The sequence below is a fragment of the Lolium perenne genome, chromosome 1 (assembly GCF_019359855.2).
Source record: "Lolium perenne isolate Kyuss_39 chromosome 1, Kyuss_2.0, whole genome shotgun sequence".
NCBI lineage: Eukaryota > Viridiplantae > Streptophyta > Magnoliopsida > Poales > Poaceae > Lolium > Lolium perenne.
In genome coordinates this window covers 252,654,621-252,726,709 of record NC_067244.2, presented here as the reverse complement: position 1 = coordinate 252,726,709, position 72,089 = coordinate 252,654,621, and the positions used below count along the sequence as shown (strand labels likewise).

At 43.6% G+C, this 72,089-nt stretch overlaps 2 long non-coding RNA genes and 1 pseudogene across 7 annotated transcripts; 2 read left to right on the top strand and 1 right to left on the bottom strand.

The window, feature by feature from the left end:
* Window positions 1-29,878: 29,878 nt before the first annotated feature.
* On the bottom strand, window positions 29,879-35,185 carry LOC127327648 (uncharacterized). Of its 2 annotated transcripts, XR_011750757.1 has the most exons (7): window positions 34,855-35,185; window positions 34,309-34,750; window positions 34,185-34,212; window positions 34,009-34,060; window positions 32,897-33,001; window positions 32,122-32,220; window positions 29,879-30,252 (listed from the first exon to the last, which is right to left on the bottom strand). It is a non-coding gene; the product is annotated as an uncharacterized lncRNA (long non-coding RNA). The 2 variants fall into 2 exon arrangements; XR_007868663.2 differs by having other exon boundaries at window positions 34,309-35,185.
* On the top strand, window positions 30,360-31,258 carry LOC127339833 (coronatine-insensitive protein homolog 1a-like; annotated as a pseudogene).
* Window positions 35,186-38,146: 2,961 nt separating the features above from the next.
* LOC127327647 (uncharacterized) lies at window positions 38,147-45,647 on the top strand. 5 transcript variants are annotated; one of them, XR_011750754.1, is made up of 4 exons: window positions 38,147-38,768; window positions 39,701-40,596; window positions 40,952-42,877; window positions 43,214-45,647. It is a non-coding gene; the product is annotated as an uncharacterized lncRNA (long non-coding RNA). The 5 variants fall into 5 exon arrangements; XR_011750756.1 differs by having other exon boundaries at window positions 38,147-40,596; window positions 43,214-44,999; window positions 45,336-45,647; XR_007868659.2 differs by having other exon boundaries at window positions 38,148-39,797; window positions 39,886-40,596.
* Window positions 45,648-72,089: the final 26,442 nt, after the last annotated feature.

Here is a 72,089-nt window from a genome sequence, read left to right as displayed (position 1 = left end):
CGGACCGCTTCCTCTTTTGCTTAGGTGGAAGCGGCGGAGTCTCCTGACGAGGAGGAGGAGGCGGCGGAGTATTTTCACGCGGAGGAGACTGGTCATGGATAGGGGAATCATCATCGCGCAGAGGAGAATCATCACGCGGAGGAGACTGCACAGGTGGCGGAGGAGGCGGAGGTGGCCTGCTTGTTGGTTTCTCACCTGGAAACACAATGTTCTCCTTCCGCCATTGCACGGTGGTTCTACGGGCTTCTCCCAGTTCTTTGATTTCCCCATCTTCACCTGCAGGGTGCTCAAGCACCAACCCCTCATACTCTCTCAACACTTCATCCACCATCACAACAGCAAAGTCGTCTTGGACCGGACGGCAATGGTAAGACCTTGTAGGTAAGAGGATGCCGACCGCCGCCTTGAAGGATAGGTTGAAAACTTTAACATGCAGCTCACAAGGACGGCTCTCAGTGAGATCATCCACGGGGGGGTAGCGAGGAGGCTCGACCACCTGGTCATCATCATCATCATTATCCACCTGCTGAGAGGAAGCCACGCTGCTTTTCCGGTGTGGTTGAGATTGCGACGGGCGATGGCATTGAGCAGTGCAGGATCTACAGCCTGCCCCCGAGCCATCTGAGATGTAAGTACTTGGGTTACCATGGTTAATTGGGCTTGCATGGTGCTCATACCCTCCTCTAAGTTAGCCAGGCGGTCTGTTTCCCTTGCCTTCCTCCTCTCATGGCTTTTATCAGGAAATCTCTTCCTTTCCGCAGGAAAGCCATACTTCCACGGAACGGAGCCTGTTGTGCCTCGTGTTCATCCGCCGTGTTCTTTATTCCCAAGGGCGCGTGTCAGCTCATCGTTCTCTCTTTCGGGCTGGAATAACCCCGCCTCCACGTCCCTATGTGCTTTTTCCAGGGCATCAATGGGAACCTTCAGATGAGCTTTCTTATAGATGCACTTCCCTGTTTCTGGATCCAACGTTCCCCCAATCCCGTAGAACCACTCCTTGCGCCGTTCGATCCAACCGTGTGTCCCTAATCTGATCCCTTTCTTGGTCGGTTCCGCCTCAGCTGCCCGCCACTTAGGACGGTTAGCCCCGTATCCACTGGACCCGAGAATTTGGTGATATAGCTTCAACGCAGCATTTGCCTTATTTATTTCCGACCTTCTCTTAAATTCTTCGACTCCGTCTTTGTACTTCACGAATTCGTCCCAGTGATTTTTTACCTTCTCACTGTCCGGAGTCTTCTTTAACTTGATAAGGCGGCGCAATCTTTTCTTGTGGCTCTTGAATAGTTCGGCCATCTTCTTCTTGCCAAACTCGCGGAGGGCCTGCTCCATCTTGGCCTTCTCAGCGTCACCCCCCTCTTCGGGTACTATGTTGAAATGTGACATGAGCTTGTTCATAATGCTGTTTTTGGCTACATCATCGATATAAAGACCTTGAGCTTCTTCCTCTGCAGACAGCACTAGTCCCTTCGGCTTGTGCCATTCTCGAACGGTGATCGGGACGTGGTCCCTAACAAGCACTCCGCATTGAGCTATAAATGACTTTGCACCTTTCTCTGGAGCAATCGGTTTACCATCCTTCTCGATGTGGGTGATGTCGTGCCTAACACCGTCATCCAGCTTTTTGGCCGGGCCTCGCTTCCTCGACTTTACAGAAGAAGTGCTCGATCCGGAGGGCTAAAAAAGAAATAGTTCATAGTCAGTACAATTTAATTAGTTAATGCATCTAGTCGATCAACAGCGGCTTAATTAATTTATATACCTCGGTGATAACTACAGTTCGGGAGCCATTATGATGATCTTGTTCCTCACCGGCGCCACTAGGATCTTCTTCCTCAATATCCTCCGCTCCCTCACCGGAGTCATTCAAATAAGTTGCGGTGACATCGTCACCGCCATCATCTGGAATAACGTCGTCGTCGCGATCATCCAGAGTACCGTTTGCTATGAGTTCCTCCATGAAATTTTCTTGAATTTCATCTCTCTCCATGCTTTCTACAACGACCTGCAAGCTATACATAGGAACCATCATATGATCAAATTAAGGATAATGCAGAAAACTGAAAATGGAGTTACATATGTGTAGTTCTTAACTAAGGATCGATAATATAGTGCTGAAAGCAGATACTGCAGTTACATGCATACATAGATATCGGGTTCATGTTTATTTAACCCTAATACATATCAATCACTACTACAACCACTCAACCGCGCAGACTGGGTCCTAGAGGGCGCCGACCGGGTCCTGAGCCGCGCTGGGTGTGCCCCCAAAGCCACGGAACAACAACGGGAGTATAGCTAACATGAGATCCCCGCATAACGCTCCATCCGGTCCTATACATGTTGTCTAACGCGTACATGTAACGGCGAACGTGCTGGTCCTCCGCTTCAATGCGCTGAGCTACCTCCTCCGGCGGGGCCGGCTCCCTCTGAAACGACCGTGGCCCATAAGACCTCCACCAAAGAATATCCGGTCGACAACGGGACCCGGATTCCGCACCAAGGTGCGCGACCCGGAAGCTAAGACCTCCCAGTGCCACCCCGGCGGAGCCCAGTCCCGGACCTCCCCCATCTGCTCCATCTCCTCTAGAAGAGTCAGACCACGGCGCGGCGGCTGTCGCGGCATCGTAGCTACGAAAACAAATCATATATATATGTACCAACTTTAACATAAATTAAAAAATAACTTCACTATATGTTAGTCGGCGCCGGCACTACCATTTGGGGGGCGCCGGCACTACATACTCTATTCTGGGGGCGCCGGCACTACATACTCTATTCTGGGGGCGCCGGCAAGAGCGTCAGCACACCACGTAAGGGGGCGCCGGCACAACATCCTCTATTTGGGGGGCGCCGGCACTACCGCGTAAGGGGGCGCCGGCGTACATCCTCTATTTGGGGGGCGCCGGCACTACCGCGTAAGGGGGCGCCGGCGTACATCTCTATTTGGGGGGCGCCGGCACTACCGCGTAAGGGGGCACCGCGCGGCGTACATCTCTATTTGGGGGGCGCCAGCGTACATCTCTATTTGGGGGGGCGCCGGCGTTTTTGCGCGCTAACTATTTTACACTAACACACTAACTATTGTTTTAACTAAAGTTCTAACTATTTTTCACTAACACACTAACTAAATATTTTACTAACTAATTTTACTAATTAATTTTCTAACTATATTGTTTTAACTAATTTTTCTAACTTCACAAACTAATCTAATTTTTCTAACTAATTAACAAACTAAACTAATTTTTCTAACTTAACAAACTAATCTAATTTTTCTAACTAATTAACAAACTAATCTAAAAAAAGACTAAAAAAGAAAGAAAAAAAAAAGGCCGGGTGGCCGGCGGCCGGGGCTCTCACCTTGCTTGCCGGCGGAGAGGAGGCGCGCGGCGGTGGAGGAGAGAGGAGGCGGCGGCGGGCGCGTGGAGGAAGCGGCGGCGGGCGTGGAGGAGTGGCGGCGGAGAGCGCGCGGAGTGGCGGCCGGCGGCGGTCGAGGGCCCGCGCCGCACGCGCGCGTGAGAGAAGAGGCGCGGGCGGTGGCGGTGACGCGAGCGGCGGCGGCGGCGGTGACGCGGGCGGCGGGCGGCGTGGCGGTGACGCGGGCGGCGGGCGGTGACGCTGGCGGCGGGCGGCGGCGCGGGCGCGCGGCGCGGCGGCAGCGCGGTGGACGGCGACGGCTACGGCGCGCGCGGCGATTGGGCGGCCTGGCGGCGTGCGCTCGTTCGTCTCAGCGGGATTGATCTCCGCGGAGACGAAGGAGTTGCAGTTATACCCCCCTTTGGACCCGGTGCGTGTTACAAACCGGGTCCAAAAACACTTTGGACCCGGTTTGTAATACAAACCGGGACTAAAGGCCATTTTCTTTGCGTTTTTAGCACGCGCAAAAAAGGCCTTTAGTCCCGGTTTGTAATACAAACCGGGTCCAAAGGCCACTTTTTAAAAAAAAATTCATTCCCGCCTTATTTCAAATGAAAAAAAGCCACCGCACTGCCACACGTGTCCACCGCCGTGTAGTGGCCACTGTCGCCACCGCCACCGCCTGGCCACCACCGTCACCGCCATGTACGGGCCACCGCCGTGTACTGCCCACCACCGCCACCGCCATGTACTGGCCACCACCGCCACCGCCACACGTGTCCCTTCCCCGTGCCACGTGTCGCCGCCGCTTCCACGTGCCTCGCCCCGCCGTCACCGCCATGTACGGGCCACCGCCGGGTCGTGCCCTGCACCGCCACCGCCGTGTGCGCCACCGTCGGCACCGCCGTGTACTGCCCACCACCGCCACCGCCACCGCCTGGCCACCACCGTCACCGCCATGTACGGGCCACCGCCGTGTACTGCCCTTCCCGTGCCACGTGTCGCCGCCGCTTCCACGTGCCTCGCCCGCCGTCACCGCCATGTACGGGCCACCGCCGTGTACTGCCCACCACCGCCACCGCCGTGTACTGGCCACCGTCGGCACCGCCGTGTACTGCCCACCACCGCCACCGCCACCGCCTGGCCACCACCGTCACCGCCATGTACGGGCCACCGCCGTGTACTGCCCTTCCCCGTGCCACGTGTCGCCGCCGCTTCCACGTGCCTCGCCCCGCCGTCACCGCCATGTACGGGCCACCGCCGTGTACTGCCCACCACCGCCACCGCCGTGTACTGGCCACCGTCGGCACCGCCGTGTACTGCCCACCACCGCCACCGCCACCGCACTGGCCACCACCGTCACCGCCATGTACGGGCCACCGCCGTGTACTGCCCTTCCCCGTGCCACGTGTCGCCGCCGCTTCCACGTGCCTCGCCCCGCCGTCACCGCCATGTATGGGCCACCGCCGTGTACTGCCCACCACCGCCACCGCCGTGTACTGGCCACCGTCGGCACCGCCGTGTACTGCCCACCACCGCCACCGCCACCGCCTGGCCACCACCGTCACCGCCATGTACGGGCCACCGCCGTGTACTGCCCTTCCCCGTGCCACGTGTCGCCGCCGCTTCCACGTGCCTCGCCCCGCCGTCACCGCCATGTACGGGCCACCGCCGTGTACTGCCCACCACCGCCACCGCCGTGTACTGGCCACCGTCGGCACCGCCGTGTACTGCCCACCACCGCCACCGCCTGGCCACCACCGTCACCGCCATGTACGGGCCACCGCCGTGTACTGCCCACCACCGCCACCGCCTCCCAGAGGGTTAGAGATACGATGGAAGCCATGTGACCTGGTGATGAGGTTTGCAGATATGAGTCTAGATGTGATATGTAAATGGAGGCCAAGCCAACATATATATAGTGAAAAAATGGCGGGAGGACGGAGGCGGGAAGCAGTGGAAAGCGCGGGAAGAAAAATAGGCGGGAACGCAGTGGCGCCAAAAACTGTCGGTGGGATAAGGACGTGTGGGTAACCTTTAGTCCCGGCTGGTGGGTACAACCGGGACTAAAGATCCTTTTTTGTGTCATCTAACAAAACTGTCGGTGGGATAAGGACGTGTGGGTAACCTTTAGTCCCGGCTGGTGGGTACAACCGGGACTAAAGATGTCGGCAGGATAAGAACGCATGGGTGGACGCACTGCTCGATGAGATAAAGCATGTAGCGCACGACGCCCTGTCGAAGGAACAAGACAAAGTAGAAGAGGTACCGTGCCTATAAAAGGAGCATCGATACGCCTTGCCAAGCCCCTGAACGACTACATCTCATCTAACAGTGTTGGGGAAAGGGTTGGGAAATCTCCCGTGGCGCATCTCCACTTTTAATATCTTACATACAGTTACATGATTACACAAAAATAAATGGGAAATTGATTGCCATGTTGAGATACTCATTTGTGCCATGAACATTCTTCAATTAACTTGATGATGGAGCATCTTCATCATTTAATTAATCTTCTTCGGCCGTAACCATGGAGCATCTTCATCATTTAACTTGATGCTTGGATCAATGTTCACTCTGAAGGGTGGAATTTCATCAAACTGATTATAATCTTCTGACATGTCTGTCTTGTCCTCCACTCCCACGATGTTTCTTTTTCCAGAAAGAACTATGTGGTGCTTTGGCTCATCGTTTGATGTATTTGTTTCCTTATGTTTCCTTTTTCTTGGTTTGGTAGACATATCCTTCACATAGAAAACCTGGGCCACATCCTTGGCTAGGACGAATGGTTCGTCTCTATACCCAAGATTGTTGAGATCCACTGTTGTCATTCCATACAACTTGTCTACCTGAACCCCGCCTCCTGTTTTGTTGACCCATTTGCACCTAAACAAAGGGACCTTAAAAGAAGGTCCATAGTCAAGTTCCCATATATCCTCTATGTAACCATAATATGTGTCATTTGGGCCTTCATTCATTATTGCATCAAACCGGACACCACTGTTTTGGTTGGTGCTCTTTTTATCTTGGACGATCGTGTAAAATGTATTCCCATTTATCTCATACCCTTGGAAAGTCACTACAGTCGAAGATGGTGTCTGGGCCAGCAAGTACAACTGATCTTCAATATGTTTGTTATTCAGGAGATGTTTTTGCAACCAACCACCGAAAGTCGACATGTGTTCACGTCTAATCCAATCGTTCGACTGCCCCGGGTTCTGGGAGCGTAGAAAGTTCTTGTGGTCACCGATATACGGAGCCACCAAGGTGGAACTTTGTAGGACTGTGTAGTGTGCTTGAGTCAAAGAAATCCCGTCCCTACATATCATTGATTTCCTTCCTAGCGTGCCTTTTCCACTTAGTCTCCCTTCATGCCGCGATTCAGGAACACCAATCGGCTTAAGGTCAGGAATAAAGTCAACACAGAATTCAATGACCTCCTCTGTTCCATAGCCCTTGGAGATGCTTCCTTCTGGCCTAGCACGGTTATGAACATATTTCTTCAAGACTCACATGAACCTCTCGAAGGGGAACATATTGTGTAGAAACACAGGACCGAGAATGGAAATCTCATCGACCAGGTGAACGAGGAGATGTGTCATAATATTGAAGAAGGATGGTGGGAACACCAGCTCAAAACTAACGAGACATTGGACCACATCATTCTGCAACCTCGGTAGAATTTCTGGATTTATTACCTTCTGAGAAATTGCATTGAGGAATGCACATAGCTTCACAATGGGCAGTCGAACATTTTCCGGTAGAAGCCCCCTCAATGCAATCGGAAGCAACTGTGTCATTATCACGTGACAGTCATGAGACTTCAAGTTCTGGAATGTTTTCTTCTCCATATTTATTATTCCCTTTATATTGGAGGAGAAGCCAGACGGGACCTTGATACTGCTAAGACATTCAAAAAATATTTCCTTCTCTGCTTTTGTAAGAGCATAGCTGGATAAATGACGTCCTTTAACTCTCTCATGCAGCTTTTTGGGGTCTTTCCAACGTTGCTGGTCCTCCCGTGCTTCTGGTGTATCTTTTGTCTTCCCGTACACACCCAGAAAGCCTAGCAGGTTCACGCAAAGATTCTTCATCACGTGCATCACATCGATTGAAGAGCGGACCTCTAAGACTTCCCAATAGGGTAGATCCCAAAATATAGATTTCTTCTTCCACATGGGCGCGTGTCCGGCATCGTCATTCGGAGCAGACCGTCCGCCGGGACCCTTTCCAAATATTACATCTAGATCCTTGACCATACCAAATATATCAACACCATCACGATGGGAGGCTGCCTCCGGTGATCAGCCTCACCGTTGTAATGCTTGCCTTTCTTTCTTACGGGATGGGTAAGCCTAAGAAATCGACGATGCCCCAGGTACACGACCTTCTGACCTTTTTCCAAATAATCACCTTCGAGCTCATGTAAACAGTGTGTGCATGCATTGTATCCCTTGTTTGACTGTCCTGAAATGTTACCAAGAGCAGGCCAGTCATTGATGGTTACGAAAAGCATCGCTCTTAGGTCAAATTCCTCCTGCTTGTGCTCGTCCCACACACGTACACCTGCTAGGGACCACAGCTGTAGAAGTTCTTCGACTAATGGCTTCAGGTACACATCAATGTCGTTCCTGGGTTGCTTCGGGCCTTGTATGAGCACTGGCATCATAATGAACTTCCGCTTCATGCACAACCAAGGAGGAAGGTTATATATACAAAGAGTCACAGGCCAGGTGCTATGGCTGCAGCTCTGCTCTCCAAAAGGATTCATGCCTTCTGTCGAGACCAAACCGTAAGTTCCTTGCATCCTGTGCAAAGTTTGGGAACTCTCTATCGATTTTTCTCCATTGGGAGCCATCAGCAGGGTGCCTCAACATCACGTCTTTCTTACGGTCTTCTTTGTGCCATCGCAACAACCTAGCATGCTCTTTATTTCTGAACAAGCGTTTCAGCTGTGGTATTATAGGAGCATACCACATAACCTTGGCAGGAACCCTCTTCCTGGGGCGCTCGCCCTCAACATCACCAGGGTCATCTCGTCTGATCTTATACCGCAATGCAGTGCACACCGGACATACATCCAAATTCTCGTACTCATCGCGGTAGAGGATGCGATCATTAATGCATGCATGTATCTTTTGCACATCTAATCCTAGAGGGCAGACAATCTTCTTCGCTTCGTACGTACTGGCGGGCAATTCGTTACCCCTTGGAAGCTTCCTCTTAATTATTGTCAGCAACTTTCCAAATCCTGAGTCAGTGACACCGTTCTCTGCCTTCCATTGCAACAATTCCAGTGTGCTGCCTAGCTTTTTATGGCCTTCTTCGCAAGTTGGGTATAACAATTTGTTGTGATCTTCTATCATCTTGTCGAAGGCCAACCTTTCCTTTTCAGTTTCACATTCTCTCCTTGCATCAGCAATGGCCCGGCCAAGATCATCATCAGCAGGCTCATCTGGTGCCTCTTGATCTTCTACTTCATTGTCTTCATTGCCTTCTGCAGTATCATCGTATTCAGGGAAATTGGGATAACCGTCATCATCCTCTTCCTCTTCGTCATTGTCTTCCATCATAACCCCTCTTTCTCCGTGCTTGGTCCAACAATAGTAACTGGGCATGAAACCGGATCGCAGAAGGTGGCTGTGAATGAGACTCGAGCGAGCGTAATTTACGGTATTCTTGCAGTCCACACATGGACAATACATGAAGCCACCATGTTTGTTTGCCTCCGCCACGGCCATAAAATTATCCAGGCCCGCAGTGAACTCGTCAAACCGTCGGTCAATGTACATCCATTGCCGATTCATCTGCATGATATAATTAAGCTGATCAAAACCATTACAGAACATCACGATGTATATATACACATGCATTTTATCAATTGCAGATGAAAAGGATAAAGTTGTTAACCTCGATGAAGAAGAAAAAAGCAAGTTAAGTGTGGCTTGATTTGTGTAAACTCAAGTGGCAAATCCTCTTAAGCATTTCATCGGACACCTCTTGTGCATGTGAAGAAGAGAGGAAAGCAACACACCCCTCTTGTGAAGATAGTGAAAAAATGGCTAAGTGTGGCTCACACTTGGGCAGGGGCAAGGTTATATAGCCAGAGGGGGGCCTTTGGACCCGGTTTGTCATACAAACCGGGACTAAAGGGTTCCCCAGGCTGACACGGCCTGCCGCGCCCTGCGGGTGGACCCTTTGGACCCGGTTTGTATGACAAACCGGGTCCAAAGGCCGCTACAGGACAGGCGCCAGCGGGTGGGGTCGTCCTGGGCAGAAACGAACCGGGTCCAATGGGGGCATTGGACCCGGTTTGGTTCAGCAGTGGGACATTTGCTTGGGACCAAAGGCCTCTTCTCCACTAGTGGTCGTCATGCACCCTCTCATACTCCTCTAACAAATCTTCTGATAGGTTTGAAGCCTTGTTTAAAATTAAACTTGATATACCTTCATCAAAACCAGAGGTAAGCTTTTATTAAGAAAAACCAAATTTCTTGACTCTTCTAATTCTTTTATAGATGCAATAGAATTTTTAACATGGTTTGAAGACTGCCCCAACGAGATTCCCAAACTAGCAGCTCTACTTTCTATCTCAGAATCTGGTAAAGCAACAAAAGAAAGCTTTTTAATAGATTGGTGTTTTGGAACATGGGTGCATATGCTCCTTCTATTTTCAAATGCATCTTACACAAATTTTGAATTTCAGAAAAATTGAAACGAAAAATCCGCACATACATCTTTACGTGCTACGCGCTCACAAAGTTGTTTCATAAAAAAACGACTTGTCATGTGTCATGTGTAAAAAATACAAAATTCAGTGCAAAAAATAATGCTTTTTACAAGACAAATTTTCTCTTTTTCACATAGACCACAAAAATGTTGATTTTTTCGTGAAACTTTAAGATTGCACGTATATTATAGAGATGTACATGTAGAATTTTTTGTCAAATTTTTTCAACACTCTGAAATATGATTTTTTGGTAGAGGGAGCGTACGCATCTGGGAGCCAAATTAAATTTCCCCTTCTTAATACAACTATTATCTCTAGGTGTCGAAGAGTTGTATCGTTGCATCATCTCCATAGCTCGTTCCAGCTGCGGCGCATCAGCATTAGGCTGCGCCCGAATGTGCGAGCTCGACCGCCGTCCGCAGTTCGATGGGTCCGTGATGCCACCGAAGGCAATCGCCTCATCCATCATTGGAGATCCCATCCGCTCCATTTGCTTGACCATCGTCCCAGCACTCCCACCCGAAGCACATGACGTGAGAGACCGTGGCGATGAAGACGGTGACCCTCCTGGTCCCATCAGCTGACCTTTCGTGTAAACAAACAGGTCATTCATATGCTTCTCTTCAACGGGATGGAGGAGCAGAACAACATGTCCTCAAACTACTACGGAGATAGACTGTTATATATTTTGGCAACAAATAGCCTTGGATTTGATCCATTCAAACTAACTGAACTGGCAATATAGGCAACACTGAACTGATAATATTGCAAACACACAAAATTGTATTCCTTCATGATTTTTCCAGTTCATGCACATGCATATAGATTCAAGGTTTAAGTTGCTTCTTAGGAGGAGGCGCTAGCAGTTATCTGGGCGCTTTGGCTATGTAGAAATGACAAGATCTTTAATGACAAAAATTATTCTTTGTTGCAGGTCATCTACAGATGTACAGGTATTCTCCGTTCATGGTTACATCTACAGCGAGTGGAGAACCGACAGCTATGTACAGAGGTCTGTACACGGTTGGAGGCTACGTCGAGGGATACTTTTTCCCTACATGGGTGGCAGCATAGCCTACGGATAGATGCCCCACCAACACTTTAGGCGTTATATGATTCATCGTTCCGATATGTATCTCGCCTAGTTTTTATTATTTATCCTTTTGGACTTGAAACAACAAAACGGCTGTGTGCATCCTGGTTATGCAGAGGCTGGATGTAATTGCTTTTTAAAGTAATAAAGCATCCTATATCGAAAAAACGCACATGCATATACAAATATCTACTCAAGCAGACCCTCTGATCCACAATGCAGACACTGCCTATACAATCGCGAATCCAGCTGCCAACAATACAAAAGGAAGTTCCTTCTTTTCTCTAACTCTAATCTCTTCTCCGTTATATGTATACATCAATTTGGCTTCTTTCTGCAATGAATTAGTAGCAATTTCCAGCTCAATATTTTTCTTCTCCATCTTTTGGTTTTCTTCTGCTGAATGTGTGATCACACTGAGCTCTTTCTTTTTCTTCAATCTGGCATCATTGTTGTCTGCATATGTCAGCTGAGCAATGCAAAACAGTGGTCAGAAGAATGGCGCAAGGATTGATTACAAGTTTACAACTCCTTTGGTATTTTTCAAAATGAAGCTCACAGGGCAAGCGTGCGGTATTGGCAGGAGAGTGGCGAAAAAAGAAGGAGCGACTGGCACACGCAACCCAAGCTACCTGGGGTCTGGGAGACGCGCGTGCGCAGGCGTTTACTTCGTACGAGATTTCATGTACTATCCTTTGAGATGGAAAGAGTACACATCATTAGAGCGGCGCGTACGTAAGACAGATTTAGGCTAGCCATAATGCTAGTATCTTTTTTTTTGACAACCTTACCGTAGGGGAAGCCCCTACGGTGTAAATTTGTATTAATATAAACTCACATTGTACAGAAGAATAGGGGTTACATCAAGGTGGGAAGTAGTGAAAAAGCAGATACATCAAAACTTATACAAAGATATGAAGCAACCAATCAATGAGTGGTTGAACTAAAGCTGCTTTAACTTTGAATCGGTGAAGCATCAGATCACTTGAGAAACCAACTCTCCATCTACCAAAAGAAGAAGCCCGCTCTTGAAATATGAGATCATTTCGGACTCTCCAAATATTCCAAGCTGCACAAGCCACTACCTCCATGAAGCAAGGGTCAGTAAACATTTGCTTAGCAAGCAAAATTCGATTAAAAATAGGTTTCGTCAGATCCCAGTGAATATCAATGGCCTCCCAGCAATGACTTGCAAAAGAGCACTCAAAAAACAAATGATCTCTGGTTTCTAGGTGATGTGACATGCAAAGAACACACTCATCGCCAGATTCTAATTGCCACTGCGTGCGGTTCATCAAATCTCGGGTGTTTAGCCGGTCATGAACAAGTAACCAAGTGAACACTTTCAGTTTAGACAGCAGTTTAGATTTCCACAAGGCTTTAAGGGCTGTATTAGTCGGAAGTTGAGCGAACAGAAAATGATAAAACTTAGCAGGAGCATAATTGGATCCACCCCAAGCGAATTTCTTCTGATCAATGGTGTTGTTAATTAATGGCGCCTCAATAAGCAGCTGAGAAACATGCTGAAATTCTTGGTAAGCTTCATTCGACAAGCGCAAGGAAAAGTGAGAAGAAAAGTCAGTCGAAGCATGTATGCTAGCCACCGAGATATCTTCATCAATGACGTAAGAAAATAGCCGGGGAAACTTGTCACACAGTAATTCCCCACTGGACAAAAAATCTTTCCAAAAGAGTACCGTGGTACCTTCTCCAATTGAGCATTGTGTGACACTTTGGTAATCATCAACCAGACTAAAAATGTCTCGCCACCAAAAGGATCCTTTTTTTGCTTGAGAATGAGGCACGCGGTCACCATATAAATTCCAAACTAACTGTACCCATGGAGCATCTGCTTTTGAATAAAATTTATGTAACTGTTTAAGCAACAACGCCTTGTTCTGCAGTTCAAGGTTTAAAACACCAAGCCCACCCTGATTTTTTGTTCTACACACCATCGACCAAGCTGCAAGGGAGTGAGGTGTGGAATTGCTATCTTCTTTGGCCCAAAGACAATGTCGACTAGCACGATCGCAAATGTTTAAAATCGTGTTCTGTATTTTCAGAGAACACATGAAGAAGTTAGGCAGGGAGGACAAAACTGATCTCACAAACTGAAGCCGGCCTCCATAGTTTAAAAATCTTGCACTTGCGTTCATCCTTCTCTCCACCAAACTAACCAAGGGAGACATATCCTGAATTGTTGGCTTTGTTGTTCCCAACGGCAAGCCCAAATAGGTGAATGGGAGAGCTCCAATCGCACAACCAAATGTGGCAGCCAATATCTCTAATCTGTCGGCTGAAACGTTAATTGGCATCATCGAAGATTTAGAATAATTCACTCTTAGTCCGGTTGCCTGAGCAAACTTTTCAAGAAGGTCCTTTAGAGCCAAGAGTTGTAATGGGCAAGCTTGCATAATTACCAATGTGTCATCTGCGTACTGGACAATAGGAAAGTCAACATTCGGAATCGGAAGAGGAGCCTGCAGAATGCCCTCAACTAACAACTGATTTACCAGGCACTGTAATAATTCCGACACACTAACAAACAAAATGGGCGAGAGAGGATTGCCTTGTCGAACCCCCCGTCTGCATGGAATTTTTTTCCTGGGACACCGTTGAGAAGAACAGAGGACGTGCCAGTAGACATGATCATAGACATCCAAAGCAGCCATCTATCATCATATCCTTGGCAGGCCAACACTTTCATAATTGCTTGATGCTTCACGGTGTCGAAAGCTTTGGCAAAATCTAGTTTTAGAATTATCATCTTCTTTCCAGATTGCTTACATTGATGCAAATATTCGTAGGCCCAACCTACACAGTCATGAATGTTCCTTGATTTAAGAAAACCATATTGGTTTACATGCACGAGCTCCAAAATGCGACATTGCAGACGGTTAGCAAGCAGCTTTGTGATGAACTTGAGACATATATTCAGTAGAGATATGGGTCTAAAATCATTTGCACATTCTGGAGAAGGGATTTTAGGAATCAATGTGATGAAAGAATCATTGATACTCTGAAGATTCACTGTCCCTTCCCAAAATTAATCACATAAGCGATAGAAGTCATATTTAATTATGGGCCAACACACCTTGAGAAAAAGACCAGAGAAACCGTCAGGTCCTGGCGATTTATCGCTAGGCATATGTGCAACAACTGCATCAATCTCCTCATGAGTGAATGGAACAGTGAGTGAACTCAAATCATGTGCATGTGTGAAGAATTCAGAAAAGTCTAAGGTGTTAGAGATCGGCTGAGTAATACCAAGTCTGTCACGGAAAGAATTCCAAAGAATACCCTCCTTTTCATGATGATCCACAGCTAGTGAACCATCCTCTCTGGTAAGTGAAGCTATTGAATTCTTTCTATACCTTATTGTAGCCATTGAGTGAAAAAAAGATGTGTTCTCATCTCCCAGCCTAGCCCAACGAGCCGTACAACGTTTTCTCCAATAGTCTTGTTTACATAGCAGGAGATGCTGCAACTTATTTTTTACAATATTGCGAAAATTCCATTCAGCAACATGCAGAGAGCGATGTTCCTCAAAACCATCCAATAGCAGAATAACTTCGTTACAATTGTTGATCACCGATTGTAAGACGGAGAAACTAGAACTCCACTGTCTCAGCCCTTTATGCAATAATTTGAATTTAGCCGATAAACTTTTTGCGCTGTCACCTGGACACTGAATGTCCCAAATAGATTGAACTTTATCAAGAAAACCCGGCAACCTTATCCAATGATTTTCAAAGCGAAAAACCTTGGCTTTAGGAATCATGGTACCAACAGAAATGACGCACGGCACGTGATCTGAAGTGGGTTTAGCTAGAGGGTGTACCACTGTATTTGGAAATTTGATGCTCCAGGCATGAGACGTAAAAAACCAATCAAGTTGAACCATTAGAGGATCCATTTGCATGTTACTCCATGTATAAGCGCGACCCTTAATAGGCAACTCAATGAGACCCAAGTAGCTTATTATTTCGTTAAACGTAGAAATGTCAGTCATATTTGCCCCTGGCAAGTTGCGACTCTCAACATATCTATAGAAATTAAAATCACCTAGGAGTAACCAATTGGCACCATCAGGAATGTCTAAGCCAAATAACCATGCAACGAAATTCTCTCTCTCAACCCCTTCACAAGGCCCATACACATTCACTAGCACAAAGATATCTAAAGAAATCACAGAGGTAAATGAAATTGCAATGCCAAAACTCTCTTCTAGAATGACAGATCCAGAGAACATATTGCTGACCCAAATAACAAGTAAACCCCCTGAGGCTCCATCTGAGGGAATATAAGCAAACTTATCAAAGCGCCGAGGTGCAAATTTCTTAATAAAGCTAGCATCAAAAACCATCTTTTTAGTTTCCTGCAAACACACGATCGAAGCATTGCTTTCTTCGAGCTTCTTGCGGATATGTGGCCATTTTTCAGCACTATTAATACCTCTAATATTCCAGGACAACACATGCCAAACACGATTCCAACCAGACGACAAATTACGGTTCAAGACTGATGACGAAGCATTGTTCAATACTGAAGACATAACGAGACTGTATTAAGATAAAGAGTAAGCAAGCTGTTATTCTCGGCGCTCCTGGAGAAGGCGCTCTTCAGTTAACTCCTCTGGTGCAATCTGACAGTGCTCAATGCCAATACGTTGCATCTCCGAGAGCTGAAGCACTGCCGGCGTTGAAGCTTTCTTCACCTTAGAAGGTTTGCGCCTAGTATCAGGGAGACAAAGCTGCTTATACCCAGCATTGTTATTACGAGTGCACCTTTTAACTTGGTTCTCCACAAGTGGAGTTTCCGCCTTGCGAGGACGCCTGATACGCGTACAGCACGCGTCCGTTGGGAACCCCAAGAGGAAGGTGTGATGCGTACAGCGGCAAGTTTTCCCTCAGTAAGAAACCAAGGTTTATCGAACCAGTAGGAGCCAAGAAGCACGTTGAAGGTTGATGGCGGCGAGATGTAGTGCGGCGCAACACCAGGGATTCCGGCGCCAACGTGGAACCTGCACAACACAACCAAAGTACTTTGCCCCAACGAAACAGTGAGGTTGTCAATCTCACCGGCTTGCTGTAACAAAGGATTAGATGTATAGTGTGGATGATGATTGTTTGCAGAAAACAGTAGAACAAGTATTGCAGTAGATTGTATTCGATTAAAAGAATGGACCGGGGTCCACAGTTCACTAGAGGTGTCTCTCCCATAAGATAAATAGCATGTTGGGTGAACAAATTACAGTTGGGCAATTGACAAATAGAGAGGGCATGACAATGCACATACATGATATGATGAATATTGTGAGATTTAATTGGGCATTACGATAAAGTACATAGACCGCTATCCAGCATGCATCTATGCCTAAAAAGTCCACCTTCAGGTTATCATCCGAACCCCTTCCAGTATTAAGTTGAAAACAACAGACAATTGCATTAAGTATGGTGCGTAATGTAATCAATAACTACATCCTCGGACATAGCATCGATGTTTTATCCCTAGTGGCAACAGCACATCCACAACCTTAGAACTTTCTGTCACTGTCCCAGATTTAATGGAGGCATGAACCCACTATCGAGCATAAATACTCCCTCTTGGAGTTAAGAGTAAAAACTTGGCCAGAGCTTCTGCTAATAACGGAGAGCATGCAAGATCATAAACAACACATAGGTAATAGATTGATAATCAACATAGCATAGTATTCTCTATCCATCGGATCCCAACAAACACAACATATAGCATTACAGATAGATGATCTTGATCATGTTAGGCAGCTCACAAGATCCGACAATGAAGCATAATTATGAGAAGACGACCATCTAGCTACTGCTATGGACCCATAGTCCAGGGGTGAACTACTCACTCATCACTGCGGAGGCGACCATGGCGGTGAAGAGTCCTCCGGGAGATGATTCCCCTCTCCGGCAGGGGGCCGGAGGCGATCTCCTGAATCCCCCGAGATGGGATTGGCGGCGGCGGCGTCTCTGGAAGGTTTTCCGTATCGTGGCTCTCGGTACTGGGGGTTTCGCGACGAAGGCTATAAGTAGGCGGAGGAGATAGGTCAGGGGGCCACACGAGGGCCCCACACAGTAGGCCGGCGCGGCCAAGGCTTGGGCCACGCCGCCCTAGTGTGTCGCCAGCTCGTGGCCCCACTTCGTATCATCTTCGGTCTTCTGGAAGTTTCGTGTGAAAATAGGCCCCTGGGCGTTGATTTCGTCCAATTCCGAGAATATTTCCTTACTAGGATTTCTGAAACCAAAAACAGCAGAAAACAGCAACTGGCTCTTCGGCATCTCGTTAATAGGTTAGTGCCGGAAAATGCATAAATATGACATAAAGTATGCATAAAACATGGAGATATCATCAATAATGTGGCAAGGAACATAAGAAATTATCGATACGTCAGAGACGTATCAGCATCCCCAAGCTTAGTTTCTGCTCGTCCCGAGCAGGTAAACGATAACAAAGATAATTTCTGGAGTGACATGCCATCATAACCTTGATTATACTATTGTAAGCATATGTAATGAATGCAGCGATCAAAACAATGGTAAATGACATGAGTAAACAAATGAATCATATAGCAAAGACTTTTCATGAATAGTACTTCCAATACAAGCATCAATAAGTCTTGCATAAGAGTTAACTCATAAAGCAATAATTCAAAGTAAAGGTATCGAAGCAACACAAAGGAAGATTAAGTTTCAGCGGTTGCTTTCAACTTGTAACATGTATATCTCATGGATATTGTCAACATAGAGTAATATAACAAGTGCAATATGCAACTATGTAGGAATCAATGCACAGTTCACACAAGTGTTTGCTTCTTGAGATGGAGAGAAATAGGTGAACTGACTCAACATAAAAGTAAAAGAATGGCCCTTCGCAGAGGGAAGCATTGATTGCTATATTTGTGCTAGAGCTTTGATTTTGAAAACATATAGAGAGCATAAAAAAGTAAAATTTTGAGAGGTGTTTGTTGTTGTCAACGAATGGTAGTGGGCACTCTAACCTCCTTGCCAGACAAACCTTCAAAGAGCGGCTCCCATTTTATTTTTATTTTTTGTGTGGCACTCCTTCCAACCTTTCTTTCACAAACCATGGCTAACCGAATCCTCGGGTGCCTGCCAACAATCTCATACCATGAAGGAGTGCCTTTTTATTTTAGTTTTATTATGATGACACTCCTCCCCACCTTTGCTTTCTCAAGCCATGGCTAACCGAATCCTTCGGGTGTCGTCCAACAATCACATACCATGGAGGAGTGTCTATTTTTTTGTTAATTAATTTGGGACTGGGAATCCCATTGCCAGCTCTTTTTGCAAAATTATTGGATAAGCGGATGAAGCCACTAGTCCATTGGTGAAAGTTGCCCAACAAGATTGAAAGATAAACACCACATACTTCCTCATGAGCTATAAAACATTGACACAAATCAGAGGTGATAAATTTTGAATTGTTTAAAGGTAGCACTCAAGCAATTTACTTTGGAATGGCGGAGAAATACCATGTAGTAGGTAGGTATGGTGGACACAAATGGCATAATGGTTGGCTCAAGTATTTTGGATGCATCAGAAGTATTCCCTCTCGATACAAGGCTTAGGATAGCAAGGCTATTTGAAACAAACACAAGGATGAACCGGTGCAGCAAAACTCACATAAAAGACATATTGTAAACATTATAAGACTCTACACCGTCATCCCTGTTGTTCAAACTCTTTACTAGAAATTATCTAGACCATAGAGAGACCAATTATGCAAACCAAATTTAGCAAGCTCTATGTATTTCTTCATTAATAGGTGCAAACTATATGATGCAAGAGCTTAAACATGAGCACAACAATTGCCAAGTATCACATTATCCAAGACATTTTAGAATTACTACATGTATCATTTTCCGTTTCCAACCATATAACAATTTAACGAAGAAGATTCAACCTTCGCCATGAATATTATGAGTAAAGCCTAAGGACATATTTGTCCATATGCAACAGCGGAGCGTGTCTCTCTCCCACACAATGAATGCTAGGATCCATTTTATTCAACCAAAACAAAAACAAAAACAAACCGACACTCCAAGCAAAGTGCATAAGATGTGATGGAATAAAAATATAGTTTCAGGAACCTGATAATGTTGTCGATGAAGAAGGGGATGCCTTGGGCATCCCCAAGCTTAGACGCTTGAGTCTTCTTGAAATATGCAGGAGTGAACCACCGGGGCATCCCCAAGCTTAGAACTTTCACTCTCCTTGATCATATTGTATCATCTCCCTCTCTTGATCCTTGAAAACTTCCTTCACACCAAACTCAAAACAACTCATTAGAGGGTTAGTGCACAATTAAAATTTACATGTTCAGAGGTGACACAATCATTCTTAACACTTCTGGACATTGCACAAAGCTACTGAAAGTTAATGGAATCGAAAAATCCATCAAGCATAGCAAAACAGGCAATGCGAAATAAAAGGCAGAATCTGTCAAAATAGAACAGTTCGTAAAGACGAATTTTATTGAGGCACCAGACTTCCTCAAATGAAAATGCTCAATATGAATGAAAGTTGCGTACATATCTGAGGATCACTCACGTAAATTGGCATAATTTTCTGAGTTACCTACAGAGAATTAGGCCCAGATTCGTGACAGCAAAGAAATCTGTTTCTGCGCAGTAATCCAAATCTAGTATGAACCTTACTATCAACGACTTTACTTGGCACAACAATGCACAAAACTAAGATACGGAGAGGTTGATACAGTAGTAACAACTTCCAAGACTCAAATATAAAATAAAAGTACAGTAGTAAAAACATGGGTTGTCTCCCATAAGCGTTTTTCTTTAACGCCTTTCAGCTAGGCGCAGAAAGTGTGTATCAAGTATTATCAAGAGACGAAGCATCAATATCATAATTTGTTCTAATGATAGAATCAAAAGGTAACTTCATTCTCTTTCTAGGGAAGTGTTCCATACCTTTCTTGAGAGGAAATTGATATTTAATATTACCTTCCTTCATATCAATGATAGCACAAACAGTTCGAAGAAAAGGTCTTCCCAATATAATGGGGCAAGATGCATTGCATTCAATATCCAAGACAACAAAATCAACGGGGACAAGGTTATTGTTAACGGTAATGCGAACATTATCAACTCTCCCCAAAGATTTCTTTGTAGAGTTATCAGCAAGATTAACATCCAAATAACAATTTTTCAATGGTGGCAAGTCAAGCATATTATAGATTTTCTTAGGCATAACGGAAATACTTGCACCAAGATCAAATAAAGCATTACAATCAAAGTCATTGACCTTCATCTTAATGATGGGCTCCCAACCATCCTCTAACTTCCTAGGAATAGAAGTTTCGCGATTTAATTTCTCTTCTCTATCTTTTATGAGAGCATTTGTAATATGTTTCGTGAAAGCCAAATTTATAGCACTAGCATTAGGACTCTTAGCAAGTTTTTGTAAGAACTTTATAACTTTAGAGATGTGGCAATCATCAAAATCCAAACCATTATAATCTAAAGCAATGGGATCATTATCCCCAATGTTGGAAAAAATTTCAGCAGTTTTATCACAGGCAGTTTCAGCAGTTTTAGCAGTTTCAGGCAGTTTTTCGCGCTTTGCATTAGAAGTGGAAACATTGCCAACACCAATTCTTTTACCATTATTAGTAGGAGGAGCAGCAACATGTGGAGCATTAGCATTACTAGTGGTGGTAATAGTCCAAACTTTAGCTATATTATCTTCTTTAGCATTTTCTTCTTTCTCCCACCTAGCACGCAATTCGGCCATCAATCTTATATTCTCATTAATTCTAACTTGGATGGCATTTGCTGTAGTAACAATTTTATTATTATGATTTTCATTAGGCATAACTTTTGATTTCAAAAGATCAACATCAGCAGCAAGACTATCGACTTTAGAAGCAAGTATATCAATTTTCCCAAGCTTTTCTTCAACAGATTTGTTAAAAGCAGTTTGTGTACTAATAAATTCTTTAAGCATAGCTTCAAGTCCAGGGGGTGTATTCCTATTATTGTTGTAAGAATTCCCATAAGAATTACCATAGCCGTTGCCATTATTATAAGGATATGGCCTATAGTTGTTACTAGAATTGTTCCGGTAAGCATTGTTGTTGAAATTATTATTTTTAATGAAGTTTACATCAACATGTTCTTCTTGAGCAACCAATGAAGCTAACGGAACATTATTAGGATCAACATTAGTCCTATCATTCACAAGCATAGACATAATAGCATCAATCTTATCACTCAAGGAAGAGGTTTCTTCGACAGAATTTACCTTCTTACCTTGTGGAGCTCTTTTCGCGTGCCATTCAGAGTAATTAATCATCATGTTATCAATAAGCTTTGTTGCTTCGCCAAGAGTGATGGACATAAAGGTACCTCCAGCAGCTGAATCCAATAGGTTCCGCGAAGAAAAATTCAGTCCTGCATAGAAGGTTTGGATGATCATCCAAGTAGTCAGTCCATGGGTTGGGCAATTTTTAACCAAAGATTTCATTCTTTCCCAAGCTTGTGCAACATGCTCAGTATCCAATTGTTTAAAATTCATTATGCTACTCCTCAAAGATATAATTTTAGCAGGGGGATAATATCTACCAATAAAAACATCCTTGCATTTAGTCCATGAATCAATACTATTCTTAGGCAGAGATAGCAACCAATCTTTAGCTCGTCCTCTTAATGAGAAAGGGAACAATTTTAATTTTATAATGTCACCATCTACATCCTTATACTTTTGCATTTCACATAATTCAATAAAATTATTGAGATGAGCAGCAGCATCATCAGAACTAACACTAGAAAATTGCTCTCGCATAACAAGATTTAGTAAAGCAGGTTTAATTTCAAAGAATTCCGCTGTAGTAGCAGGCGGAGTAATAGGTGTGCATAAGAAATCATTATTATTTGTGGTTGTGAAGTCACACAACTTAGTATTTTCAGGAGTACCCATTTTAGCAATAGTAAATAAAGCGATAAAGTAAATGCAAGTAACTAATTTTTTTGTGTTTTTGATATAGCAAGCAAGATAGCAAATAAAGTAAAACTAGCAACTAATTTTTTTGTGTTTTGATATAATGCAGCAAACAAAGTAGTAAATAAAATAAAGCAAGACAAAAACAAAGTAAAGAGATTGGAAGTGGAGACTCCCCTTGCAGCGTGTCTTGATCTCCCGACAACGGCGCGGAAAAAGAGCTTGATACGCGTACAGCACACGTCCGTTGGGAACCCCAAGAGGAAGGTGTGATGCGTACAGCAGCAAGTTTTCCCTCAGTAAGAAACCAAGGTTTATCGAACCAGTAGGAGCCAAGAAGCACGTCGAAGGTTGATGGCGGCGAGATGTAGTGCGGCGCAACACCAGGGATTCCGGCGCCAACGTGGAACCTGCACAACACAACCAAAGTACTTTGCCCCAACGAAATAGTGAGGTTGTCAATCTCACCGGCTTGCTGTAACAAAGGATTAGATGTATAGTGTGGATGATGACTGTTTGCAGAAAACAGTAGAACAAGTATTGCAGTAGATTGTATTCGATTAAAAGAATGGACCGGGGTCCACAGTTCACTAGAGGTGTCTCTCCCATAAGATAAATAGCATGTTGGGTGAACAAATTACAGTTGGGCAATTGACAAATAGAGAGGGCATGACAATGCACATACATGATATGATGAATATTGTGAGATTTAATTGGGCATTACGACAAAGTACATAGACCGCTATCCAGCATGCATCTATGCCTAACAAAGTACATAGACCGCTATCCAGCATGCATCTATGCCTAAAAAGTCCACGTTCAGGTTATCATCCGAACCCCTTCCAGTATTAAGTTGAAAACAACAGACAATTGCATTAAGTATGGTGCGTAATGTAATCAATAACTACATCCTCGGACATAGCATCGATGTTTTATCCCTAGTGGCAACAACACATCCACAACCTTAGAAATTTCTGTCACTGTCCCAGATTTAATGGAGGCATGAACCCACTATCGAGCATAAATACTCCCTCTTGGAGTTAAGAGTAAAAACTTGGCCAGAGCCTCTACTAATAACGGAGAGCATGCAAGATAATAAACAACACATAGGTAATAGATTGATAATCAACATAGCATAGTATTCTCTATCCATCGGATCCCAACAAACACAACATATAGCATTACAGATAGATGATCTTGATCATGTTAGGCAGCTCACAAGATCCGACAATGAAGCATAATTAGGAGAAGACGACCATCTAGCTACTGCTATGGACCCATAGTCCAGGGGTGAACTACTCACTCATCACTCCGAGGGGACAATGGCGGTGAAGAGTCCTCCGGGAGATGATTCCCCTCTCCGGCAGGGTGCCGGAGGCGATCTCCTGAATCCCCCGAGATGGGATTGGCGGCGGCGGCGTCTCTGGAAGGTTTTCCGTATCGTGGCTCTCGGTACTGGGGGTTTCGCGACGAAGGCTATAAGTAGGCGGAGGAGATAGGTCAGGGGGCCACACGAGGGCCCCACTCTCTGGCAGGGTGCCGGAGGCGATCTCCTGAATCCCCCGAGATGGGATTGGCGGCGGCGGCGTCTCTGGAAGGTTTTCCGTATCGTGGCTCTCGGTACTGGGGGTTTCGCGACGAAGGCTATAAGTAGGCGGAGGAGATAGGTCAGGGGGCCACACGAGGGCCCCACACAGTAGGCCGGCGCGGCCAAGGCTTGGGCCGCGCCGCCCTAGTGTGTCGCCAGCTCGTGGCCCCACTTCGTATCATCTTCGGTCTTCTGGAAGCTTCGTGTGAAAATAGGCCCCTGGGCGTTGATTTCGTCCAATTCCGAGAATATTTCCTTACTAGGATTTCTGAAACCAAAAACAGCAGAAAACATCAACTGGCTCTTCGGCATCTCGTTAATAGGTTAGTGCCGGAAAATGCATAAATATGACATAAAGTATGCATAAAACATGTAGATATCATCAATAATGTGGCATGGAACATAAGAAATTATCGATACGTCGGAGACATATCAACTCCCACGAGCACGTGTCGGAGCAGGTTGAACAGAAGTCCGAGATGCAACCTCATCTACAACAGCAGGAGAAAGTTCAGTAGCAACTATTGATCTGTTCTGAATCACCATGTCAGAATCATCATCAGCATTGACTGGTAGGATATTAGTTAAAATGGAGGGGCCAACAAAACTGGCAGATGCAGTGTCAGACAGGGACACCCTTATATCAGACGCCCGCAAACCAGACTCAGAATTTTCAACCGAAGTACTAGTATCTTTCTCAACTGATGATTCAGTCATCTAAGAGCATGTCTAACAGACCCCTTAAAACGCCCAAACCCGTAAAATAACCGCCGATATACGGGTAGAGCTCTACCCGGCCGTCTAATAGACCCTTTAAAACGCCCAACCCCGTAAATTTTTTACAGTTTTGGCTACGGGGCGGCTCCTCGCCCCTTACAAGTACAGGGTGTGAGGCTGAATACAGGGCCAACCCCTCACCTGTGGCGCGCTGAATTTTCACCAAATTGCAACTGCTTCCGCCATGGAGTCCCGCTGGAGAAACGTGCGACCACCTCCGCCGCGCCGCCGAGCGTCCGTGGCTGCCGCGCTACAGTGCCTGCAGGTCTTCTCACGGGCGGGGGCGGACGGGGGCGGCCGTGGCGGGTGAGGGCGGCCGTGGCAGGCGAGGGCGGTCGTGGCCAAGGCAGTGGCGGGCGGAGGCAAGGCGGCCGGCCGGCCGGTGGCGGCGGGCTGGGCGGCGGCGGGCCGATGGCGGCGGGCAGGGGTGGCCGTGGTGGGTGGTGGAGACAGGGCCGTGGTGGGCGGGGCGGCCGGCCCATGGCCGGTGGCTGGCGGAGGCTGTGGTGGGCGGGGGTGTCACATCCCAAATTTCAATAAGAAGAAGAAGATTTCCAGAGATCCAAATTTTGAACCAACAAAAACTTTTATTTGCATATAGTGCCATGCATAGGACTTGTGCATTTGAGTGATATGCCATGGTGATTGTTATTGTGTAATTGTGCTGAACCCTAAAACCCTAAAGTCATCAAGTGAAGATCACAAACCAAATAAAATAAAAGAGAAAGAAATCAAATAAGAAAACCCTAAGACCCTCACATATGGTTTATGCCATTTTTGCAAATCTTTACCCTAGACCAATTTGGTCTTCACCATTAGTTGTATTATGTTACTAAACACTTATTACAACTTTTGGAATCAAAGAAACACAAATCAAATCAAATTCAAACTCAAATTGTGATCACATATGATAATGGTAAAATCTGCCATTTATATTCTGATCCCTACTTTGAGCCCTTGCAATTCGAGTTTTTCTATCTAAACTTTCCCAATTCTTTGCACCTCATCTAAGAGCACATCAAGGTGAACAACTTTGGTAAAGACCACCAAGCCAAAATCATCTTGGATCAAATTCTATGCTCATGCAAAGTTGAGACTTTTTATTATATGCAACAATCTCACTTTGTGCAATTTTGCATTACTTTGATTTTTAAAATTCCACCAACACAAATAGTTGTCTCTGGTCATTTGCAACTCAACCAAACCCACCACTTTCAATTTTTGAAACCATTTGAGCTCAACCAAAATTGGGCAAAGTTTGCAATTTCCAAATATGGATTAAATTCAAACACTATTTCAAATAGTGCTCTAGCCAAACCTACTTCCCCATCTCACTCCACCCTGTCCCCTGGTCCCCTCTCTCACTCATGCCTGCATAGAAACCCTAGGAGGGCAAAGCATAGCTTGCATGGCATGGCCATGCCGGCCCATGCCACACATGTCGAGCTACCCCTCCTCCTCTTCTTCTCTGGCCACGGCCACCTTGCCAAAGCTCACCACCTCACCTCCCTAGCCACGCCTAGCAACGCCACTGCCACGAGCAACGCCGACCAGCGCCGGATTTTGCGCGCCAAGATCTTGCCAGGATGCCGCTGGCGTCGCACATGCGCGCGCCGCGGACGCCACTGGCCACGCACCGTCTCGCCAACTCGAGCACGCCCTGGACCACCTCGCTGCAGGTTGAGCACCGCCTGGCGACCACGAAGCCGCCAGACACGCCCACGACAGCAACCCGTGCCCGCCGCTGCCAGAGATAAGGACGACACTCCGCCGCAGCCACGGGCAGACACGGAAGAAACGCGACCGATTTAGGCGCCGCCCGACAGCGCTGTCGCCGCCAAACGCACCACCTGGACACCCAGAACAGTTCCCCGCCATCCTCTAGCTCGCTAGCTCGCCGGAACCGCCGCGCCAATGTCGACCGCATCACTGCCCCGCAGCACCTCCACGCCTCTATAAATAGAGCGTTCCCTGGACTCCATTGAGCACACCATCTCACTCCCCTCTCTTCACCGCTTCTCCTCGCACCATTAGCCAGATCAATCGCCGCCGGAGTCACCGGAATTGGAAGATCGGAGCCGCGGAAGCTCTGCGAACATCGCCGTCGATCCAGACCTCCCCAAGCTCCGCTACTGCTACAGGCTGCTTCACCGTCATCGACAACCTCGCCCTGAACCTCGCCGCCGATCGCCGGAGCCCTGGTTAGCCCTCCGACCCCCTAGGCTCGCCGCCAGACCCTCGGGTTCTCGCCGGAGAAGACGACGACCATCGGCCGTTGGATCTTCTTCTAATCCAACGCGCCACGTCGCTCGTACCGCTTCGGGCGTTATGAGTCGCTGACTGGTGGATCCCACCGTCAGACAGCCCACGCGTGCGTGGACGCGTGGTGGGCTGGACGTGGGCCATTTTAAATCAATTCGGCCCAACTCAGTTTCCCGCCGGCCCTTTTATTCAAATCTCGTTTAATTAATTTCAGTTCAAATTCAATATTGGTCCTGACTTTGAAATTCAATAGAATCTGTTTTGATTGGCCAAATTTAGCAAACTTGATATTGTTGGAAATCTAGTAAAAAGATCTAACCAATGCCACTGGCCTCAACCTTAGATTCTTTGTAGAATTAATGTGACAAAAAGATTAAGTCAGGGACTTTTGCACATTCAAATAAATCTTAAAAATCAACCAAAAGTGATATTTAGTTAATTCCAACTCTAATAGCTCACATTTCACTTCAATAATTGTTTCTGCAAAAATATGGTGTGGTCACTTTGGATGATCCTGCCCTAGTTTAAATAAAGGACTATATGGCTAGTTACTTAAGTGATATTGTCCAAAACTATTATGCAAATTATATGAAGTGTTTCACTTCATTTAAATCTTGTCCCAAGTACTTTTATATGAAGTTGGGACCCCTGGTCAAATACTCTCACATGAAATACTTGGAGATTTTAAATCATAATAGGCATTGTTAAATAGTACGAGGTACTTCACCTCATTTAAATCATTTTCTCAAATGATGATGATGAATGGTTGACTTAGGTCAACATGATTTCATGTATGATTGTTTGAGAAATTAAATCTTAAGAAGATTCAATGAGAGGAAATTATTTCTCAAGAACTAAATGGAAACTATCATTTACATATGTAATGAGAGGAAATTATTTCTCCTAAAGAAAAGAAACCAATGCACCTAATTGTATTAATTGTGTGACTAGAATAGTTTGTGTGAATGCTTGTGATGCTTAGAATAGCTATTGAATTTGTTGAGTGATTATACCTCGTATTCAAATTTAGACGCTAGCACCGGAGAATACCCGGAAGAAGAAGGTTGCTACCAAGAGGAGGAAGAGGAGAACTTTGATCACTACCAAGGCAAGCTAATATTCTTGCAAAGTGCAAAGCCTTTGGGGCAAGGCACCATTAGTCTTACCTTTCTTACCACAATCCTATCCCAAGTTTTTACCATACAAGTTTTTACTTGTTTATTTAAAGAGTTACTTTTATAGTTAACTTTGGTCTAAGTTGAAGAAGGTTACTAGAGTAGCAAAGTTAGTCTCAAGCTAGCCAAGCAAGATAGCACCCCTCATGATTAGTGCTAGTGTTAAATACTAAAATTAACTTGACTACTCTAGATGGGAACATGTGATTTTTGAAATGAATTTGAAACCTTGGAATGATGAGTCATTCCATTGAATGAATTTTGAAGGTGAATATGACTTGGAGAAGATGGTGATTTTTGATAAAACTGATATTGGCTTGAATGCGATACCTTTCCAATATTGAGTACCCCCACAATACCTGATTATGGGTAGGGCTTAACTGGAAATTTATGCATCTTAGTATGGGTTCCCTCTGAACACACATCATAGGGGTTATGCTGAGGCTGCCTCCGTTGTTGAGAAATGATGTGAATTGAGGTGAATTGTACGGCCAAGTCCTGTGCAGTTCCCAGGTTGACAGTTGGTCTTCACTGGGAGGCCAAGCTCATGGGGAGAGGTGCTCATACTAGGGTTTGTAAGTGAAAGGTTATGATTGATGATCCGCGTACTATGTTACGATGATTCGGGGTAATCCCGACAGATGAAATCAAATGTTGTGGCACAAGTGTGCAACCTCTGCAGAGTGTAAACCTATTCGAATAGCCGTGTCCACGGTTACAGACGGTTGGAAAGGCCATACAGTTACCGGTGTCAGATTCTTGAAATTATTGGTGAAATGAATGGTGAATGGTGACTTGTTTTTGAATCACCACTTGAATTGTGGGAATGACACTAATGTTCCCACTTGAGTTAGTTAGCATTTGAATAAGTCTTTGCTCAAATACTTGTGAACTAAAATTGGCTTTATGCAAATAAACTAGAGCTTAGCACCCCTTACTAGAATTGTTAGCACTTACACTAGTATTAGTTTGCGAGTACTTAAAGTACTCACGGCTTTGTCCCTGGCTATTCAAATGGTCAGAGTATGAAGATGAACAGAACTACCAAGGAGATGACCAGCAGGACGCCTACGACAACTAGGAGTCTTCCGACGTCAAGCGTTGGCCTGTGGACTAGAGAGTCCATTTATCTTTACGCTTCCGCTATGAACTTGTGTTTGTTCGTTGATCAATAGATCAACTATTCGTGTAATATGGATCATGTGATTCAAGTTGTAAGACAATATGGTTTGTAATGAATGATGACTATGATACTTAACTATTATGTCTCGCAACAACAATATTCCTGGGATTGCGATGAATGACATAATAGGCATCTGGACTTAAAAATCCGGGTGTTGACAGGGGGCGACGGGGGCCGTGGCGGGCGTGCGCGCCGGCAGGGGTGGCGGCGGGCGGCAGCGGGCCATGGCGGCGGGCAGCGGCGGGGGGCGGCGGCCGGCCGGGCGGGCGGGGCAGGGGCAGGGGCAGTGGGGCTGGAGGAGGAAGAAGGAGAGGAGGAAGAAGGGGAAAAAAGAAAAAAAATGATTTGACATATTCTAGGAATATGCTCTTTTACAGTTTAGAGATACGGGTTATGCTAGCTCGTCCGAGTTTTCGGCCGGTGAAAAGTAAATACAGGACCCTTTACTCGTGTTTACTCTTGCACAAACAGGTTCGGGAATAGCGTTCTTCCGATGAGCTGTTGAACTAACAAATGTCTGGGCATTAGTAATGACTAGCAAAGGCCGGCGCGGCGGCACGCCGCACCCTTATCGTAGCCATGAGTGGAAGACTAATAGATGCTTCTATCATCAATTACGACGATGACATGATATACAATGTGTATATTAATTCCTATCATTTTGCATAGGAAAGTTGACTGGCTATCACATAATTATCAGGAAAGTGTAAAAATTATCATCAAATCCATATAGGCCAACGTATACTAAGGAGGGATTCAAATAAATGCACAGTTCAGTTCCATAGAATCTGCTAAACCGTAAGCACCACCTAGATAAATTTTGAAGGTGATAAATGAACAAAAAAAATTACTACTATTGCTATGAGGTAAATTGATGTCCTTATGGTTACATTTTACAGAATGTATCAACAAAACACACAATAGGTGTGTTAGTGTAGTGTCATGGTTCAATAATAGGGGAAGTTGGATGGTACTGCACGACCGAATTAGTTTCTTTTGGTTGCCAAGTGCCCACTCAGGCACATCGAACACCATGTATTCAACACTGGTTTCCCCTTGAATGCACTCTCGTTTCCAGCATCTAGCAATGAGGGAGACCAAAAGCAAAACACTTCCATCGTAACTAACAGAGTTTTCCGTGACCATTCAAAAATAGTTCTATTATAAACAAAAGCACACCAAATAATAATGCATACACATACAGTATACTTCACTCTGTCATAAGCATATAGAAAAGATCCTTTTAGTCAGCTCCATCAAGATTTTTGCATCAGGTGAGGAATGTAATAGAAGATAGAGGGTTACAGGTTGTTGGCGACACACGCAAGAAACTAAGAAGACTTCAAATCGAGTGAGGGGACAATAATCCAGGTCTACAAGAAAAGCAAGGAGGAGTTTCTCAGTTAGGGCTGACAGCAGTAGATGTTGATTGTCGTGACCTGGAGTAAATAGCTTCCTATGTATCTGATATCACCAGTGGGGCTCTGGAATCTATTAGGATTTTATGCCAAAATCTTTATGACTTCCGGCTTGTCCTGCTTGACAGGCAAAAGCAGGTAACTAAACTGCCACTTGATAAGTCCGTGCTCTGTTAAGGAACTGCACCAAGCTCCAGAGATTTGCTCTCTACCTGAGACCTGAAGGGGTTTCAGACACGGGCCTTGACTACATCAGGCAGAACAGTGGAAATATCCAATATATGCTACTGTGCAACATCGGGGATTCTAACATCAGGTTGGTCCACTTTGCAATAGGGTGTACCAACCTATGGAAGCTTGAACTTGGGAGTTGCTGCTTCAGGCTTCAGCGAGCAAACCCTATCCCTCGCTATGCTCTGGATGCCATCACTGAGGTATATATGGGTGCAAGGCTATAAAGGCTCTCCAACAGGCCTTGAGCTCCTCCTCATGGCAAGGCCGTTCTAGAACATCGAGTTTACGTCTCCGAGTCCATAGAGGATGTTACGCATGGCAGTTGATGGAGAAACGTGTGTGGATAGTCAAGTCTATGTTCTTTCCTACTACTCCCTTGCTGGATAAAGGTTGGACTGCCCTGATTAGGTGACTCCATTGCATCCGGCTGCATGATTGTAAATACATCAAGTTGTGTGTACCCTGTTGCCCTATCTCTTGGGTAACAAACCCTTGTCCCAATATGGTAATTTGTATGGATCTAGTTATAATTAGTTGCCTGCTATTGTGCCGTAATAAGCTAGTATATATCACTATTGTATCTGAGGTGTAGTGCAATAAGTTGTTGTTACTTTGTACCACTATCTAATCCTGGGAATCTGTATGCATACTAAGTTGCTCTATGCTTTGAGCATTTGATCTTGTCACTTCGTGCTGGACTATGTAATACAGGAAGGTCAAAGGTGTGTGTGTAGATATATACTAAGCTGCTCTTGGATCCTTTAGAGTTGTAGTCCATCCTATGTCTCTGAAATCATGATATGGCTTCACTGATTATGCATGTGTTTAAATACTAAACCCACTTCTCTATGCTCTTTTTTCCGTTGACAACTGAGAACAGAAAGTGTAATTGGGAATGGCTGCATTTCTTTCATGGCCTATCAACAGTGGGAAGTACTATGTAAAAGCATGAAGCACAAAAGATTCTTTTGGTCAGGACTCCAATTATTTATTCTCTCAACTATAATATGTGGAGTTTGTCAATGTCTAATTTTAATCGTGCCAGAAAACAATCTTAGTATACAAATGAAATATCAGTTAGGTATTATAAAACTAAACCTACTAAATTCTAAATATATAAAGACCTATTAGCACCCATAAAGCTTTTATTTATTTATTACGTTATTTCAACAATTGTTCTGCAACCAAATCAAAAGAAAGCACAAGAACGTAGTAATTGATGAATGAGAAGAAAACCATGAAATGTGTGTGTACCGTAGGCACCAAAATGATATAGAAGAACATAATTTTGTTCTCACCAAAAGGGGGATCCATCTGTATAATTTCTGAAGACAAAAAGCTACCAATCTGAGACTTTCAAGACATGCTTTGTTTCAGAAAGATCCTTACGGATATGCCTGCACAAATTTTAGATCTCTTAGCTAAGGGTAACCGTTTGTTATCAGCTAGCACAAAAAAATTAACTTTTTTCAACCAGAGATACAATGTACATAATATTTGATATTGGAACCTTGAAATAGAGGATTACACTAAATCAGGACCTACTGCGCCTATTCAGTAAAAACAACCTCTATTTTTTGTATTCAACAAAATAATGAACTTTCACCAGTTATTTAATAATGTGGATGAGAGACGCCAAGGACAAACCTATACACGATAAAGATTCGGAAACAACTTCAGTAGAAAGAATATAGTGGGAGCTGAGGAGTAAAATTATATAAAGACAAAGAACAATCAATGATGTAGATATTTAGCCCAATTCTTTGGTTGATACAAAAATTAGAAAAAATAGAACATGGATGCAGAAGACAGTACCAAATAATGGTTGGTTGATCTGAGTATTCCATGATAATTACGACCTATATTTTGTGGCCAGATGCCACATGTTTGTCATAGATTTCAAAAGAAAAACATGCATACCTGCTCTGTTAGCCTGATACAACTTGTTTACTTATTATTCTTATGATTTCAACACACGAAAAACCTGAAGCCATTGGAAACCCCAAGCATGCTATACAGTTGATAAATAGGGTGTCAATGATTTTATCTTAGAGAAGCTTAAGCAGTAAGTACCTGTGAGCGGAGCTGCGAGGAACCCTGAGAAAAAGAAAGCAGCACGGCCCAACGATGTCCAGAATGCCCAACAGCCATGAGATTATACGGACCAGAGAAGAAAACCTAGTATGAACAACCAAAAAATACAGATATTAAAACGTCGGCAAGAAAACATCTAAAGTCTCTAATTATCTTGTTAGTTTGGGATGACAACCAAACCAGCAAAACATGTTTCAGATAGACCCAAGGTAGAAACCCTCTCAAATAAAGCCTCCTAAATTATTCATTCGAATGTTGTGCTGACACTTTCTTATAGAATAGCTAAAGAATGACAACCCTAAACTTCCATTTATGTCTACCGAAACTTTTGACAAATCAGCATTTTCTAACTTGTATGAAATAGCATAACCAATTATTTTCTGGAGTTGCAAATAGAATTCAGAAAAATAACCAACGTGAATGCCATAGAGAAGTCACATTATTTCCTGCAGCTGAGGATATAATGCCTACAAATTTTAAGTAATGGATACTTTTTCCTGGATGCATCATTCTGAGCAAAAGGAAAAGACATGACATTTTTGTTGCCTACAGATTCTGTTCAGAAGAAAGGGAAGTATGACAATAATAAGCAATCTATGATTTTTGCAAAACTTATTCGATGAACGGGAAGCGAATTTTGACGGAACCAGGGCAACTACTCTATGGTTTCTCTATAATGTAGACAATTGAATGTAAGCAAATTTCTACAGATGAGGAGCACACTGAACACCACAAGCAATTTATCGTGAGAAGCAGGCCATGAGATAACGTAGCACCTCTGCATAACCTTACATTTTGGGAAAAGCTTATCTCAATATGGAAGTAACTCACTTCAATATGCTACAAAATAAACACGCATTGATCTTCAGCTATTTCGCTGAACAAAACCAAAGTCACTGAGACTGCATTTCCTATTTCTAAAACAAACCAAAAATTAAGATGCTAAGTCTGCTACTGCTTGATCAACATCAGTTGTGACGATCATTCAAAAATACACTTCTGCCAAATCTGTAAATAATTGATGCGATTAAATTCAATAGCATCATCATAAGGACTTGGGTGAAAAAAATTAATGATTGCAGATTAGCCACCTTTTCACTGATCCAGAACATACAGATAGTGGGAAACTCTTTCAGATATGACCTGAAAAAATGTGGAAATAAGACAAATCTAATCTAAAATAAGAAACACTTTTTACCTTTGAAAAAAAAGGCGAAAACAATGTAGTTCAAAACAATCCGTAAAAGGAGTTTGATGAGCCTCTTACAATCTATTGCACCAAACTGCATCTTTAACTGCAGAAAATTGTTGGCTCAGATTTAAGTGAGAAGGCCTAAACTACACATAGGTAGTAAATGAACACATGATATGAAGTCGAAGTGTCAGGAAACCTTGAGCTGCAGCCTAGGCTAGGTACTCCATTAGCAAGAAGCATGCGGCCATGGCTTTGACCAGTGCCGCCATGATGGGCAGCAACCGGCCATTGCTTCCACACACCTACTCCTCACATCTGAAGGAGACCCTGTATTCATGTGGAGCCAAAATCTTGATGTGCGAGGATGGACATACCAGCCATGGTCGATTTGGTGCCGCCGCGGACGCTCTCGACCCTCGCCTCTTCGATTCTCTCTCCTGGCTGAAGTCGCGACGGGGACGTGGCGGCCAGGCGACCGTAGTTGCCGCTCCCACTATATCTCCATAAGGAGGAATAGCTGCTCACGGAGAACCAAGCCTGAGGGCCTCAGCCACGCGATTCCCTCTGTCCGTGCGCCTCTGTCCTGCTCCTGCTGCGGGATCTTTCCGATATCCCTTGGTCTCCAACTTGCCCATGGTCTCCAACAATGCCAAAGGGGGGAATTAGCAACAACGTGGCTGAACTGAGGGGGTTAAAAGAGAGGCATGCCGAGAAAGGGGCTTAAGATCCAAGACGCACGAACATGGGGGTTATAATCAATTCTCCCTGTCATCGTTGGCAGCTGGGCGGCCCCGAAGCAATGTAGTTTCCCTGATCTGGAGCAGACACCAGCCCTGGTGATCCTCGCGCGCTCACCCGGCAAACCATATGGCCGGTTCGAGGGCCACCGTCCAGGAGAGGCGAGCTACCGCGGCGGGGGCGACGGGATCGCCTCGGTGACGACCGCATCAGAGGACCTAACCACGCAAGGCGGGCGACCATGGAAGGGCTCGTGGGGGGAGGAGAATCTGGGAAGGGGAAGATGGTTGGAGGTACAACACTGGGAGACTGTGATTCATACGGGCTCTGGGAGGAAGAAGAAGAGAGGGCGTGGCGCGTGGGACTCGAGGTGAGTCTTCTAGAGTGAAGCCCGAGTCAAAGCGGTGCGGTAGAGACAAAACGAACAGGCGGTCCAGAGAAACAAATATGCTACACTCACTTAGCCTTAAAACACAAAGATCACCAAGTGAACAATTGTACTGTAATAAATTAGACGAAAATTGCAAGACGCTTCCAAAGGTGCACACCAAACAATAACATGATAGATGGAAATACGTGTCAGCAGAACAGGGCCACAAAAAATAAATCCAAATTTATGAGAAAAAAGAAGTTTGTTGCCAAATAGTATAGTACTTATTGTTTGATCTGAGACAAAAGGAATCATTGTTCGGCACTGTGCAGGTTCAATCACACTATCATCCACGGCAAAGAGCATATCCACTGAAATCTTAATAACCTCATGGGAGAAGTTTTGCTCACGTGCAAATAAGATGGCCCTCGTGGGAGAAGATAATGCTAGTATCTTAGCTAGTATCATGCATATTGGTCTCACAAAAATACTTATGTGAAAGCTAATTAAGGAGGAGAGAGGAGATTAGAGTAACATAAGTGGATACCGTATCATAGCGCATATTACGAGAAAAGTTAATGTCTAACAAATCTTGAACATAAATTTACATTTCGGACGCCCAAATATGCGTCTCGGATGCGTCTCTGCGGACGCTGCGCGGACGCGCAAAGTGTCCGCTCGCGTCTGGCGGACGTTTCGTCTAACCCTCCTTTCAGTGACCCAGCGTCGATGCGTCTTCTCTGCCAGTACTAACGCCGAGGTGTTGCTTCGGCAGGCCGCGTAAATGGCGATGCCTCGCGTGGCGCGCGGCCATCGCCTACCTCTGCGCACGATGTAATGGCGTTGCCACGCGTGCCGCGATCGTCACCATGCCTCTGATCTATATAAACAGGGGCGCGAGCATCTCATCTCCTCCCTAAAAAACCCTAGCCGTCGCATAGCCTCCACCGTAGCGCCGCTGCCGCTCAGCCTCCACCAGAGCCACCATGAGCAGCACCGGCCGCGGCCAGGCTGGCGCGCCTCCACCTCCACCTCTACCTCCCACGTCCACGTCCACGTGGCGTTCGACGCCGAGATGGAACAACGCAGGCTGGCGGCCTCCGCAGCCGCAGAGGACTCCGACTCCGACATATCATGGTCTTCCGATGACCCTGATGCGCCTACCCCGGAGGAGATGGCGGTGGAGCAGAGAGCTATAGTCGATTCCTTCGAAACGCTCACGGACGACGTCGCCAACACGAGGTTGCAGCAGTGCTTGCAAGAGGACGCGGCGGCGCACCAAGCCATAGCGGCCGCACGGAAGGCGACGGAGAAGCAGGCGAGGGAGCGACGCAATGACGGGGCCGTCCCGTCAGGCAGCAAGTAGTCTAGGGTTCTAGAACTACTTTGTATAGTTTCTATGTTTTAAAATGTACTACTTTTATTTGCTTTCAAATATGTTGCAAATCTACAAATGAGTCACCCAGTGAAAGCACATCCAGATGCAAACAAATGCGCGGATAAAAAATGTCTGCAGAGGACGCAAACGGACGCTCGCGACCACTTTTGGGCGTCCGAAATGCGTCGTCCCCTTAGAGTCTAAAAATTTAAACAGCTAGTACGTATTATCATTAGGGAGGTAAATGAGTATGTATAAATGCAGATTAATGTACAGTAGTAGATTAACTGCCCGCGGTAGGTAACTCGCACGGCTAGATCAATAGTGAAACACAGAGTCGCAAATGCATACGTTACAAAAAGAAGTGACAAATACATCAGAACCAAGAGAATCTTACGCGAAACTTGAGGCTCTCACAGACACAAGGAAAGCACTCTCCATCGGCTATCATCCCACCAGTAGCCGCCGCCTCTTGAGAAAAGCTCTAGCCGCCCCGATTCAACCTTCTCCATAAATCGGTTCCCCCTCCTCCGGCCGGCTTCGCCGGTGTCGGGAGGAGTGGGGAACCCGATCTATGAGTGGAGTTTTCAATAAAAGTAGTCTTTTCAGTAGTCTATGTTAGATTTTTGGTCGGCGTTTTCTTGTTGGTTTCCCGCAATGGAGATGTCATCATCTGCAATAAGTGATCTTCGGTCTTTCGTTCGACGACGAGATCTCCTCCCGACGTCAATGGTAGTGCTGAAAGATTACAATTATCTAGGTATGGGTGTTCATATCTTACTTCGCCAGATCGATCTTGGATCTTTTCTCATGGTTGCCGCGAGGAGGATTATCCTCGCAGTTCTTGTCCCGGTTGCTACGTCCTCGATAATGGTGATTCGTATTCTCGGCTGTCCATCAACGTCGACAAGGCAGATCGGTTTTTATTCCCTGACATACCGGTGTTGGTACTCTTGCCGATGTTGATTGACTACTTTAATGGTTGCGCGCGTGCACGCAGCCTTGGCATTGCGGCTCAAATTAAAATTATGGGAGAACCTTCATTGGTATTTACAGATCTATGGTTTGTTATCTATCTTTGGCTGCCTTCAGAAAAGTACAAGATTATGTCTTGGAAGAAGAAAGAGTTTGAAGACCTCGAAGATTTGCTAGTATCTTTTAGACTTTATTTTGTAATAGTTGGAGACAGCTCGTGTATCTCTACCATGTACTATTTGTTATTATGAATATATGTGGTATTGATTGTCAAAAAAAAAAAATCTTACGCAGGAGTGACACACACCTCCACGTCGATCGTGTCCTTGTCAGGATGTTTGGGACCCAAGTTGTGCCCACTTCGTAGGCACCAGCTCTTCTGCTGCTCGAACTCCTATTCAAGAGAGCGACAATTTTGGGGAAGCCGAGTGCACGCTGAACTTAAAAGCGTGTGCGACTTAACAGATTTAACTCTAATTTAGAGTATCTACACTACTTAAAAAGGAGGAACATGTTCCTTATTCTGCCTACCTCTCAATACGTCAAGTTTTGGTCGTCAACCAAACTCCCGTCGCTGTGCATTTTGCACTTTGGTCCCTTGCAAATTGGGGAATTAACCCACAATCCTTTTCCCCCCCTTCGTGCGAGACGAGAGCTAGGGTTCCACAATCCCTTTCTCTTCCTCCTAGGTGGCCGCCGCCGGACTTCATCGCTCCACCACGTGCGTCGGCGCCACCACCTACCTCTCGCGGCCGTACGTGCGGGAAGCTGTCCGAGTTGCGCCTGTGCCTTGGGGAATCGTCACCGCCGCCAGGCCAGACCGAGGAGGAGTGGCTCCACGGGAACTACGCCGTCGGCTGCCCCTACACATCCTCAGTCTGCGCCCGCGCCGGCGAAATCCGCCAATCCGACAACTCGTTCCTGTGCCGCTGCGTCCTCCGAGGCCCTCGCCTGGTGGGTAGCATCACGGGGGGCCGTCGCCTGCCTCAACCCTCGATGCCTCCCGTATCTCCGTCGTCCTCCGCCTTCCGGAGGCCTGCTCTGTTTGGGCAGGGCGAAGAAGGTGCCCAATCTTCCTGATTTTACCTCTTCCATGAACCTCTTTGGATGGTCAACGCGGGCAAGTGCAGGGCTACATCGACTACGGAGCAGCGATAAGGGGCATTGGAGCAGGCACGACCAACCACCAACAAGGGTACGATCCCTGTTCCTCCTCCACTCTCCCTCCCTCTCCCTATACATCTCGTCGTTGTCATGAATGAATGTATGTGAATGCCATCTCCAACGATAGAAGGCTCTTCTGCCTGGCTACTCACCAAATCCTTTGGGACGTCACCTTGCAGTGATCTCAATCCTCTCTTCGTATTTTTAATTGCCTCTTTATATTGTGGCTGCAACAAGATGTTAATTAGTATGGAGTTCAGTGGAATCACTTGGATATATGTACCAATTGAAGCAAGTTCAGTGGAATCACTTGGACTAACATTTTGTTAGTTTCTGAATAAAAGATGCACTTACAAATGTTCCCTGCAGGCTTTTAGCACACCAGTACATCCAGATTTGAATCTACCACACACTTTATTTGGGTTGTTCTTCATGTCGTTTCATTTTCTGTACTTAAAGTGCTTGAGGTACTATCATACTTCTTGTGTAACATCATTCAGTCTTTGATTAAACTAAGTTCTCTCTCTAAAAGGAGAAGTAGTACTGCTGCAAATGTTTATCAGATGCCATCGTTACTACAGAATGATGCTATATAGTATATACTATGAAATAATAGTTACATTTTCATGAAAATCAGAATCATTGCTGGAGAATGACACTGCTATGCAGAATTACATTTATGTACCGATTTGCACACTTGAATCTAACTGTAGTTAACGTGCTAATTTTACTAGAAGGATGGTGTATCTTATTAATTGTGTTTAACATGTTACTCTTTCCGATATTACTGCTAATTTTAATGTAATCCCTTGCTCGGCATTTAAAATTCATGACATCTTTCATAAGTGGGTTCTTGAATTGGCAGCAGACAAATAGGTGTGATGTTCATAAGTTCAGTGTCTTGCATGAACAGTAAAGTGAATATACACCATGTCTTTGCTTGATTTCATTTTTTGTTATTAGAACGTCACTGCAGTCTATGCCATTAGGATAAGCAGAAGTGTCATTCGCATTGAAGAACATAACTTTACCCGTAAGAGATCTACACGATTTAGCATGGGTATGGCATGTTTTGCATTATTTTAATAAGGAAAACAGTCACACAATATCTCCAAGTTAATGAGTGTTTTTATATTTTCCTGATGCAGATTTTCCAAGTTATGTTCATCTGTAGAGAAGTCATTGCCGTTTCTGTTCAACAGGTGTATGCAAACCAGTACTGATCATGCAAGAAAATATTGTGGGACAGGGCTTGGCCTTGTGATTTTCAAGCAATTGGTTTGTTTTCTCTCAGTTCCAATTACTGATTCATCTAAAATACACAGTTAAGATATTAGGTATGTATTAAATACTAAACTTGGGAACACAACGATAATTATTTGAGTGTTAGCTGTAGCAAAAGCAGGCCCAGTGTGATTTATAAAATTCTAGAACTATTTCACTGAATTTCCGCAATAATTTAGGTGGAGTTGCTGGGCGGTACTCTTAATTGTGGTTCGCAACGAGAATAAAGGATCAACATTTACATTCATTCTCATTGCTAACCATAGTTTTCTGTAAAAAAAGGAGCACTGTGGAGTTGATGGGTGGTACTCTAGGTGTGGTGCATGTCATCTGGTCTTGTGCGAGTGAGTAGCAAGATGGGTGCTGAGCTCTCTCAGATCCGGGAACCACACCTGCTGCCGCCACCGGATACCTATGGGTGCAGAGCCATTGCCGACCTCACCGGAAATGCCGCGCCGTCCATCTTGTTCCTCCCTCACTGGCAAGACCGTATGGTGTGCACATGATGTCTTCCTCCTTCCCCGACTGTTTGGCTGCAGGCACCACACCTACATCAATCTGATTCATTGCGTCAGGTGTTTTTCTTTATCAACAATGTTTCTGCAACTCCTTTGAATCTGCACACACGATTTTATCTGCTGCTATGGCTTACCTGTGTTAGTTGCTGAATTAAGTGTGATGTAAAATCCACACAAGCTACCTAGATAAAGTAAAGGTGAATAATTCTACCGACTACCAAATAAGATAATATAAGACTTGGCTCCAGTTTGTTCTTTCAACCATGAATGTTTGAACCTTGGATATATGTACCAGTAAATATTTAGAAGAAAATAAAGATTCAGGTTAACACTCCTCAATATCTTCTCAATGATGTTGCCACTTGCTCTGACTTTGATTGACCGATGTCCGTGTTTAAATTTGACCCCGCAGGTGTAGTCATGAAGTCAATCATCCGCAACTAGGGATTGTTCAGGAGGTATAGACATTTAAATTGGTAAGCCCATTTTGGTTCAACATCCAATCACTAAATAGGTATGGACGTGTCATCAAGACATGAAGGTGTATTGCTGGTCTTGTTTCGACAGCTTGATGTGCTTATTTGTAGGAGAACTCCAAGGCTAAACATGGAAAATATTAGAAAGCCAGACTTAAAATGAATTTGTACAAAAATAGTTTCCTACCAAGCCAAGCCTGCTTATATCCGTCGTTGATAGTAAACAGAGCTCGGCAGCATTCTGTTGGTACCTCATATTACCATCTACCGTTTTGTAGTGATATTCACACTTGACAGTTTAAATCCCCATATGCAAAAATTATTGGCATTAGATTCGTTTCGACCGATCATGCTCTAAAAACGGCAACACCATAATCCCTAAATTAAGTCGGGTTAGAACTGTAGAACGACTGGTGTTTCTATTTGAAGGCCTCTTTGTGCTTCCTTTGCTCTTTGTTGTTTCTCTCTTGTGTCGTATTTTTTTCTTATCCGATTTTACATGTCTACCTATGAGCAGGAGGATGGAAATTTCACCAAAATTCAGGTGCTTTTAACCGACCATTACTTTCTACTACTTCACCAGCTGCACTACATCATAGTCACAACAATGGTGTATACATATACAACTCTTGTTAGTAAATAAAAAGGTGGACTTGAGGATATAAAAATAATAATGATGCACACATATACAAGTTCTCTTTCATTTCTGAAATGGGCAAAGTTTAAGTGCATCTGCTCATGAATTACCCACTATTTTTAGAAGTCATTATTCGAGAATTAACCTTTGACTCAGAATAATTAGAGGCCAATTTTGCACAATATTGTTTGCTTCCATAGTAACTTGTGTATTGTTTTGATTTTACTTTCAGGATATGAGTGCAGCATCATAGGGGGATCACGAGGAGCTAGGAAACTATTGAGTCTATTTTTTTGCAGTTTGTTTCAGAGAAGCCCATGTTAGTTTTACATGTGATTTTGGCAGCTGATTCTGTTTGTGGTTATATTAAGGTCTATGAATTGCAATTGTGCTATTTTTCATAATAAAGGGAAAAAGGAGTGCTGCTTAGGCTCTGCTCAAAACTTTGTAGTGCACACATAACTCAGTTCATTGACTAGGTGAATCCATTAGATGCGTATAACTTGAGCCTTGTGTAATTTGCAGTTTAGTGACTGTCACTATTTCTAGGTATATAATTTGGGAGCACACAATTTCTTGACCCCTGTTACTATGTTAGTAGTATAGATTGTTGCAGAATATAGGTATTTCTGAAATTCTTCTTACTTTATCCTGTTAATATGAATGGTTTGTGGATTAATAAAATGAAAACCTTAAATCTTGGTATGATTATGTAAAATGTGGACCTGCGCCCTGCACAATTTTGTTTATATAGAACCTAGGCATGGCTGGTGCTATACTATTTCATCTTTCATTTGTTGTTCAGTAGTACTTCCAAATCTCTAAATCATGTTTTGCCATTTGAATTAATTTAGTTACAATTCACTCGGTTCTCTAGCCTTACAGATGAGAGATGCCATAGTAAATCAGAATTAATAACACCGACAGTTATAATAGTTCGGCATTGGAAGGTATGTCGGGTGTTTGGGAAGAGAAGCATGGTGCCGGAAACGTACACAAATTGCTTTTGGTTCTCTACCCATCTGATCTCAATTAAGATCACTGGAGTTTGTGAAAGTTAAATTATTGTCTGTTAAATGCTTTTTTTGAACTACTAAATTGTGTTGTTTGTGTTTTCTTCTCATGTAGATATCGTGGATTATACTCGAATATAATCATCAAGTCCTTTTCTATAGAATTGGCTGAGAACTGCCTAAGAATTGGCTGCTTGATTCTTGATAGAAAAGTACGTATGCTGAACTAGGCTGAGTAGTTACATGTACAGGCTTCAGGCTACCCACTCTAATTCAGATATTCGATTAGAATTAGACCTCACCTCATGTAACTTAAAAGGCTTGTTCTATGCTAAGTGAAAAAAAATGATGCACTACTAAGATTTTGTTCAAAGAAGCTTATGCTTCATGTGTTACGCCATTCATTTGACTCAAATTGATGCCAACTCACTAGAAATTGAAATGTTGTTTCAAGCCAGTTTGTCCTTTTATTTTTTCTGGTCATAAATCGTCATATATTTTCAGTATATAATGTGTAGGTAATCGATGTCTTGTGTTCCATTTTATAGGGCTTACCATGTCCATCGCAATTTTACATCGGCAGTAGGGATTCATGGTGACATACACAGTAGGGATTCATGGTGACATACACCAGCATAGTGGAGCTTCTCACTTTATGCTCTCCTTCTAACCGGAGTTTGCAGCTTTTGCTCCTAAATGTATCTGCTGATCAAATGACTTGGTATTTCAGTGTTTGGTGGTGATACATTTCTGGACTCAGCTTAACTTTTTAAAAGAGTGCAATAAATAATTATTAATAAAATATAATTAGTCTACGGTGTAAATATAAATTATAAAGATAACAATTGGGCATGTGTTTGTTAGGTTAGAACTGTAGAACGACTGGTGTTTCTATTTGAAGGCCTCTTTGTGCTTCCTTTGCTCTTTGTTGTTTCTCTCTTGTGTCGTATTTTTTTCTTGTCCGATTTTACATGTCTACCTATGAGCAGGAGGATGGAAATTTCACCAAAATTCAGGTGCTTTTAACCGACCATTACTTTCTACTACTTCACCAGCTGCACTACATCATAGTCACAACAATGGTGTATACATATACAACTCTTGTTAGTAAATAAAAAGGTGGACTTGAGGATATAAAAATAATAATGATGCACACATATACAAGTTCTCTTTCATTTCTGAAATGGGCAAAGTTTAAGTGCATCCGCTCATGAATTACCCACTATTTTTAGAAGTCATTATTCGAGAATTAACCTTTGACTCAGAATAATTAGAGGCCAATTTTGCACAATATTGTTTGCTTCCATAGTAACTTGTGTATTGTTTTGATTTTACTTTCAGGATATGAGTGCAGCATCATAGGGGGATCACGAGGAGCTAGGAAACTATTGAGTCTATTTTTTTGCAGTTTGTTTCAGAGAAGCCCATGTTAGTTTTACATGTGATTTTGGCAGCTGATTCTGTTTGTGGTTATATTAAGGTCTATGAATTGCAATTGTGCTATTTTTCATAATAAAGGGAAAAAGGAGTGCTGCTTAGGCTCTGCTCAAAACTTTGTAGTGCACACATAACTCAGTTCATTGACTAGGTGAATCCATTAGATGCGTATAACTTGAGCCTTGTGTAATTTGCAGTTTAGTGACTGTCACTATTTCTAGGTATATAATTTGGGAGCACACAATTTCTTGACCCCTGTTACTATGTTAGTAGTATAGATTGTTGCAGAATATAGGTATTTCTGAAATTCTTCTTACTTTATCCTGTTAATATGAATGGTTTGTGGATTAATAAAATGAAAACCTTAAATCTTGGTATGATTATGTAAAATGTGGACCTGCGCCCTGAACAATTTTGTTTATATAGAACCTAGGCATGGCTGGTGCTATACTATTTCATCTTTCATTTGTTGTTCAGTAGTACTTCCAAATCTCTAAATCATGTTTTGCCATTTGAATTAATTTAGTTACAATTCACTCGGTTCTCTAGCCTTACAGATGAGAGATGCCATAGTAAATCAGAATTAATAACACCGACAGTTATAATAGTTCGGCATTGGAAGGTATGTCGGGTGTTTGGGAAGAGAAGCATGGTGCCGGAAACGTACACAAATTGCTTTTGGTTCTCTACCCACCTGATCTCAATTAAGATCACTGGAGTTTGTGAAAGTTAAATTATTGTCTGTTAAATGCTTTTTTTGAACTACTAAATTGTGTTGTTTGTGTTTTCTTCTCATGTAGATATCGTGGATTATACTCGAATATAATCATCAAGTCCTTTTCTATAGAATTGGCTGAGAACTGCCTAAGAATTGGCTGCTTGATTCTTGATAGAAAAGTACGTATGCTGAACTAGGCTGAGTAGTTACATGTACAGGCTTCAGGCTACCCACTCTAATTCAGATATTCGATTAGAATTAGACCTCACCTCATGTAACTTAAAAGGCTTGTTCTATGCTAAGTGAAAAAAAATGATGCACTACTAAGATTTTGTTCAAAGAAGCTTATGCTTCATGTATTACGCCATTCATTTGACTCAAATTGATGCCAACTCACTAGAAATTGAAATGTTGTTTCAAGCCAGTTTGTCCTTTTATTTTTTCTGGTCATAAATCGTCATATCTTTTCAGTATATAATGTGTAGGTAATCGATGTCTTGTGTTCCATTTTATAGGGCTTACCATGTCCATCGCAATTTTACATCGGCAGTAGGGATTCATGGTGACATACACAGTAGGGATTCATGGTGACATACACCAGCATAGTGGAGCTTCTCACTTTATGCTCTCCTTCTAACCGGAGTTTGCAGCTTTTGCTCCTAAATGTATCTGCTGATCAAATGACTTGGTATTTCAGTGTTTGGTGGTGATACATTTCTGGACTCAGCTTAACTTTTTAAAAGAGTGCAATAAATAATTATTAATAAAATATAATTAGTCTACGGTGTAAATATAAATTATAAAGATAACAATTGGGCATGTGTTTGTTAGGTAGATGAGGGAGTAGACAAGAACAAATGTTGATGTTTGCCTCGATCGATCAATCGTATCACCGCCACCTGCTCCTATTGCATCTTCTTCACCCCTGATGGAACGTATGGATACAGCAGAGGTGGAGCATGGTAGAGCGTCAATGGGCAGACGACCGACTATAGTGGTGGCGCATGGCTCGTGGCGGAGGACCTGTTCTCCCCCCGCGTTCCTGTCCTTTTTCATCACATAGAAGAGTGAGGTGGCATAGGAAAGGGAAGCTGTGACGTCTAGATGATTAGGCGCCATCCAGCGACGCTCCAACCAGAGGTTGAGAGTGGCGCAGCCTCCTGGCGAATTGTATCATTTTTTTCAGATGGAAGTAGTAATATATATTTGTTTTCCCGTGGCAACGCACGGGCAAATTACTAGTCTGATAAAAGACTTTACATGCAGTGGTGGAGCTAGGAGCGGCGATATAGTACACGAGCTCGCCTACACCTGGACAGGGATTGGGCGAGCTGGCGCATTGGGAAGTGGGCATCGGTCTCTTCCTTGGCTATACGCGGCGTGCGCGACGTATTGTACGAGGTGGGCCTGGTTGCAGTGCTAACAGAATTTGTACCGGGATAAGGTGGACTAGTGGCACAGCTGCGGCCGGTTTTCTTGCACTGATGGCATAGAAAACAACCAGGACGTCATCCGGCGCAGGCGGTGGTACCTGCCGTCGGACCTCCGCGCAAATCCGCTTGCGCCGACGACTCCAACACCTGGCGCACCTAGCGCGAGAACGAGAAGGATCTGAGGAGGAAGGCGGGTTTCCTCGACGACAGGGACTTCATGTTTGACGATCTACCGCCGCCTCGTCATCAAACACGGCAGCCGTCGGCGCCTTCACAGGACGACGACTACAACGACGCACTGGCCTACCACAACCAAGAGGCCAAAGACGACAATGAAGACTATATCGCCTGCATGTTCCAGCAATGGCAGGCGGCCATGGCGGAAGGCCGGGAGTTCGAGTACCCGACGACGATGACGGACGACGAGATCGAGAGGCTCGGCCTCGACCACCGGCGTGGGCTACTCCACCTCCACCACCGCAGGAGCCACCGGCGTATGTTCCGCCGCTTGCCAACTGATCATGGCCGGTACCGGAGCTCATCGTGATCGACGACGACGACGAGTAGGCGCAAGCGTTATTCGATTTTATATTTTATTTTCCTTTCTTTACTATGTAAATTATGTTTTTATGTTTAAAAAAGCAAAATCAAAAAATGCACCGTGCCGCTGGAGTCATCCCACGATCGACTATTTGAAGCGACGCAAACAAACGCGCGTAGACATTTTAGATGTCCAAATGCGTCGCTCCGTTTTGCAGGGTCTTACTCGGAGGAGAAAGAGACGAGAGCTAGAAGGAAAAGAGAGCAGTTAGCAGTTAGGGCTTGGCAAGTACAGTATAATTTTAAATACGCTGTGCGTAGTATCACAAACGCGGTACAGAATGAAAGATAAACTTGTACCGCCTCGGCAACTTACCGGATCGAACATCCACCTGTGTGGCCAGCACCATAAATACGCTTTGAGGTGAAAACATCTACTACTATAACAGGAAATACCTGATAGGTGCCAGTTCGCCCAATCGCTATCCGGGAGCAGACGAGCTCGTGAGCTCCTTTGCATTTTCGTATTTTCAATGGTTATGGAAACTTTTTCCTTTTTCATCAGTAGATAAGTCCGCAATGAAATCAATCTGACCACAAATTATTCACTGTAGTAACAATGTTTCTGATTATATTTAGTTACATTGCAAGATTAGGAGAAAATCAGAACTCATCCTTCAATAATTCACCTCTACAAATAATTAACAATGTATATAGAAACAGTTGTTTCTTAAATTCCCATTGACGGCCGCTCACCGTGCTTGACGAAATCAGTGGGCTGGGTCGGTGAAGCGCTAGAGGGCTAACGCAGCCAAGAAGATGCGAGAGGGGTTATTCCGCAACTAGTTGCATCTGCACTCCATTTTTATAATGACACTTTCAAGTTTTAAAAAAATGTAAACTAAAATTCTAGACATATATTGTGTTGTGTTTTGTGTATCTGTGAAGTTTAATCCAATAATATGTCAATATGTGAACAATGATATGTCAATAGTACATGTCACTATTTACATATGTCTTCTCTTTTTTACACAAGTCACATATTGATATGTTTTTGGATGAAACTTCACAAATGCGTAAGATACGACATAATGTATGTCTAGAATTTTAATTTGTATTTTTTAAAACATGAAAGTATCACAACAAGTATGAAGTGCGGGCGCAGTTAGTTGCAAATGAGAGTTTGCCGAGAGATGCAGCCATACATGCATGCAACACTCAGTTTATGTACTTGGGCCGGCCTTTTTGAGAAAACATCTGGAGTATGCAGCTAGGAAAGGACCCAAATAAGCCCAGGTTTGGAGCACAAAACATGGGAGAGCTCACGGGGTGTATCCGCTCGAATTTTGTGTGTGTCCTGCACATTAAAAACGGTACAAATACACACATACATGTATGAATAAGCTTATGTACTAACTTGCTTTTGTCCAAGGATGGCAATGGAGCGGGTTTGGACGGATATAGGAAAACCATATCCATGCCCAAATCCATCAACCTCGCTCTGCCCCGCCCACGAAAGTATCCATGGGCATGGATGTCGCCCCAAATCCAAATCCGATGGATCCATGGATATCCATGCTCATAAAATTTGAGTACCATTTCAGAAATATTTCACTTGCATTTCATCAATAATAAGCTAACATGAATATTTTGGCAGCATTTCGACATTATTTCAGTAGCATTTCAGCCATAAATATATCGACAATTCATAGGAATATAAAAGCAACAATATATCACATTACCGAGGAGGCGGAGCAATCAACGAAGATCCACAGTCAATGCGGCTGGCGGAAGCCCTACCAGCACAAGGCGGTTCCGTGATTATTTAGAGTATAAAATCATTAAGGTTTAAATTAAGGGTTTGGTGATTTGGGCCTAAAAAGGACAGCCAATCATAGGTAAAATCGCATGTGTCACTGACATGTAGGTCCCACATGTCAGTTGGATATCCATCGAATATCCATGAAGCATGATGTTGACCATTACAGGCTAGAGCATGATGTTGGTCGCTTAGTCGGGTTTGGCATGTTGCTCCTGTCGAGCGTGGCAGTGATCGATAACGGTGCAAAGCTTCTCGGAATTGTGAGCCCACCCTAGACGAGATGTTACAGTCATTGGGAAGGCACTTGTGCACTAGCACCATCCATCATTAACCCGTTGTTGGCGAAGACCTCTGTCTCATCGCGCTTCAGGTTGTGCGGCCGCATGTTACGATCGTCGTAAGAAGCGGGAGCTTGTGGGAGAGTGTATGGTAGAGAGGCGGGAGTTTGTGGGGGAGTGTGGTTGTGAGGTGTGATGGGAACTTTATTCTGTGATGGCTTTTAAATAGGGCAGGGTAAACGGGATGTTTGATTCGGCGTGGAAGTCAAATCGTTCACGCTTGGAATTTCAGCTGGATTGCGAGTGCCTGCCGTCGATGCATGGGAAAGGGTGACATGGAAAACCGATGTGAAGCATTAATTAAGCCGACCCAAAACAATGCATCATTTTCTGCCGGTGCACCCAAACGGCCCCCTATATGTCACGGGTGTGCCGGACTCACTTTCGGCGCGATCGATCGGTCGGCACGTTATTAGCCCCCTTCCCCATGCCGCCAAATAGCCATTGAGGGTGGGGTGGGGGGCTAACCGGGCGTGGCATACTCATGGTTTCTTTAATCGGCCTAGATTGCCAAAATGTCACCGAACAGCGGTTATTCTGGTAACCACAGAGAATAATTTATCCTTTATACGTATTTCATATACTATTTATATACTTTTCTCAAATTTAAAGATTTTGAATAAATTTTGGACAAAATTATAAATTCATATGATAAATCTTGTCCAGTGTTATAGCACGTATTTTTAGTATTTCCGTAAACCGATAATGTCGCTGTGCCTTTGAATGGACACAGCTGCGCGCGCGCGCCTACACACGTGCGAAGTGATGTGCACACCAGTTGGCACGCACACACATGCCTAAAGACAAGGGGTCCCCGGCGGGATACAGAAATCACATCATAATTCCTCCTCACAGACTGCCAGTTACAGGTGCTGGTTCTGCGATGTCCACAATTCCTTCCTTTTGTACTGGACCCTTGGCCTCATCAGTTACTGCGGTCTTTTTACCAAGCTGTCGGTGGGCACCTCTGCTCGCTCACAGTTGCCGTCTTCGGCGACCCTACGTAATTGATGTTTTTTGTTGTTGCGTGAACCTGGGTCGGTAATTGATTTTGACCACGATAATTTTGCATAGGCGACAAACTCAGGTAACGCTCTGCTCAGGTAGGCGTGCATCGTTCCACAGACATCCTCCGGGCTTGCGAAGGGCACGTTACAAAGCCGCCCGCGCCAACGAGAGCTTGCAAAAACGTGTGTCAGTCCGACCCCGGCCAGATAGATACGGATGTCACGTGTGTGTGTGTCCGTAGTATGTATAGTAGTCAGGAGTTAGGGGACGGTGGTGGACCAGATCACCGAATAGTAGACCATGATCGAGCTGGGTAGGGATATGGGATGTCTCCCGAGATTTATGAAGAGCTGGAGATAGGTAGTAGCATCGCGCAGAGTTTCTTGCCAGAGATGATCCAAAGCGTGATAGAAACCAAGGGTATCCAGAGCAGCCATTGTCCCACTCCCACGGGATGTCCCATGCCTGGTCCACCCCAGCAACATCTCCATACTATATGGGATGTTGTGTCTGTCAGCCAACCTTCTCTCATTTCATAATTTACAAACTTTTGTATGTTTTGAACTTAAAGTCTGATCTTGAAAATCGTTTGAATACCTTAGTTCCTTGTGAAAAGGCCTACAAAACAAGGCCAATATTGAATATATTTTGAAAATATTTAAAATTTGACTTCCGAAACCTAATGAAACTTTGAAAAACTTGATCACACCCCGTGAAATTTTAATCAGAAACGGTTTGCGTCAATGTGTTTCAATTGTTTAACCATACCTTGAACTTGTGTTTTAAACTTTATCCAGGAACAATTTGTTTCGTTATGAATCATGAAGTTTCATTATTTTGTTTTCGGATTTTCTTTATTTTGGGCTTGTTAATTTTCCGAAAACCATTTGAATATATGAGTTTCTAGTGAAAAGAGCATCAAAACATACGCTTGTTGCCGGAGGTCTCAAATAAAATCTCATAAAAATTGTTGGTTCTGCATGCAGGATCCTGGTTATGGGGACGGGGGAGCCAGCCAAGAGAGCGTGGCTTGACCCCACCAACTCCAGCCTTCCACTCATGGGTAGCTTGACCTTGACCCCGCCGTCTCTCGCGTAGTCAAGACAGCCCATTCCGTGAAGAGGTTTACTCAGCATTATTGAACAGGATGACAGTAAATTTAAAGCATAGCCAGCAAAATCACAAATACTTTTTCCGTCTAAAAAAAGGTACTGCTTATTTTTTTAAAATACATACGTATTTATAGGCTATAACTAAAATATGACTAGAAAACCCTGTATCTAAACAAACTTTGACAGCTTTCTTTTAGAGCGAAGGATGTACATTAATCCCGCCATCCATAAAGAAATGTCTTAGATTTATTTAAATTTGGTTATATCTTTATTTTTTAGATATAACCAAACTTAAATCGCCAGCGCCAGAGAGCGAGATCATCGCACACATGCCTCACCACAACGCTCAAAAGAGTGCTCTGGATGTTGAAGACCCGATCATTGCGCGCTTTCCAAATGGACCAGAGGAGCACAGCAACGCTAGAGCACCAAGTGCTAAGTGGCACCTACACGGGAGCCTGATAGAACCGCCCCACCGGGATGGAGACCCCCTAGCTGACGCCGGATAGCCGTCGCGTGCGGACGGTCGAAGAGCAAATGCCGACCCGTCTCCAGGATGGGGCAGGCGGCACACACCACCGAGGGGGCACATTTCTTATAATGGAGGTTGGCCCAAGTGTTGAGCCTATTGATGTCAGCAAGGTAGGCTAAGATCTTCAGCTTCGAAGGCAGCCGGAGGGCCAATGTCGTGCAAGCTGAGACGTCGGTGGGATGCACGAGGGAGAGCATCCGGGTTTCCTCCCGTGACCTGAAAGGAGGAGCCGTATGAGAGTCGGTGCCGCGACGGTCCTTGCCCTCCAAGAGAGAGGTGTCGTCGATGATGCGGAGGACGAGGGTGAGCATGGTCGCCGCAGCGATCGAGAGCCGGGGCTGTAGGTCGAGGCCACCAGCGGCCATTGAAGCCATCGTAGCATGCGGGCGGGTGCAGTGGGAGAACAGGGTCGGGAAGCGCGTCGCTAGCGACTCCCCGGGGAGCCACTTGTCCAGCCAAAAGGATGTCGATCTATCGTCCACCACCGCGGACCTGGTGATGGCACGGTAGAGGGGGGGGGGGGGGGGGCACTCTGCAACGATCCTCTCAAGGAACGAAGGAGTGGAAGAGCAGTCGGTAATATCACGCCCTGAGTGAGCAAAGAGCCAAATAAAAATTTGCATGTAGAGGATGCACGTATGTATGTGCGAGCCAATTTTCATACGTACTAAAATTCATAACTATGTAGCTTAGAAAAAATAACAAGTTTTAGATGAATAGAATAAATGAAACTGATCCCTCCCGAAATTTCTGTAACTTAGAAGCCGAGGCAACTACGTAATTTAGTCTTGAACTAAATTTAATCGGGTACACAGGTTAAAATGAGCGTTAATGTAACACGCGAGCGAAGAATAAACACAGAGAGCAGTCGTAGTACATAAGATTCAGAACGCCTGTCCACTTGCATGCGCCCAAAAAAGCCAGATGCGCTAACCAAATCATTGACATGGTTGTGTACCAGAAAGGACTATGCGTCCATGCGTCATGCGACACCTAACCCTGGATGCATGCTGTGAGAGCCATGATCAAACTTTCCTTATTTGTTTGAGATGCGACAATGCATGAATGTAGAAGGTAGGTGATTGGACGCTGTTGTAGAGCGCACCAGAGATGATTGACTGGACGCTGTCCACTTTGAAGTCAATGTGTGTTCATTGGCTATAGTTCTCGTCATAAAGGAGTACGTACAGTTCTTGACACATTCACTGGCCGTGTCTATATTTTTTGAAATGTTTTTTATGAGAACATTTTTCCCTGTGCATCCCTTAATCCTATTGCCGGCGAATGTCTCAAAGATGACATTCTTCTTCTTCCTTTTGACTTACCATCCACCACATCAAATAATGGCGTTGCAAATGTTGATGATTATATGCCTTGTCCTTATGTACCAAATGTTACTAATGAGCTTCAAGCTGCACCACCAAATGTTGTTCATGCAGATATTCCTGCTCATGTAGTGCAGAAATGACTGAAAACAACTCTATTTTTGGTTCAGAAGAAGACAAAACAGATGCTGAAAACGATGATGATTCTGATGCGGATCCCAGAGATGCATCTCCTATCACCTCGGATCATGCGATGTCTGATCCGGAGGAGGATCCTGCCTTGGCTGCCCCGCATATCCCGCCCACGAGCGCCCAGTCGCCCTCCGTGTCCCGCCCTCGGTCACTGGACTACCCCGCTCAGTCGACGCCACGCACCATGTGTCCCGTGGACAATGCCCTCTGTTCCCCACCTTCTGGCCAGCCAACGCCACCGGATTCATACACGACATCTGCCACCACGCAGTTGTCGGCCGATAACAATAATGGCCATGAATATTCTGCTGGCACCAGCTCCTCTGAATATGAAGCAATAGCAAATGCCACTACTGTTTTAATTGGGTTGAAGCTCTTCTTGCAGAACTTGGTGTTGTTCTCAGGGAAAAACTATGTTTATGGTGTGATAATTCGAGTGCTACCTATCTTTCAGCTAATCCCATTTTTGATGCTAGAACAAAGCACATTGATATTGATTACCATTTTGTTCGAGAGCGAGTTGCTAATAAATTGATGGATATCAAGTTCATTTAAAGCAAAGACCAAGTTACAGATGGATTCTCCAAGGCTTTAGCTGTGAAGAGTCTTGATGATTTTAAACGTAATCTCAAACTTTCAGCAGGTTTTTATTAAGGAGGGTTGTTATACATCTATGTATTTTCTATTTATACGTATTGAGTATGAAGTAGTACTCCACCTCATCCACGTATCCTTCATGTATTTTCCACTGATGGGGCCTTTTCCATCGCTATATAAACATGCACCCAATGCCCCGAGAGGGGTACGTTATCGTTTCTGCCTAGATCGATCACACGATCCTGATCCAAGAAAAATGAAAAACAGGTGAAGCGATCTTATAAATTGTCAGAAGTTTTAGGGATATGGAGTTCTCGATGGCCGATCGAAGAAATTACCATACACTCTAGTGAGACCCCGATGGAAAATGAACCACCATAATCAGGTTCCTTCTAAAATCAATGGTGATACATCTATGACTTCGCTGGCTCGTCGACTTGTCGTGCAAGAGGTGGTGGCGGCGACATGGTTAGATCGATGGCAGGTGAGAGTCCTTAAGGTGGATGCGTGAAGGGAAATCTGAGGAAGGGTGTTTTTTTCTACTATGCGATTAGGATGGTGTAGTTTTTTTCTAAGGGAGATTAGGATGTGGACTTATAATAGGCACGCCTTATCTGTTGAACGTGCTCGTGTGGAGTCATGAAACACAAAGTCACGAGCACCAAGAATCTGACGCGAGAGTGACCCATACTTCGTCCCTGAGTGCTTGTCACTTGTCAGGATGTTTGGACGCTAGCTGTGCCCACTACGCAGCAGCGCGCAGCACCTGCTGCTGGCTGCAACAAAACTGAATTATTTATACCACTAAGACCCTATTTATTTGAGCTTCTGCTTCTACATTGGAAGATTTTGGCGTCTAAAATCATAAGTTCAAACAAACAGAACACAATTGAAAAACTTTGTACAAAAGCTCGGTGGTAATATGCACTGGCCGAGCAGTCGCGAGCGAAAGCAGCCTCAGAGGGGCTTCCCGAGCTTCCCCCCGCTTCCTGACTTGCAAACGTCCAAAATGCCCCTACACTTCATAGAAACTACGAAAAAATTCCATCTCAAATAAAATCGGCCCGCCCTCACAATCCCCACCTTGCCCGACATGGGCAATAGCCCCCTACTCATCTCCCCTCCTCCCTATCATGTTCCATGGCAGAGAGTTAGGGTTAGGGTCAGCCGCCGCCTCCGTCCAGTGCCTCCTCCCCCGCGTCGTTCCCGGCCTCAACTCCGGCCGTCGGCTGCCATTCCCCGCCCCCAGTTCGCAAGCTCGTCTTCCCCGCCCCGTTCCCGGACTCCTACAACTCGCGGGAGCGCCATGAGCACGCGTTGTAGCCGGATGCGCGTGCCTCCGCCGCCTCGGGCTGTGACCACCTCGAGGCTGTTGGCCAGATCGACCGCCTCATCTACGCGCAGGTTGAGGGCGAGGCACTAGCCACTAGATCTCCATTTATGTCCTTGTTCGGGTTTGACGGATGTATATGCTAGCTTGCTGTTGGATCTGTGCATGTATGCTCGATGGATATTAAACTCAGCTCTACATGCTCGGCTGATGTATGCATATTGCCATTTCTTACTAATAAATATTGCTTATTTTTAGATTATAACCAACTTTCAAAATTTGTTTAATATATTGGACTAAGATTTAACCAAAATTATTCTGATACAAAATTATTTTGGGCAAAAAACATGTAAACTCACCTAAACAAGGTAATTATGTTAAAACAACATTTATACAGGATATTAATCACTCAGGGCATTCCAGACATTTCACTCCTAAAATCAACAACATCATCTACAAAAAGTTGTCATATCAAACATCAAATCTCTGCTTTCAACAGCTGCTTCTCAGGGCTGCTTTTTCACAGCCCAACAGCTACAACTGCTTGTCAAAAGATGCAACACAAATAAACAGACCCTTAGACACGTCAGGAATTTTAGCCAATTTTTTCTCATATAGAGGATGAAAAGTTAAAGCTACTGTGAATTTATCAAGATTTTAGGTGTTACAAAAAAAAAGATAAAAACATGCACTAAAAAGTGCAGCGCTGATAACCCACAAGTATAGGGGATCGCGGCAGTCTTCGAAGGAAGTAAAACCCAAATTTATTGATTCGACACAAGAGGAGGTAAAGAATACTTATAAGCCTTAACAACTGAGTTGTCAATTCAGCTGCACCTGGAAAAGCACTAGTAACAGGGGTGATGTGAAAGCAGCAGTAATATGAGAGCAATAGTATCAAGAATAACAGCGAATAAAGAATAACAGAGCAATGGCACCAGAAAATAGTTGATACTACTTCCAATGACATATAGAACGAGTATATGATGATGAGAGATGGACCGGGGTTCCCAGCGATCTACACTAGTGGTAACTCTCCAATAAGTGACAAGTGTTGGGTGAACAAATTACAGTTGGGCAATTGATAGGATTCAAAGCATTACGACAGAATATCAAGATTATTAATTATGTAGGCATGTTTTCCATATATAGTCATACGTGCTCGCAATGAGAAACTTGTACAACATCTTTTGTCCTACCAGCCGGTGGCAGCCGGGCCTCAAGGGAATCTACTGGATATTAAGGTACTCCTTTTAATAAAGTACCGGAGCAAAGCATTAACACTTGGTGAAAACATGTGATCCTCATACCTACGCCTTCCCCTCCGGTTGTCCCAATTTCTGTCACTTTGGGGCCTTTGGTTCCGGACATAGACATGTGCATACAACTTGTAGATACAATCTAAGCAATAATTATAGAGCTTAAATCTAAGATCATGCCACTCGGGCCCTAGTGACAAGCATTAAGCATAACAAGATTGCAGCAACAATAACTTCACAAACTTTATAGATAGACTAATCATAATGTATCATCCATCGGATCCCAACAAACACAACACCGATTACATCAGATGAATCTCAATCATGTAAGGCAGCTCATGAGATCATTGTATTGAAGTACATGGAGGAGAGAATACCGACTAGCTACTGCTAGAACCCGTAGTCCATGGGGGAACTACTCACGGAGCATGATGGAGGCGATGGCGTCGATGGAGATGGCTTCCGGGGGCACTTCCCCGTCCCGGCAGGGTGCCGGAACAGAGACTTCTGTCCCCCGAATTGGAGTTTCACGATGGCGGCGGCGCCCCTGGAGTCTTTCTGGAGTTTCGTCAATTGGTATCGCGTTTTTAGGTCGAAAGGGCTTATATAGGCGAAGAGGCGGCGCGGGAGGGGCAACAGGGTGCCCTCCCCATAGGCCGGCGCGGCTAGGGGCTGGCCCGCGCGGCCCTATGGTGTGGGGGCCCCAGGCCTCCCCTCTGACTCCCCTTCGGTGTCCTGGTCCGTCTCGGTGAATTATGATGTCTGGTCTTCGTTTCGTCGAATTCCGAGAATATTGCCCGAACAGCCTTTCTGGAACCAAAAACAGCAGAAAACAGGAACTGGCACTGTGGCATCTTGTTAATAGGTTAGTTCCGGAAAATGCATGAAATCATCGTAAAGTGCAAGCAAAACATGTAAGTATTGTCATAAAACAAGCATGGAACATCAGAAATTATGGATACGTTGGAGACGTATCAGCATCCCCAAGCTTAGTTCCTACTCGTCCTCGAGTAGGTAAACGATAAAAATAATAATTTCTGTAGTGACATGCTACTTACATAACCTTGATCATACTATTACAAAGCATATGAAATGAATGAAGTGACTCAAGGCAATGATCTATAGTTGCTAACAAATAGATAACATATAGCAAAACTTTTCATGAAGAGTACTTTCAAAACAAGCATCAAAAGCCTTGCATAAGAGTTAACTCATAAAGCAATAAATTCAAAGTAAAGGCATCGAAGCAACACAAAGGAAGATATAAGTTTCAGCAGTTGCTTTCAACTTTCAACATGCATATCTCATGGATAATTGTCAACATAAAGTAATATGATGAATGCAAATAAGTAAGTATGTAAGAATCAATGCACAGTTTACACAAGTGTTTGCTTCTAAGATGGAAGGAAGTAGGTAAACTGACTCAACATAAAGTAAAAGAATGGCCCTTCGCAGAAGGAAGTATTGATTGCTATATTTGTGCTCGAGCTATGGTTTTGAAAACATAAAGAGAGCATAAAAGTAAAGTTTTGAGAGGTGTTTGTTGATGTCAACGAATGGTAGTGGGCACTCTAACCCCCTTGCCAGACAAACCTTCAAAGAGCGGCTCCCATTTTATTTTATTTTTGGGTGGCACTCCTTCCAACCTTTCTTTCACAAACAATGGCTAACCGAATCCTCGGGTGTCTGCCAACAATCTCATACCATGAAGGAGTGCCTTTTTATTTTAGTTTTATTATGATGACACTCCCCCCCACCTTTGCTTTCTTAAGCTATGGCTAACCGAATCCTTCGGGTGCCGTCCAACAATCACATACCATGGAGGAGTGTCTATTTTTGTTAATTAATTTGGGACTGGGAATCCCATTGCCAGCTCTTTTTGCAAAATTATTGGATAAGCAGATGAAGCCACTAGTCCATTGGTGAAAGTTGCCCAACAAGAATGAAAGATAAACACCACATACTTCCTCATGAGCTATAAAACATTGACACAAATCAGAGATAATAAATTTTGAATTGTTTAAAGGTAGCACTCAAGCAATTTACTTTGGAATGGCGGAGAAATACCATGTAGTAGGTAGGTATGGTGGACACAAATGGCATAGTGGTTGGCTCAAGGATTTGGATGCACGAGAAGCATTCCCTCTCAGTACAAGGCTTAGGCTAGCAAGGTTGTTTGAAGCAAACACAAGTATGAACCGGTACAGGAAAACTTACATAAGAACATATTGCAAGCATTATAATACTCTACACTGTCTTCCTTGTTGCTCAAACACTTTTACCAGAAAATATCTAGACCTTAAGAGAGACCAATCATGCAAACCAATTTCAACAAGTTCTACGGTAGTTCTCCACTAATAGGTTTAAACTACATGATGCAAGAACTTAATCATGATCTACTTGAGAGCTCAAAACAATTGCCAAGTGTCAAATTATCCAAGTCAATATGAGGCATTTTCTGTTTCCAACCAAATAGCCATAAGTATTGTAGCTTCCAACTTTTATCATTGAACATTAAAAGTAAAACGAAGAACAAGTGTTCATATGAAAAAGCGGAGCGTGTCTCTCTCCCACACAAGGATTGCTAGGATCCGATCTTATTCAAACAAAAACAAAAATAAAAGCACACAGACGCTCCAAGCAAAGCACATATGATGTGATCGAATAAAAATATAGTTTCAATAGAAGAAACCTGATAAGTTGATGAAGAAGGGGATGCCTTGGGCATCCCCAAGCTTAGACGCTTGAGTCTTCTTGAAATATGCAGGGATGAACCACGGGGGTATCCCCAAGCTTAGACTTTTCACTCTTCTTGATCATATATCATCCTCCTCTCTTGACCCTTGAAAACTTCCTTCACACCAAACTTCTCATAAACTTCATTAGAGGGGTTAGTACTCAAAAAATTTGAATCCACCTTGGTCCTGTAGTGACACATTGCAAGAACTCAATAAAACATTAGCTACAGCTCTCCACGTCTAGAAAGCCTTGCTTAAAGTCCACAAGAGACAATGCAAAAAACAGAGACAGAATCTGCCAAAATAGAACAGCCAGTAAAGACGAATTTTAAAGAGGTACTTCCGTTGCTCAAATCAGAAAACTCAAAACTAATGAAAGTTGCGTACATATCTGTGGAACACGCACGTAAATTGGAAGATTTTTCTGAGTTAGCTACAGAGAATCTGACCAGAATTCGTGACAGATAGAAATCTGTTTCTGCGCAGAAATCCAAATCTAGTATAAACCTTCGATTAGAGGCTTCACTTGGCACAACATTGCAATAAAATAAAGATAAGGAGAGGTTGCTACAGTAGTAACAACTTCCAAAACACAACAAAACAGTAGCAAAATAAATACATGGGTTATCTCCCAAGAAGTTCTTTCTTTATAGCCATTAAGATGGGCTCAGCAGTTTTAATGATGCACTCGCAAGAAATGAGAGTTGAAGCAAAAGAGAGCATCAAAAAGCAAGTTCAAAACACATTTAAGTCTAACCCACTTCCTATGCATAGGAATCTTGTACACAAATAAATTCATGAAGAACAAAGTGACAAGCATAAGAAGATAAAACACGAGTAACTTCAAAATTTTCAGCATATAGAGAGGTGTTTTAGTACCATGAAAAGTTCTACAACCATATTTCCCTCTCTCATAATAATTTTCAGTAGCTTCATGAACAAACTCAACAATATAACTATCACATGCAGCATACTTTTCATGATCCATAGACACATAATTTTTATCAAGCTCAAAAATAGTGGGATTAAAACTTTCAAATCCACTTTTATCAATAATATAACATGATGATTGATCAATCTCAAGAGGTATGGGACTCATAGATAAAGTCAAGAATTCTCCAATCCTATTTTCATTAGTAGTACAATTAATATTATCAAGTAACATAGGACCATCATCTAGAGATTTACCATAAACATTTGCTAAGCAAAATTCTTTAGTACCATGCATTTCGACATCAGGCACAAACAAAGCATTATCATAAGATTTATCAAAGTAGCATGGATTATCATATATAACAGTAGCATAATTATTCTCACAAGTTTTACTCATAGGTACTATTTCAAGAGAATCCACAGGAACATAACATTCAACCTCTTTTGGTAAGCATGGAGGACAATCAAATAGTGTAAGAGATAAAGAGTTACTCTCATTAGAAGGTTGGCATGGGTAGCTAATCCATTCTTCCTCCTTTTGTTCATCACTCTCCTCTTCTTTTTCATCCAATGAGCTTTCAGGTTCATCAATTTCTTCTTCCACGGGTTCCTGCAAATTGTGAGTGCATTCTTGTGCATTAATGAGTCTCTCTTTATAATCAATGATATAAGGATTATCACTGTAGCTTTCATTGCAAAAATTAAGGATAGAAGAGACATAATCTTTAAGGTCCTTACAAACAACACAAGTTTCATAATTTTTAACCATGAAGGATTCTATCTCAGAGCCTCCCATAAATATGACAAATTGTTCTACCTCTTCGAACCCAAGATGTATATAGTTATTCCAATTATAGTTCTTAATTAAAACTTATTCACTAAAGCCACATTGAAATTTCAGATGTTAAGTATTCTCTTTAGAGCAACAATTTATATCATGGCGTTTAAGCAAGATTTTAGCGATTGTATTCAATTTTTCTATCATAGCACTCATTACTTTACCAGTTCTTGATTCTCTATAATTATTATAATATTCTATAAGCTCCACGTAGGTTATGGGTTCCCCCATAACAACAGTTTTTAATTTTTAGATTTTTCAATTTTTTATGGATTTTTGGGTATATGAGAAAAATAAAACAAGACAAAAAGAAACTAGAGAAAAGTAAACTAAAAAAAGTAATACTAGACAGAAATAAACTAAGCACAAATAAACTAGACAAAAGTAAACTAAGCAAAACAAAATAAAATAAAACAGAGAGAGAGGTAGAGTGTACTCCCTGATACGTCTCCGACGTATCGATAATTTCTTATGTTCCATGCCACATTATTGATGATATCTACATGTTTTATGCATACTTTATGTCATATTTATGCATTTTCTCGAACTAACCTATTAACAAGATGCCGAAGAGCCAGTTGCTGTTTTCTACTGTTTTTGGTTTCAGAAATCCTAGTAAGGAAATATTCTCGGAATTGGACGAAATCAACGCCCAGGGGCATATTTTCACACGAAGCTTCCAGAAGACCGAAGAGTCAACGAAGTGGGGCCACGAGGTGGCCAGGAGGTAGGGCGGCGCGGCCCAGCCCTTGGCCGCACCGGCCTGTCTCCTGGGCCCCTCGTGTGGCCCCCCCACCTGCCCTTCCGCCTACAAATAGTCTTCGTCGCGAAACCCCCAGTACAGAGAGCCACGATACGGAAAACCTTCCAGAGACGCCGCCGCCAATCCCATCTCGGGGGATTCAGGAGATCACCTCCGGCACCCTGCCGGAGAGGGGATTCATCTCCCGGAGGACTCTACGCCGCCATGGTCGCCTCCGGAGTGATGAGTGAGTAGTCTACCCCTGGACTATGGGTCCATAGCAGTAGCTAGATGGTTGTCTTCTCCTCATTATGCTTAATTGTCGGGTCTTGTGAGCTGCCGAACATGATCAAGATCATCTATCTGTAATTCTATATGTTGTGTTTGTTGGGATCCGATGAATAGAGAATACCATGTTATGTTGATTATCAATTTATATCTATGTGTTGTTTATGATCTTGCATGCTCTCCGTTACTAGTAGATGCTCTGGCCAAGTTGATGCTTGTAACTCCAAGAGGGAGTATTTATGCTCGATAGTGGGTTCATGTCTCCGTGAATCTGGAGGAGTGACAAGAACCTCTAAGGTTATGGATGTGCTGTTGCCACTAGGGATAAAACATTGATGCTATGTCCAAGGATATAGTTATTGATTACATTACGCGCAATACTTAATGCAATTGTCTGTTGTTAGCAACTTAATACTGGAAGGGGTTCGGATGATAACCTGAAGGTGGACTTTTTAGGCATAGATGCATGCTGGATAGCGGTCTATGTACTTTGTCGTAATGCCCAATTAAATCTCACTATACTCATCATAATATGTATGTGCATGGTCATGCCCTCTCTATTTGTCAATTGCCCAACTGTAATTTGTTTACCCAACATGCTGTTTATCTTATGGGAGAGACACCTCTAGTGAACTGTGGACCCCGGTCCAATTCTCTATACTGAAATACAATCTACTGCAATACTGTTGTACTGTTTTCTGCAGACAATCATCTTCCACACTATACATCTAATCCTTTGTTACAGCAAGCCGGTGAGATTGACAACCTCGCTGTTTCGTTGGGGCAAAGTACTTGGTTTGTGTTGTGCAGGTTCCACGTTGGCGCCGGAATCCCTGGTGTTGCGCCGCACTACATCTCGCCGCCATCAACCTTCAACGTGCTTCTTGACTCCTACTGGTTCGATAAACCTTGGTTTCTTACTGAGGGAAACTTGCCGCTGTGCGCATCACACCTTCCTCTTGGGGTTCCCAACGGACGCGTGTCGAACGGAAAGACAATACGTCAACCACGCGCATCAAGCAAAATTTCTGGCGCCGTTGCCGGGGAGATCAAGACACGCTGCAAGGGGAGTCTCCACAATCCAATATATTTACTTTGTTTTTGTCTTGCTTTATTTTATTTACTACTTTGTTTGCTGCACTAAATCAAAATACAAAAAAATTAGTTGCTAGTTTTACTTTATTTGCTATCTTGTTTGCTATATCGAAAACACAAAAAAATTAGTTACTTGCATTTACTTTACTTATTTCAACATGTTTCCTTTTAATTTTACCGTAAAAAACATGCCGGTAGGACGTGGGTCTATAATTGGGAGAAATAATATAGAAGAATTTTTCAATCATGTTAGTACCGTTGAAGATTTCGAAGATAGACACTTGGTAGAACTTGCTCCTACTTATGAAATTGCTGCTGCTGCTTTAGTTCGCATGTTGGAAACTAAATTTGTTAATCTCAATCCTATAATCCAACACATGTTTCTTACACTCGGTGATATGGAAGAAGGGGAAAAGAAAGATTTTGTTTTAGAAACCCTTCTTAGAGAATTTGGTGGTATAGCAAGAGAGGCTAAAAAGGTCTTTATTAAATATAAGATGCTTGGTTCTTATACCAATTTTGTTAGTCTCCTTGAAAAGATGGACATGGAGAGAATAAGGTACACTAATAATATTAATGATGGTGGGGAGATCAAAGCACCAATACCATGTAAGCTCCTAGCGATGAATGACGCACTAGAAAATAACTATGCTTGGCTTGTTCCTGAAAATTTGTTTGATGAGAGTAGCAAGCCCAAGACTAATGAAAAGGGAGCCGCTAAAACTTATGTATCCAACATACTATGCATGGTTGAGAAAACTCCAAACCCCGCTGTAGATGCACCATCTTTTGATAATACTTGATACACACTTTCTGCGCCTAGCTGAAAGGCGTTAAAGAAAAGCGCTTATGGGAGACAACCCATATTTTTACTACAGTACCTTTGTTTTTATTTTGTGTCTTGGAAGTTGTTTACTACTGTAGCAACCTCTCCTTATCTTAGTTTAGTGTTTTGTTGTGCCAAGTAAAGTCGTTGATAGTAAGGTTCATACTAGATTTGGATTACTGCGCAGAAACAGATTTATTTGCTGTCACGAATCTGGGCAAAATTCTCTGTAGGTAACTCAAAAAATTATGCCAATTTACGTGAGTGATCCTCAGATATGTACGCAACTTTCATTCAATTTGAGAATTTTCATTTGAGCAAGTCTGGTGCCTCAATAAAATTCGTCATTACGAACTGTTCTGTTTTGACAGATTCTGCCTTTTATTTCGCATTGCCTGTTTTGATATGCTCGATGGATTTTTCGATTCCATTGACTTTCAGTAGCTTTGTGCAATGTCCAGAAGTGTTAAGAATGATTATGTCACCTCTGAACATGTATATTTTGATTGTGCACTAACTCTCTAATGAGTTGTTTTGAGTTTGGTGTGGAGGAAGTTTTCAAGGATCAAGAGAGGGAGAAGATACAACATGATCAAGGAGAGTGAAAGCTCTAAGCTTGGGGATGCCCCGGTGGTTCACCCCTGCATATATCAAGAAGACTCAAGCGTCTAAGCTTGGGGATGCCCAAGGCATCCCCTTCTTCATCGACAACATTATCAGGTTCCTCTAATGAAACTATATTTTTATTCCATCACATCTTATGTGCTTTGCTTGGAGCGTCGGTTTGTTTTTGTTTTTGTTTTGTTTGAATAAAATGGATCCTAGCATTCTTTGTGTGGGAGAGAGACACGCTCCGCTGTTGCATATGGACAAGTATGTCCTTAGGCTTTACTCATAATATTCATGGCGAAGTTTCTTCTTCGTTAAATTGTTATATGGTTGGAATTGGAAAATGCTACATGTAGTAATTGCTATAATGTCTTGGATAATGTGATACTTGGCAATTGTTGTGCTAATGTTTAAGCTCTTGCATCATATACTTTGCACCTATTAATGAAGAAATACATAGAGCATGCTAAAATTTGGTTTGCATATTTGGTCTCTCTAAAGTCTAGATAATTTCTAGTATTGAGTTTGAACAACAAGGAAGACGGTGTAGAGTCTTATAATGTTTTCAATATGTCTTTTATGTAAGTTTTGCTGCACCGCTTCATCCTTGTGTTTGTTTCAAATAGCCTTGCTAGCCTAAACCTTGTATCGAGAGGGAATACTTCTCATGCATCCAAAATCCTTGAGCCAATCACTATGCCATTTGTGTCCACCATACCTACCTACTACATGGTATTTCTCCGCCATTCCAAAGTAAATTGCTTGAGTGCTACCTTTAAATTTCTATCCTCTACCTTTACAATATATAGCTCATGGGACAAATAGCTTAAAAACTATTGTGGTATTGAATATGTACTTATGCACTTTATCTCTTATTAAGTTGCTTGTTGTGCGATAACCATGTTCCTGGGGACGCCATCAACTGCTCTTTGTTGAATATCATGTGAGTTGCTATGCATGTTCGTCTTGTCTGAAGTAAGGGCGATTTACCACCTAATGGTTAGAGCATGCATGTTGTTAGAGAAGAACATTGGGCCGCTAACTAAAGCCATGATCCATGGTGGAAGTTTCAGTTTTGGACATATATCCTCAATCTCATATGAGAAAATTAATTGTTGCTACATGCTTATGCATTAAAGAGGAGTCCATTATCTGTTGTCTATGTTGTCCCGGTATGGATGTCTAAGTTGAGAATAATCAATAGCGAGAAATCCAATGCGAGCTTTCTCCTTAGACCTTTGTACAGGCGGCATAGAGGTACCCCTTTGTGACACTTGGTTAAAACATGTGCATTGCGATAATCCCGGTAATCCAAGCTAATTAGGACAAGGTGCGGGCACTATTAGTATACTATGCATGAGGCTTGCAACTTGTAAGATATAATTTACATAACACATATGCTTTATTACTACCGTTGACAAAATTGTTTTTTGTTTTCAAAACCAAAGATCTAGCACAAATATAGCAATCGATGCTTTCCTCTTTGAAGGACCATTCTTTTACTTGAAGCAAACACTTGTTTGAACTTTGCATTGATTCCTACATACTTGCATATTGCACTTGTTATACTACTTTACATTGACAATATCCATGAAATATACATGTTACAAGTTGAAAGCAACCGCTGAAACTTCATCTTCCTTTGTGTTGCTTCAATGCCTTTACTTTGAATTATTGCTTTATGAGTTAACTCTTATGCAAGACTTATTGATGCTTGTCTTGAAAGTACTATTCATGAAGATTCTTTACTTTATGATTCATTTGTTTACTCATGTCATTTACATTGTTTGGATCGCTGCATTCATTACATATGCTTACAATAGTATGATCAAGGTTATGATGGCATGTCACTCCAGAAATTATCTTTGTTTATCGTTTACCTGCTCGAGACGAGCAGAAACTAAGCTTGGGGATGCTGATACGTCTCCGACGTATCGATAATTTCTTATGTTCCATGCCACATTGTTGATAATATCTACATGTTTTATGCATACTTTATGTCATATTTATGCATTTTTTGGAACTAACCTATTAACAAGATGCCGAAGAGCCAGTTGTTGTTTTCTACTGTTTTTGGTTTCAGAAATCCTAGTAAGGAAATATTCTCGGAATTGGACAAAATCAATGCCCAGGGGCCTATTTTCACACGAAGCTTCCAGAAGACCAAAGAGTCAACGAAGTGGGGCCACGAGGTGGCCAGGAGGTAGGGCGGCGCGGCCCAGCCCTTGGCCGCGCCGGCCTGTCTCCTGGGCCCCTCGTGTGGCCCCCTGACCTGCCCTTCCGCCAACAAATAGTCTTCGTCGCGAAACCCCCAGTACCGAGAGCCACGATACGGAAAACCTTCCAGAGACGCCGCCGCCGCCAATCCCATCTCGGGGGATTCAGGAGATTGCCTCCGGCACCCTGCCGGAGAGGGGATTCATCTCCCGGAGGACTCTACGCCGCCATGGTCGCCTCCGGAGTGATGAGTGAGTAGTCTACCCCTGGACTATGGGTCCATAGCAGTAGCTAGATGGTTGTCTTCTCCTCATTATGCTTAATTGTCGGGTCTTGTGAGCTGCCGAACATGATCAAGATCATCTATCTGTAATTCTATATGTTGTGTTTGTTGGGATCCGATGAATAGAGAATACCATGTTATGTTGATTATCAATTTATATCTATGTGTTGTTTATGATCTTGCATGCTCTCCGTTACTAGTAGATGCTCTGGCCAAGTTGATGCTTGTAACTCCAAGAGGGAGTATTTATGCTCGATAGTGGGTTCATGTCTCCGTGAATCTGGAGGAGTGACAAGAACCTCTAAGGTTATGGATGTGCTGTTGCCACTAGGGATAAAACATTGATGCTATGTCCAAGGATGTAGTTATTGATTACATTACGCGCAATACTTAATGCAATTGTCTGTTGTTAGCAACTTAATACTGGAAGGGGTTCGGATGATAACCTGAAGGTGGACTTTTTAGGCATAGATGCATGCTGGATAGCGGTCTATGTACTCTGTCGTAATGCCCAATTAAATCTCACTATACTCATCATAATATGTATGTGCATGGTCATGCCCTCTCTATTTGTCAATTGCCCAACTGTAATTTGTTCACCCAACATGTTGTTTATCTTATGGGAGAGACACCTCTAGTGAACTGTGGACCCCGGTCCAATTCTCTATACTGAAATACAATCTCTTTGCAATCTTGTTCTCTTTGTTTTCTGCAGACAATCATCTTCCACACTATACATCTAATCCTTTGTTACAGCAAGCCGGTGAGATTGACAACCTCGCTGTTTCGTTGGGGCAAAGTACTTGGTTTGTGTTGTGCAGGTTCCACGTTGGCGCCGGAATCCCTGGTGTTGCGCCGCACTACATCTCGCCGCCATCAACCTTCAACGTGCTTCTTGACTCCTACTGGTTCGATAAACCTTGGTTTCTTACTGAGGGAAACTTGCCGCTGTGCGCATCACACCTTCCTCTTGGGGTTCCCAACGGACGCGTGTCGAACGGAAAGACAATACGTCAACCACGCGTATCACTCCCCAGGTGAACTTATGAGTAGAGCTATGCCTCCCCGGCAACGGCGCCAGAAAACAATCTTGATAACCCACAAGTATAGGGGATCGCGGCAGTCTTCGAGGGAAGTAAAACCCAAATTTATTGATTCGGCACAAGGGGAGGTAAAGAATACTTATAAGCCTTAACAACTGAGTTGTCAATTCAGCTGCACCTGGAAAAGCACTGGTAACAGGGGTGATGTGAAAGCAGCAGTAATATGAGAGCAATAGTATCAGTAACACAACAGCAGTAACAGTAACACAGGAGCAATGGCACCAGAAAATAGTTGATACTACTTCCAATGACATATAGAACGAGTATATGATGATGAGAGATGGACTGGGGTTCCCAGCGATCTACACTAGTGGTAACTCTGCAATAAGTGACAAGTGTTGGGTGAACAAATTACAGTTGGGCAATTGATAGGATTCAAAGCATTAAGACAGAATATCAAGATTATTAATTATGTAGGCATGTTTTCCATATATAGTCATACGTGCTCGCAATGAGAAACTTGTACAACATCTTTTGTCCTACCAGCCGGTGGCAGCCGGGCCTCAAGGGAATCTACTGGATATTAAGGTACTCCTTTTAATAAAGTACCGGAGCAAAGCATTAACACTTGGTGAAAACATGTGATCCTCATACCTACGCCTTCCCCTCCGGTTGTCCCAATTTCTGTCACTTTGGGGCCTTTGGTTCCGGACATAGACATGTGCATACAACTTGTAGATACAATCTAAGCAATAATTATAGAGCTTAAATCTAAGATCATGCCACTCGGGCCCTAGTGACAAGCATTAAGCATAACAAGATTGCAGCAACAATAACTTCACAAACTTTATAGATAGACTAATCATAATGTATCATCCATCGGATCCCAACAAACACAACACCGATTACATCAGATGAATCTCAATCATGTAAGGCAGCTCATGAGATCATTGTATTGAAGTACATGGAGGAGAGAATACCGACTAGCTACTGCTAGAACCCGTAGTCCATGGGGGAACTACTCACGGAGCATGATGGAGGCGATGGCGTCGATGGAGATGGCTTCCGGGGGCACTTCCCCGTCCCGGCAGGGTGCCGGAACAGAGACTTCTGTCCCCCGAATTGGAGTTTCGCGATGGCGGCGGCGCCCCTGGAGTCTTTCTGGAGTTTCGTCAATTGGTATCGCGTTTTTAGGTCGAAAGGGCTTATATAGGCGAAGAGGCGGCGCAGGAGGGGCAACAGGGTGCCCTCCCCATAGGCTAGCGCGGCCAGGGGCTGGCCCGCGTGGCCCTATGGTGTGGGGGGCCCAGGCCTCCCCTCTGACTCCCCTTCGGTGTCCTGGTACGTCTCGGTGAATTATGATGTTTGGTCTTCGTTTCGTCGAATTCCGAGAATATTGCCCGAACAGCCTTTCTGGAACCAAAAACAGCAGAAAACAGGAACTGGCACTTCGGCATCTCGTCAATAGGTTAGTTCCGGAAAACGCATAAAATCATCATAAAGTGTGAACAAAACATGTAGGTATTGTCATAAAACAAGCATGGAACATAAGAAATTATCGATACGTTGGAGACATATCAGCATACTTTTCTGGCGCCGTTGCCGGGGAACGAAGGAAAGCTACACCATTTCCTCCCTCGTCAACCACGCGATCATTTACTGTTTTCGCATGAATTATGCGGGTTATTGAAGTGTGCAGGTATCTCTATGGATGAAGTGAGGAAGAAGCTATTCTCTGTTTCGCTGTCTGGTAAAGCGGCGCATTGGTATAAATTGTTGGAGAATAGTCATTCTCTTGGTTGGGAGGAAATTGTATCACTCTTTTATTCTAAATTTTATCCTCCTCGTGAAGTGCATATTGATAGGAATTATATTTATAACTTTTATCCTCGTGATGGAGAGAGTATTTCTCAAGCGTGGGGGAGATTGAAGTCACTAATGCTCAAATGTCCCATTCATGAGCTCCCCCGTAATGTTATTGTTAACAATTTTTATGCGAGGCTTTCAGGACAATACAAGGACTATCTGGATGCCTGTTCGGAGGGATCTTTCACAAGCAAGGAGGTTGAAGCTAGGTGGGATCTTCTTGATCGGATTGAGGAGAACGCTGAAGGATGGGAGAACAACAAAGGTGAAGAGTCAGGTATAAATTATGATTATGAATGCATTGAAGCTTTTATGGATACTGATAAATTTCGAGATATGAGTGCTACTTATGGTCTTGACTCTCAAGTTGCTGCAAATCTTTATAAAGCCTTTGCTTCTCATTTTGAATTGCCTAAGAAGAATTTTGATAAGTATCATGAACCTTTTAAAGAGGCTTGCATGAAGAATGAAATTGTTGTTAATGATTGCAATAAGCATGCTCAAACTCCTAAGAATGCTATTTCCTATAAGCATGTTAATTTTTGTGGAATGCATAGACCTTGTGGAATTAATCAAATCAAAGATGAATATTGTATCCATCATATTAATGAAAAAACTAGAAAGTGGTTTAGGGATCTAGATGATCTTGGTAAAAAAGTGTGTGCCCTCTATCCTTTTATTTGTGAACTTTGCCATGGAGTGGGTCATTTTAATTTTCAATGCTCCTCCAATGATAATTTGAACCCCATGAGTGCTACAAATTGGTATTGTGATGATGAAATTACTCCTAATCAGCATGATGAACTTACTTTATTTTTGTGGTGTGAAGAGCTCTCAAGAAAAATCTCTTTGTTACATATGAGTGATCTTGATATTGATGACGTCCTGCATGGGTGTTTTTCTTATTGCATTGATAATAGCCATACAAATACTTACATACAAAATATTTTAGAAGATGACACCTTGCCAAAATATGATAGGACCGCTGTGTGTCTTGAACTAATTAATGAAAAGGAGGAATCCTCCCAAGTTTCTTCTATTGTTTCTGAAAGTAAATCAAGTTATGCGGACAAGCCACCCTTCAAGCCTCTTCCTCCTAAAGAAGGGAACAGAGGAGAAGGAAGAGAAGAAGAAGAAGAAGAAGAAGAAGAAGAAGAAGAAGGGAACGAAGAAGAAGAAGAAGAAGAAGAAGAAGAGGAAGAAGGAGAATAAAGAGAAAGAGGTAACGGCATATCCCCGCGTGAACGAGATAACGCTAGGTAATTGTAAGTATGTTGCTCCTAATGATTATTATGATAATGAATCTGAATACAATGATCTTCCTATGCCCTTTACATACATTAGTGATCATGATTTGAATGAGCACACTACTTTTGATATTGCAAATCTCTGGGAAACTAATCCTGAAAATGATGATGATAATAATTGCCATAGTATCAGTGCTATCCATGCTTCCTCCCATAATGATATAGAAAGCTCTAAGCTTGGGGAAGAGGTGTTTGAAAATCCTTTTTCTACTGATAATTATGTGTTTGATACATCTCCTTCTAATAACAATGATGGTATGGTCACAGATAAACCGACTGTGAAAGATAACTATTCTATTTCTTATGATGACAATGTGCCTCCGACCTTTGATGATTATTATAAAGAATGCTATGATATAGGTTATAACTATCCTTATGAAACTTGTCATAGTCATGATTGGATTACCAAAAACAATTCCCTTAATATGCAACTTGTTTACCATGTTCAAATTCTTGATAATAATCTTGCTCCAATTACTATTAATGAGAAGAACTCTTCTTATGCCAAAATTAATGATACATCTATGCATATGAACCATGATAAGAATGTTTTAAATGATGGGTATATTGTGGAAATCATCAATGATGCTACTGAAAGTTATTATGAGAGAGGGAAACATGGTTATAAGCATCTTAATAATATTAAATTTCCCCTCTTTATGTTGAGAATCTTGAAGTTACTCATGTTTTATCCTCTTATGCTTGTCACTTTGTTCTTCATGAATTCATTTGTGTACAAGATTCCTTTGCATAGGAAGTGGGTTAGACTTAAATGTGTTTTGAATTTGCTTCTTGATGTTCTCTTTTGCCTCAACTCTTATTTCTTGGGAGTGCATCATTGAAATTATTGAGCCCATCTTAATGGCTATAAAGAAGGAACTTCTTGGGAGATAACCCATGTGTTTGTTTTGCTACAGTACCTTTGTTTTATATTTGTGTCTTGGAAGTTGTTACTACTGTAGCAACCTCTCCTTATCTTAGTCTTGTTGCATTGTT